Source organism: Triticum urartu, chromosome 5, assembly GCF_003073215.2.
Source record: "Triticum urartu cultivar G1812 chromosome 5, Tu2.1, whole genome shotgun sequence".
In the NCBI taxonomy this organism is placed as follows: Eukaryota; Viridiplantae; Streptophyta; class Magnoliopsida; order Poales; family Poaceae; genus Triticum; species Triticum urartu.
Window position 1 is genome coordinate 131143785 of NC_053026.1, and position 71629 is coordinate 131215413.

General features: G+C 46.3%; 4 protein-coding genes and 1 non-coding gene across 5 annotated transcripts; 1 reads left to right on the forward strand and 4 right to left on the reverse strand.

Annotated features, from left to right (window-relative positions):
• Window positions 1-3658: 3658 nt before the first annotated feature.
• Window positions 3659-3729, reverse strand: TRNAG-CCC. The gene has a single exon. It is a non-coding gene; the product is annotated as a tRNA-Gly (tRNA).
• A 1457-nt stretch (window positions 3730-5186) lies between these two features.
• On the reverse strand, window positions 5187-6516 carry LOC125508184 (riboflavin synthase). The gene has a single exon (XM_048672790.1). It carries the CDS (start codon window positions 6361-6363, stop codon window positions 5485-5487), a length of 879 nt encoding a protein of 292 aa, XP_048528747.1. The 5' UTR covers window positions 6364-6516; the 3' UTR covers window positions 5187-5484.
• Window positions 6517-8020: 1504 nt separating this feature from the next.
• Window positions 8021-15859, forward strand: LOC125508186 (tryptophan--tRNA ligase, cytoplasmic). Its single transcript, XM_048672792.1, has 11 exons — window positions 8021-8407; window positions 8502-8621; window positions 9115-9300; window positions 9576-9627; window positions 9737-9889; window positions 10207-10299; window positions 13999-14079; window positions 14667-14738; window positions 15096-15164; window positions 15250-15360; window positions 15520-15859. Exons 1-11 carry the CDS (start codon window positions 8190-8192, stop codon window positions 15568-15570), a joined length of 1206 nt encoding a protein of 401 aa, XP_048528749.1. The 5' UTR covers window positions 8021-8189; the 3' UTR covers window positions 15571-15859.
• A 1850-nt stretch (window positions 15860-17709) lies between these two features.
• On the reverse strand, window positions 17710-22348 carry LOC125508185 (acyl-CoA-binding domain-containing protein 6-like). The gene is made up of 15 exons (XM_048672791.1): window positions 22046-22348; window positions 21691-21870; window positions 21511-21588; window positions 21195-21296; window positions 21020-21086; window positions 20875-20936; window positions 20614-20753; window positions 20204-20330; window positions 20019-20133; window positions 19757-19845; window positions 19158-19241; window positions 18937-19083; window positions 18713-18868; window positions 18212-18271; window positions 17710-18068 (listed from the first exon to the last, which is right to left on the reverse strand). Exons 1-15 carry the CDS (start codon window positions 22049-22051, stop codon window positions 17898-17900), a joined length of 1584 nt encoding a protein of 527 aa, XP_048528748.1. The 5' UTR covers window positions 22052-22348; the 3' UTR covers window positions 17710-17897.
• A 793-nt stretch (window positions 22349-23141) lies between these two features.
• Window positions 23142-27516, reverse strand: LOC125508187 (WAS/WASL-interacting protein family member 3). The gene is made up of 3 exons (XM_048672793.1): window positions 27255-27516; window positions 23831-23958; window positions 23142-23650 (listed from the first exon to the last, which is right to left on the reverse strand). The coding sequence occupies exons 1-3, from the start codon at window positions 27415-27417 to the stop codon at window positions 23363-23365; spliced, it is 579 nt and encodes a 192-aa protein (XP_048528750.1). The 5' UTR covers window positions 27418-27516; the 3' UTR covers window positions 23142-23362.
• Window positions 27517-71629: the final 44113 nt, after the last annotated feature.

The window sequence follows — 71629 nt, forward strand, 5'->3', positions numbered from 1 at the left end:
GTGGTGTCAAATGCATAGACGTTCTGTTGTCTTTTCAGTTTTGTCATGTCGGTCTTTGTGACTTATACTTTAATCTTTATAACATAAATGAGATACATATTACCATGAAAAAAACATTCAGGCTCATGTCCACATTGCTTCAGCTTCTTGCTCTAGATAGGAAATCTGTCAAAAATCAAAGGTCAACTGGTCGTTGCCATGGATTTGCACTTACAACAAACAGCCTGCCGTCGCTCGCCTTAAGGACGCAGACCCAGCAAAAGGCAAATCTCCCATTGATTCATAGTCGAATGACGCGTATGGAACATGGACCATGACAAATTCATATACAGGAGTGTGATGCGTATGGAAACACATATCTTGACGAATTCATATACATAGAGTTTATCGATACGTCGGCTTTAGACGACGAATATGTTGAAATGACAATGCTAATAAGCATCCAGGAAGAATTGGAGAAGCAAGAGGAGCATGTATCGAACTTTAAGGTTTCGATAAAAAGAGCAGGAGAGTTGTTCACCTGGATAGAATCGCTAGCGTGAAGCTTCTCTATGCTGACTACTTCAAACCAAATCCAACATCATATAAAGAATTTTTCGGACGTCCCTTCGGGATGAGCAGAGTTTTTTTTCTTGCGCGTAGTGAATTTTGTGGAGGACGCTGATGACTACTTCAAACTAAGGATGCATTATTGCGGGAAACTCTCTGCATGCTTGATTATGGTAGACCACATGCTTGAACACGATGGTGCAATTTGCACGCATCACGATGAAGATGATTCAATTTTCCAATGTGAAAAAAATAAATGTTTGGACCATGTTTTTTTTGTACGAATGATTTTTATCGTGAGCTATTGATTGCATTGTTTGTGATGACCATGACAAATTCATATACAGGAGTGTGATGCGTATGGAAACACATATCTTGACGAATTCATATACATAGAGTTTATCGATACGTCGGCTTTAGACGACGAATATGTTGAAATGACAATGATGATGAGCATCCAGGAAGAATTGGAGAAGCAAGAGGAGCATGTATCAAACTTTAAGGTTTCGATAAAAAGGGCAGGAGAGTTGTTCACCTGGATAGAATCGCTAGCGTGAAGCTTCTCTATGCTGACTACTTCAAACCAAATCCAACATCATATAAAGAATTTTTCGGACGTCCCTTCGGGATGAGCAGAGTTTTTTTTCTTGCGCGTAGTGAATTTTGTGGAGGACGCTGATGACTACTTCAAACTAAGGATGCATTATTGCGGGAAACTCTCTGCATGCTTGATTATGGTAGACCACATGCTTGAACACGATGGTGCAATTTGCACGCATCACGATGAAGATGATTCAATTTTCCAATGTGAAAAAAATAAATGTTTGGACCATGTTTTTTTTGTACGAATGATTTTTATCGTGAGCTATTGATTGCATTGTTTGTGATGACCATGACAAATTCATATACAGGAGTGTGATGCGTATGGAAACACATATCTTGACGAATTCATATACATAGAGTTTATCGATACGTCGGCTTCAGACGACGAATATGTTGAAATGACAATGATGATGAGCATCCAGGAAGAATTGGAGAAGCAAGAGGAGCATGTATCGAACTTTAAGGTTTCGATAAAAAGGGCAGGAGAGTTGTTCACCTGGATAGAATCGCTAGCGTGAAGCTTCTCTATGCTGACTACTTCAAACCGAATCCAACATCATATAAAGAATTTTTCGGACGTCCCTTCGGGATGAGCAGAGTTTTTTTTCTTGCGCGTAGTGAATTTTGTGGAGGACGCTGATGACTACTTCAAACTGAGGATGCATTGTTGCGGGAAACTCTCTGCATGCTTGATTATGGTAGACCACATGCTTGAACACGATGGTGCAATTTGCACGCATCACGATGAAGATGATTCAATTTTCCAATGTGAAAAAAATAAATGTTTGGACCATGTTTTTTTTTGTACGAATGATTTTTATCATGAGCTATTGATTGCATTGTTTGTGATGACCATGACAAATTCATATACAGGAGTGTGATGCGTATGGAAACACATATCTTGACGAATTCATATACATAGAGTTTATCGATACGTCGGCTTTAGACGACGAATATGTTGAAATGACAATGATGATGAGCATCCAGGAAGAATTGGAGAAGCAAGAGGAGCATGTATCAAACTTTAAGGTTTCGATAAAAAGGGCAGGAGAGTTGTTCACCTGGATAGAATCGCTAGCGTGAAGCTTCTCTATGCTGACTACTTCAAACCAAATCCAACATCATATAAAGAATTTTTCGGACGTCCCTTCGGGATGAGCAGAGTTTTTTTTCTTGCGCGTAGTGAATTTTGTGGAGGACGCTGATGACTACTTCAAACTAAGGATGCATTATTGCGGGAAACTCTCTGCATGCTTGATTATGGTAGACCACATGCTTGAACACGATGGTGCAATTTGCACGCATCACGATGAAGATGATTCAATTTTCCAATGTGAAAAAAATAAATGTTTGGACCATGTTTTTTTTGTACGAATGATTTTTATCGTGAGCTATTGATTGTTTGTTTGTGATGATCAATTATGCATGTGTGTGTTTGAACTTGAGGTTTTAAAATTACGAGTTGTGGTTGGAAATGAGAACATTTGGGAGTTGGACCGGTGTTGTTCGCGTCCAGACATGTCCGTGGACCTGATTTCGCGGAGCAGATGCTCTTGCGACCTATACAAGCGCGCACAAAATCATGGCTCAAGTAAAGATGTACGACAGCCACCATTTATCTAGCACATGAACACAGTTACACAGGACACGGACATACAGTGTAGGAATATATGAAGATGGAGGAGGACAGGGAAAACATACCGGCGAGAGGATTTGCTTACCGGCTGCTTCGTGGTCGCCGAACCCGCGTCTTCCTAGATGAAAACGAACGATATCTCTCTCTCTAAAAAAAAGATGAAAACGAACGATATCTCTGTACGGTTTAGGAAATTGAGAAGTGAGCACTGGAACAGCCATGGATGGGGATGGAGAGTGAGATTAGGCTTCTCGTAAAAAAAGAAAAATAAAACTGTACCGGATGAATTCGGCTGAATATATGAAGATGGAGGAGGACAGGGAAAACATACCGGCGAGAGGATTTGCTTACCGGCTGCTTCGTGGTCGCCGAACCCGCGTCTTCCTAGATGAAAACGAACGATATCTCTCTCTCTAAAAAAAAGATGAAAACGAACGATATCTCTGTACGGTTTAGGAAATTGAGAAGTGAGCACTGGAACAGCCATGGATGGGGATGGAGAGTGAGATTAGGCTTCTCGTAAAAAAAGAAAAATAAAACTGTACCGGATGAATTCGGCTGAATATATGAAGATGGAGGAGGACAGGGAAAACATACCGGCGAGAGGATTTGCTTACCGGCTGCTTCGTGGTCGCCGAACCCGCGTCTTCCTAGATGAAAACGAACCCGCGTCTTCCTAGATGAAAACGAACGATATCTCTCTCTCTAAAAAAAAGATGAAAACGAACGATATCTCTGTACGGTTTAGGAAATTGAGAAGTGAGCACTGGAACAACCATGGATGGGGATGGAGAGTGAGATTAGGCTTCTCGTAAAAAAAGAAAAATAAAACTGTACCGGATGAATTCAGCTGGAAAGCACAAGGATAATTGCGCATCCAGGGAATCGAACCCTGGTCAGTACCGTGGGAGGGTACTATGATACCACTACACCAGATGCGCTTTGTTGGTTAGAGAACTTGTTTGCCTCTCTTGTACATGAACTGTATCACTACAAGGAAACGAAATGCACCGACGCTAGGAATTCATATTTTGTCCGAGCAAGAGAGGAAAATGTACATGCCAAAGTGCTTACCAATGTACCAGTCCAGGCACACATCATCATCATCAGGGAAACCCCTTTTGAGTCCCAAGCATGCTTAGCACCCGTCCAGCAGAAAAATCTGGAGCAAGACCCTCATGAACAAGCAAATAAACAAGCCATACAAGCACTGCACAGGGTTCTTCAGCTGTTTAGGTTCCTCAACGGCCTGCGTTGAATCAGGGGCACCGTTGTCGCTGCTCAAATGCCATCTCAATGTTATTACAAAAGAAGATGTATATGGTATAAATCTCCGTTGGCACAATTCTAGGGAAGTCCCTTTTTATCTCTCTTCTAAACCCAGTCGGCACCGGGGTCATACAGTCCCCCGCCTTGGGTTCCTCCCTGCACAACACAAGCAATTCAATGATTCGGTCAAATCGGAAAAAGCGAGAGCGAAGATACAGCAATGCACCATTTTGCTCTTACAGAAAGTCAGGGAGATTGTGCTGCTTTACTTGAAGTTGTTGTCATTCTACAAAACACAGAGAGATGTTGCTCCTACACATGATTTTTGCATTGCTTCTCATGACTTGCGCATTATGAGTAGCCAATACACGTGGATACTCGACATATACTAACTACACTTTAGCATTGCGCGTGTCCACATTTTGTCAGCTAATAGCACTAGTTTTCCTCAAGTGATGGTCATGGAGGAAGGAGAAACCAACATAGTTTCCTCGGGCGATGATGTACTTAATAGTCATAGTATAACTAATCACAATTCCTAAATTACCAAGTGGCATCTGAAATAACCTTACAATATTACCTTCTAGGACCAAACACACACATTCAAGGAAATTGCTAATGTTTCTTCTGGTTCACCACACACACGAAAGCCAAAGGTCAGAGTTACTGAATTAAATTCAGTAGTTCCATTCATCCCCTACTAGTAAGTGCCCCCGTTTCCATGTAAAAGGTTAGTGAGGCAACTTAATCCAAACATCCCATATATCCATTCTAAAACTTCAGAGAATAAGAAGTGTTATTGAATTACCAACATTTCATGTTAAGTATACAAAGACCAACACCACAGATGTAAGCCAACACCACAATCCAGTTCAGTATTTGCATTACAAAAGATAAACTTTAAGCCATCTAGAAATAATACACTAGTCTATATTGATAGTTATTTTGTGAATAATTTTTAATTATCATCTGGCAGAACAAATTCATGTGATAAATTACACAAAGGTAGAATGCAGTCTTCTTAGGCAACACACATCTTCATCACAAATTCAATATAGCAAGTTAGCAACCGAGAGTGCATGCCATATTAATCAGGTACCAGAAATGTAGGTCAGGCAATGATCAAATATAAACTCAAACGAGCACTAGTATTCATTTTTGTCCCAGAAATGCTGGACTCATGGGATGAACAACTAAACAAATCTTGTTCATTTGCTTGGGGTTACACAGATCATGCACACCGGAAAAAAGCATCTCCATGCGGAAACGCTACAACTTTTACATGGAAACAGGCAGTGGCATGAACTATATAACCCCCCTAGTACGAAAAAAGCTTCACTCATTAGTGCAAAAAATGCACCATTATTGATAGACAAGAATACACTGCACTAATACTGATACTAGTTCATCAGTCCAACAGGCGCAGCTCAAGAATTTGCTTTCGATGTTGCCTCCAATCTCCCGGCAAGTAGCTTCACTACATACTTCCCCAGTATGTCAGCCTCAAGGTTCACCTTATCCCCAACCTTCTTCCTGGGCAGCACAACATTGTCCTGCGTGTAGCGCACAAGCATGAAGTCGAACCACCCCTCCTCCTCGTTCACATTGACGACGGTGAGGCTGGTCCCGTCCACGGCGACGAACCCCTTGGGCACGAGCAAGCTGAGGATCTCTGGCGGTGCGCGCACGGTGACCCAGATAGAATCGCCCTCGGGCCGGAACGCGGCGATCTCGCCGGTGCCGTCGACGTGGCCCTGGACGAAGTGCCCGCCCATGCGAGACGCCGGCGTGAGCGCGCGCTCGAGGTTGACGTCGTCGCCCGCGACGCGCTCGCCGAGTGACGTGCACCGGAGGGTCTCCGGCGCGACGCCGAAGGTGAGCGTGGAGGCAGCGGTGTCGATGGCCGCCACGGTGAGGCACGTCCCGTCGACGGCGATGCTGTCGCCTAGCTGCGTCCCGGCGAGGAGGTTCTTGGTCTCGACCTCGAGGTCGACACCGGGAGCGTCTCCCCCGCTCCCACCCCCGCCCCCAGTAGGCGTGGGCGGCGGGCCGATGCGGCGCACGCGGCCGACCTCCTCGACGATCCCGGTGAAGAGATAGCGGACGGGGATGTGGGAGGCCGAGGAGGAGGAGATGCTCTTGGGGACGGGGGAGAGCGAGAAGCGCAGGGGCTGGGCGCGGAGCGGCGTGGAGGAGGCCATCCGGGAGGCGAAGGGGAGCAGCGGGGACGAAGCGGGCAGGAGGCCCCTGCGGAGGATGTGCGGGTGGCAACGGACGGCCGCGGCGGCGGTGGGCAGCGGCGCCATGGCCAGATCCTTGTCGCCTGGATTGGGGAAGATTTAGGATGGGGTTAGTTCTCGCGACGCGTCAGCCGTGAGCGAGCCAAACTACACGATGATACGTAGGGTAGGCGTATTCCGTGGCATACGTGAACGACGCAAGTTTGCGGAAGGAATGGCCGTCTCGTTTCTGCACGGGTCGGGTTATATAATGCCAGGCCGGGAGAGGTCTTAAAAAAAAAACTTGAACTAATACAGCCCGTCGAAATTCAACCTCGACCTCCAAATCTGTGAAATTGATACCATGTGTGGGAGTACTTACTAATCCCGGTCAATCCTGACCCTCTGTCTATGAATTTATGTTTGATGTATCGAGAGAAGGATGATCCATCCTGGAATCCGGGATAAATCTCTACTCCCACCGATTGCATGGTCCCACATGTCATATTTATCTTCCTTCTTCTGTATCCTCCATCTCTCTGTGTAGCTTGCTTCTCACTTCTTTAATTCTTGGGGCACCATGGCGGTGAGCACGCCACCTGCGTCGGCGTCGGGAACGCCCGCCCGCCATGCTCACGGCTCCAACTCGTCACTCATGATGCTCTCCAGTCGCCCACTGCCCTCCTCCCGTGCCCCTCATCGTCGACGCTGCCGGCCATTAACGGCTGCAGCTGGCTCTGCAGCTTGCTGTTCGCAGCCATGTGTGTGTGTGGTCTCCTCCTGCACGCATCTTTTTTCTGTGGCCGAGGATGTAGATGCAAATAGGAGCTCGATTTGCTCAGCACTGTCCTGTGTGTGGGTTCTATAAAGCTATCACGGCGGCCGGCAAAAAAATAGGAATTGAGTTGTGGTTGCTAAATGTTTGTTCTGCTCCATGTGCACTCACGCGTCCGGGATGTCTTGGTCCCTGCTGATGTGCGCACCCAAAATCATTGTCACCATGGCAGGAACTAGAGTCTGATGGAGAGTAGCAACATACCGACACCTCCGGGTTCTGCTATCCAATGCTTATTAGGATGGTACTAGTACATCCTTTTGTGACTTCTTGCACCATTCACCATAAAAAGATAGTGAGTTGAGCTTGACGAGAAGTGGTTCGAGTTGCATCGCTTGCCTCGGGAGTCGACGTCATCACCGTCACACACCTCTGTCGACATTATCGTCCAAGACAGAGCCATGCACACGATCTCCAGCCGACCCCACCGGTCGTTGCCACCGAGGTCCGAGCTGCTAGATCTTTGCTCACAGAAGGGAAGGAATGGTCCCGCTGCCTTGCTCAGGGAGCAACCTCACTGTCGACCCTTCTACGGACTCTCCGCTACCACGCGCCCAAATAAGGAAAGCGCACGCACAGAGGACTAGGATGAAGATGAAAATGACATGTGGGGCAGAGATTGTCAGTGAGAGTAGATTGTGATCCCGGACGGGATGGATCATTTCCCTGTGCGCCAAACAGTTGTAGGGTTGAGATTGATCGGGATTAACAAGGATAGAGTATACACTTCAAGGATTTAAAAGTGAAGGTTCGTTTCCGACAAACTCTACAACCTCGAGATTTAAAATTTACTTCCTCATGCAAATAACCCAACATCCAAACCCGCATATTGATACTAGCACGCCGCTGACGGCTGGGTCCAGCACGAGCTGAACCCGAGGGCCCACGTACCGATTCGCTCGCGCGTCATCTCTCCTCGCCGCGACTCGTCCAAACCCATTGTCGATTCCCCTCAACCCTAGCCGCCAGCGGCGGCCAGATTTTGCTAGTAACAAGTGCTTATTAGCTTCACCTCCCCCTCCAGCTGCCGCCGCCTGCCATCTCCGGCGACGAGCAGGGCGGAGAAGGAGAACTAGCCATGGCCTCGGTGGCGCCGGAGGTTGAGAAGAAGGAGGAGGAGGAGCAGGTGGTGAACCCGTGGGAGGTGTCGGCGGGGAAGGGCGGCATCGACTACGACAAGCTGGTCGACCAGTTCGGCTGCCAGCGCCTGGACGCCCCGCTCATCGACCGCATCGCGCGACTCACCGGCCGCCCCCCGCACCGCTTCCTCCGCCGCGGCCTCTTCTTCGCCCACCGGTGCTGTAAAAGATAGCCCTAGCTTTTGCCTTCCCAGGCGGCGGCGGAGGTGGAATTGCTGACTCAATCTCGGAACCTTTTTGTGGGCGTGCAGGGATTTGAACGAGATACTGGACATCTACGAGAAGGGGGACAAGTTCTACCTCTACACGGGGAGAGGGCCCTCCTCAGAGGCGTTGCATCTCGGACACCTCGTCCCCTTCATGTTCACCAAGTAAGAAGACTTTGTTGATTCACTGATCACTGTGTTGTTTATCTGGGCAATGCTGCTGCGGTGGAAGCAGCAGGGGAGTAGCGTGCATTCTTGGCTAGAACGAACAGTCCATTGTGCCTCCATTGGTTTGAGAACATGCAGGATTTGTTCTCGATTAGTTACCAGTTTAGTAGACTAGTGAAATTGATATCTTTTCAGTTTGTAGTAGTTTATGTGGTGAATCATGTACCAACAGTGGACTTGCAGAAAGCCTTTAGTTGAACACTACCCTTGAAACTCGGGAGTTAAACATCAGCAATTAGCATGTTTAACGCTAAGTATTTACCTCCTATCCTTCACAAAAACTCTAGCACATAAATATGCTACATTTCATAGTCTTATTTATGCTCTATACTCTACAGGTATTATTTGATAAATCTTGCGTTATCATCTCAGTTCTGATTGTGTAAGTAACCATTGGCAATGCTCATTGACCATAAGAATCTTTCTTCAGATATTTGCAGGATGCTTTCAAGGTTCCTCTGGTGATACAGCTAACTGATGATGAGAAGTTCCTGTGGAAAAATTTGACGGTAGAGGAAAGTAAAAGGCTTGCGCGTGAAAATGCAAAAGACATTATAGCATGCGGATTTGATGTTGAAAGGACTTTTATATTCTCTGATTTTAATTTTGTTGGCGGGTAAGATTAATATCTTAAATTCTAGCCTTGATTGATCTTTTACCTTATGACCTCGTAAATCCTACTCCCTCCGTTCCTAAATATGTCTTTTTAGAGATTTCAAATGGACTACCACATACGGATGTATATAGACATATTTTAGAGTGTAGATTCACTCATTTTGCTCCGTATGTAGTCACTTGTTGAAATCTCTAGAAAGACATATTTAGGAACGGAGGGAGTAGATTAGTTTCTATATAAACAATAGTAAAGTAATCCTCTTCTCTTTCTTGCAGTGCCTTTTACGAAAACATGGTTAAAGTGGCCAGATGTGTGACATATAATAAAGTGAGAGCTGTTCCATTGATTACACTATTTGTCTATTTGGCATGAGAGAGCTCAGTAGTTTCTGTTCAAGCATTAACGTTGGCTAATATAGTCCGCTCTTGAATGACAGGTTGTCGGAATATTTGGATTCACTCCAGAGGATCACATTGGAAAGATTAGCTTTCCTCCTGTGCAAGCAGTTCCATCATTCCCTTCTTCATTTCCCAAACACTTTTCTGGCAATGACCAACTACGGTGCCTGATACCTTGCGCAATAGACCAGGTAAAAACATATTTTTGGTACAATTGTCCTGTAAACATAATTTGTTACATAATATCTACTTCCTGGCATAACTAGAAATTATCATATATCTCCTAGTAACTAATTTTAGAAGTAACATTCTGCAAGTTTTCGTGCTTTCCAGAATATAACTAATAGTATCCTTCCATTGTGTGCATACTATAGATATGCTTATCCATATGTGAATTTTTAAGAGACCATCTCTGAGTAATTTCGTTAAAAATATGAACTGTTGGTAGATGTTCATGGTTTGTTTCATATCTTCAGTTCCTCATTCAATTCATTTTTCATTCTTCTAGGATCCTTATTTCAGGATGACCCGTGATGTTGCTCCAAGAATTGGTTACCAGAAGCCAGCACTGATTGAGTCAAGATTTTTCCCTGCCCTTCAGGTAAATGTGTTTTCTGAGGAACAATGGTTTAAAGCTTTATGCTTCACTGCATAGAAGTTCAACATGGCACAAAAAATAAGTACATATATGGACAAGGTAGACCTGATGCCCAGGACGCTTATTATCTAAAATCAGTCATTTAATGCCCGACAATTAGGATTTACAGTGAAATGGTTGCTTACATGGTTACATATGAAATATTTCAATTATTGGTAATAATAGCATAATTTTTTGTGGAAAGCTTGTTCCTACAACAACAACAAAGCCTTTAGTCCCAAACAAGTTGGGGTAGGCTAGAGGTGAAACCCATAAGATCTCGCAACCAACTCATGGCTCTGGCACATGGATAGCAAGCTTCCATGCACCCCTGTCCATAGCTAGCTCTTTGGTGATACTCCAATCCTTCAGGTCTCTCTTAACGGACTCCTCCCATGTCAAATTCGGTCTACCCCGCCCCCTCTTGACATTCTCCGCACGCTTTAGCCGTCCGCTATGCACTGGAGCTTCTAGAGGCCCGCGCTGAATATGCCCAAATCATCTCAGACGATGTTGGACAAGCTTCTCCTCAATTGGTGCTACCCCAACTCTATCTCGTATATCATCATTCCGGACTCGATCCTTCCTCCTGTGGCCACACATCCATCTCAACATACGCATCTCCGCCACACCTAACTGTTGAACATGTCGCCTTTTAGTCAGCCAACACTCCGCGCCATACAACATTGCGGGTCGAACCGCCGTCCTGTAGAACTTGCCTTTTAGCTTTTGTGGCACTCTCTTGTCACAGAGAATGCCAGAAGCTTGGCGCCACTTCATCCATCCGGCTTTGATTCGATGGTTCACATCTTCATCAATACCCCCATCCTCCTGCAACATTGACCCCAAATACCGAAAGGTGTCCTTCCGAGGTACCACCTGGCCATCAAGGCTAACCTCCTCCTCCTCACACCTAGTAGTACTGAAACCGCACATCATGTACTCGGTTTTAGTTCTACTAAGCCTAAACCCTTTCGATTCCAAGGTTTGTCTCCATAACTCTAACTTCCTATTTACCCCCGTCCGACTATCGTCAACTAGCACCACATCATCCGCAAAGAGCATACACCATGGGATATCTCCTTGTATATCCCTTGTGACCTCATCCATCACCAATGCAGAAAGATAAGGGCTCAAAGCTAACCCCTGATGCAGTCCTATCTTAATTGGGAAGTCATCGGGTGTCGACATCACTTGTTCGAACACTTGTCACAACATTATCGTACATGTCCTTGATGAGGGTAATGTACTTTGCTGGGACTTTGTGTTTCTCCAAGGCCCACCACATGACATTCCGCGGTATCTTATCATAGGCCTTCTCCAAGTCAATGAACACCATATGCAAGTCCTTCTTTTGCTCCCTATATCTCTCCATAAGTTGTCGTACCAAGAAAATGGCTTCCATGGTCGACCTCCCAGGCATGAAACCAAACTGATTTTTGGTCACGCTTGTCATTCTTCTTAAGCGGTGCTCAATGACTCTCACCCATAGCTTCATTGTATGGCTCATCAGCTTAATTCCACGGTAATTAGTACAACTCTGAACATCCCCCTTGTTCTTGAAGATTGGTACTAATATACTCCGTCTCCATTCTTCTGGCATCTTGTTTGCCTGAAAAATGAGGTTGAAAAGCTTGGTTAGCCATACTATCGCTATGTCCCCGAGACCTTTCCACACCTCAATGGGGATACAATCAGGGCCCATCGCCTTGCCTCCTTTCATCCTTTTTAAAGCCTCCTTCACCTCAGACTCCTGGATTCGCCGCAAAAAACGCATGCTGGTCTCATCAAAGGAGTCTCCCAGTTCAATGGTAGAACTCTCATTCTCCCCATTGAACAGCTTGTCGAAGTACTTCCGCCATCTATGCTTAATCTCCTCGTCCTTCACCAAGAGTTGGCTTGCTCCGTCCTTGATGCATTTGACTTGGCCAATATCCCTTGTCTTCCTCTCTCGGATCTTGGCCATCTTATAGATGTCCCTTTCACCTTCCTCCGTGCCTAACCGTTGGTAGAGGTCCTCATATGCCCGACCCCTTGCTTCACCAACAACTCGCTTTGCGGCCTTCTTCGCCATCTTGTACTTCTCTATGTTGTCTGCACTCCTATCCAGGTATAGGCGTCTGAAGCAATCTTTCTTCTCTTTAATCGCCTTCTGGACATCATTATTCCACCACCAGGTATCCTTATCTTCGCTTCTCCTTCCCCTGGACACTCCAAACTCCTCCGAGGCCACCTTACGAATGCAAGTCGCCATCTTCATCCACACATTGTCCGCATCCCCTCCTTCCTCCCAAGGGCCCTCCTTAATGACCCTCTCCTTGAACACCTGAGCTACCTCCCCCTTGAGCTTCCACCACTTCGTTCTAGCGACTTTGGCACGCTTATCCCGCTGGACACGAATCCGAAAGCGGAAGTCAGCAACCACCAGCTTATGCTGGGGTACAACACTCTCTCCAGGTATCACCTTACAGTCTAGGCACGCACGCCTATCTTCTCTTCTCGAGAGGATGAAATCAATCTGGCTAGAGTGTTGGCCACTACTAAAAGTCACCAGATGTGATTCTCTCTTTCTAAAGAGGGTGTTAGCTACAATCATGTTGTAGGCTAGAGCAAAGCTTAAGACATCTTCTCCTTCTTGATTCCTGATGCCATAGCCAAAGCCCCCATGCGCCCCTTCAAAACCCGTGTTAGATGCACCCACATGGCTATTGAGGTCTCCTCCTATGAAGAGCTTCTCACCAATCGGTACACTCCTAACCATGTCTTCCAAGCCTTCCCAGAACTCCCTCTTGGTGTTCTCATTGTGGCCTACTTGCGGGGCATACGCGCTGATAACATTGAGAACCAAGTCCTCAACTGCCAGCTTGACCAGGATAATCCGGTCCCCACGTCTCTTGACGTCTACCACTCCATACTTGAGGCTCTTGTTGATCAAGATGCCTACGCCATTTCTGTTCGCAGCCGTCCCCGTGTACCACAGCTTGAAGCCGGTATCCTCCACCTCCTTCGCCTTCTGTCCTCTCCATTTGGTTTCTTGGCCGCAAAGGATATCAACACCTCTCCTCACCGCTGCATCAACTAGCTCCCGAAGCTTCCCTGTCAGAGACCCTACGTTCCAGCTACCTAAGCGAATCCTCCTAGGCTCGGCTAGCTTCCTTACCCTTCGCACTCGTCGAGTCAAATGCGAAGACCCTTGCTCATTTTCCACTACATCCGGGCGCCGATGTAGCGCACCACTAAGGATGCGACGACCTGTTCCTCGCTCACTTGCCACCGTATCCGGATCAAGACACGGCGCGCCACTTGGGGGGTGACGGCCCGCAAGTAGGATGTGGAAAGCTTGTTCCTAAGTACCATAATTTGTAGAATTACGAGTGTGCCATATTTAGGTTTGCGTTAATGAGTGCAAACATAAGAAGAATTTTTTTTTGTCTAGTGAAGTCACAATACCAGTCTGATTATGAGAAACACAGTTCCAGTTTGACTGCTTCCAGTCAATTCTTGAACTTGCTATTTCTCCATCTAGCTGTTTTGAACTTAACAAGACTATAACTTCGTTTATGGAGCCCGTGTGCCATTTGTTTTACATTTATTTGCTACATCCTGTTATGGATGGCACTAACTTTAATATCATTGCTTTGGGGCTACTTATATATCTTACAGGGGGAGAACACGAAAATGTCAGCTAGTGATCCAAATTCTGCTATATATGTGACCGATAGTACTAAAGATATAAAGACAAAGGTATGTACTCAACATTGTTTCTTGTCTCAGAAAAACTATTTCCAAACAGTTACATGTTTTCAGCTGATCCTTGTTTGTGTGAGAGCATCTACAACCATGATGCACAACTCTGGCTCCTCAAACGTCCGCGAACATGCCCGGGCATGTCCGCTTTTAGTCCCTATTTGTTCATGCACACAACCATGCCCCTCATTTTCCCCCTATATGTCCGGTCACATGCATATGATTGGTGGAGAGGAAGAGAGAGAAAAGAAAGAAAGAATAAAGAAAGAGAAAAGGTGGTCCGTGGTGGCGAAATCTTACATGGCGCCCTGCCGAGACATGCCCAGACATCCCCATATATGGCTTGGATATGGGGATTTGTGCCCGAGCATATGAGGACAAAGTGGGCGGTCCGGCTGGGTGGCTTTTTTTCCTTCTCTCTCCTGTCCGGGGAGTGACCAGGCTGTCCGCCAGGACGCTTGGGGAGGATATGAGTGGTCCGTTTGTAGATGCTCTGAAGTGGTTGCTAGATTGAGCTGAGCACGGAATTTGTAGCCTGTAGGTCTTTGTTTTGTACTTCTATTTACTTCCCCATCATTTTCCAGGTGAATAAATATGCATTCTCAGGTGGCCAGGACTCTGTAGAACTTCATAGAAAACTTGGAGCTAACCTTGAGGTACACCCTTTTCCTGTTGTTTTGAGACATACTAACAATAAATTGACACAGGTAAGCAAGCTTTTTTGGCGGCTTGATTCCATGTCCTATGCATCATTCTATCATGCATTTTTTTACTTAGAAGGCAAAACTTAAATTAGAATAAGTAATAATTTCAGTATATCAAGTAAAATTACCAGTTTCATAAAATATGAAGTTAGCAACATGCCCTTTGTTTGTAGTTTCGTCATTTATTGAAGCTGACAACATTGTATTTCATTGTAAATTGTGGAGCATTGCATCCTGCAATATTTCTCTAATGTGATGTGCTCCTTGCACAAGACAAAAGCAATTGGTAATTTTAATTGTTGTATTCAGGTTGATGTCTCAATTAAGTACCTGAACTTCTTCCTTGAAGACGATGATGAGCTCGAGCGCATAAAGAAGGTAATATTGCAAGATATTAGAACTACACTTTATAGCTACTTAGTTTCCAATTGGGCCGTGCTAATGTTGTGGAACTCAATATCAGGCGTACAAGGAAGGAAGGATGCTGACGGGTGAAGTGAAGCAGCTTCTGGTTACGGTTCTTTCTGAGATGGTTGAAAGGCACAAAAGAGCTAGAGCTCGAGTTACCGAGGAGGTATGCAATATCATATGTTATCACATTCATTTGGTCTTGTACATAACAGGAGGCGCGTAGCTGCACTGTGCAAACATTGATAAAAAAAATGCAAACACTGATAAAAAATAGATTCACACATATGTCTTCTGCCAATTTAACGATGTCCTGTTTACACAGATGGTCGACGCCTTCATGGCTGTGAGGCCTCTTCCCAACATGTTTGGCTGAGCATTGGGTGGGAAGTTCATACCCTTTCTGTGTGGATTTTATTGAATTCCAGGAGCAACATATGAAGTTTCAGGATTTAGTTGTAACTATTAATATCAACCTGGCCGCTCAATCCTGTATGGCAGCCACTGATTTTGCAAAATCAGCATGTGATATGTTTGTTTTCAAGCTTGCTCGATCACTGCAAAGATTTCTATTTATTGGAATTAGGGAACATACACGTGTTTTTTTTGAAACCGAGGCAAAAGATTTGCCTTGTATATTAATTAAGAGGGGAGAGAGTACAACACATGGCAGTTACAACTTTGCTTGTCAGATTGGGACATACAACGTAAAAAGACTACTCTCGCGGCATGATGTCGTTCAGCTGTCTTGCTCCGGCGGTGACCCAAGTCTTGGCCTTGTCTTTGATGAGTTTGAGAATGTAGAACGGCGGTGTGGACTTCTTTCTGAAAACCCGGCCGTTCCAAATAGTCCAAGTGACAAGCATAGTGAGCGTGGCCCTGGCCTTATGATGAAAGAGATGTCAATGTTCATCGACCAACTTTTCACGGTGTGTTCAGATGACAACCGGTCCATTTCCAGTTCTCCCAACCCAAGCCATTCCTTAATCATCCTCCATCTGAGCAGGGTAAAGCGGCATTTGTAAAAAAAAGTGAGGCGCCGTCTCGTTGGCCCGCCCTCCCGCAGAGGGTGCAAAGTCTACAATTTTCCCATCTCGTTGGCCCTTCTGCAGATGGTGCAAAGTCCACAATTTTCCCATCCTTGTTTCTGAAGCCTATCTGATGTCCAATGCTTTCCACCAAGAGCTAGCCACGAGAAGAATTTAACCTTCGGAGAAGCCCAAACTTTCCAAACCACACGGTTCATGGAGGTTAATGTCGATCCCAAGAATTGCGCCCTATATGCCGAAGCCGCCGAGAATTTGCCGCTAGGATGGAATTTCCAAGTTATGTCATCCTCTACCTCCTCAGAGACAGGTTCAGGAGACAGATCAGCTCCCTCCCGAGACGCAACAGACCAACATGGCGTGCCACTTGCCTCCTCGTCTCCTGGTGCCTCTGTAAAGAGCGCAACGCACGAGTCTTCGAAGGGAAAGCCTGTGATGTGAACCAACTGGTTAACAAGATATCTGACGAGGCAAGGTGTTGGCTGTTCGCTGGACTGACGCCGATGAGCAAATTTTTCGAGCCGCCATGAATTACCTCACTAGCCGGCTGTAACTAGACATGGTGGCCGGCGCCATGCACTGGCAGTACGTGTGAACTAGGAGTAGAGCTTACGTCTGTAACCATTTGTATGGGTTTTCAACCTCTTTCTTCATCAATGAGAATCAGCATCTACCTGTTTTCCGTCAAAAAAAAAAGAAGCTGGACATGTTCAAGGTGAATCCAAAGGTCGATGAACTGGACAATGTGGTCTACCGACAGAATGGTAGTCGAATTAAGCTTGTGGACCCACGAGTTTTCCCTCATAGCCTCCCGGACGGTCCAGTTCTTACGCTTGGAGGCAGCAAAAATAAGGGAGGCAATCTCCTTCGGTACTTTTCTGGCTGAAACACAGCCTCCTCAAATGATCATAGCACTGTCTCTACAAGCTTCCTTCTGTATTATGGTTATGTCAGTACTACCAAAATACGAATTTGAAAAATCTGCAGGGCAATACCCTAAGTTACCAATATTTTTTTTGTGATGCCATGTTCAAACACAATCAGAACAACGCTGGGAGGGAAATATAACTCAGAAAAAATATACTCGACAGAATGTAATACTTTCAAATATCTGAAGTTTGATCTTTGCTGGATTGTGATTTGCTATCATTCTTTTCCTTTGCAAAAAGAATTCGAAGCTTTTTTCACACAAGCCTCAGTACAGGATTATAACCAAAAAATATACTCCCTCTAAAGAAATATGAGAGCATTTAGATCACTAACTTTAGTGATGTAAATGCTCTTATATTTCTTTACGGAGGGAGTATATCAGAAACGACCAAAAATGAAAGAACATGACCCTATAGAAGAATACCTGCTTCAGCAGGGTAATACCCTAAGTTACCAATATGCTTTTGTGATGCCATGTTCAAACACAAACAAATAACGCTGGGAAATATAACTCAAGAAAAAATATACTCCACAGAATGTAACACTTTCAAGTTTCTGAGGTTCTTGGCATTTGATCTTCGTAAGAAAATATACTTTCAGTCTTTTCCTTTACAAAATGATTTTCAAGCTTTTCATATAAGCCTCAGTACTGGATTAACCGAAAAATATATATGATCAGAAACCGACCAAAAATGGAAGAATGCGACCCTAGAGAAGAGTCCCTGCTTCAGCGCTCGTCATCTCCATACCACCTCCGGAAGCCCACGCTGCCGGGCCTCTTGTTGCTGCCTGAACCTGATTTGTCAGACCCGCCACCCCTTTCACTCCGAAGCAATTCGAACTCCTTTTCAAGGGTTTCCATCTTCTGCAGCCGTTGTTGAATCTCTGAAACTTCATCCTGCCAATTCGGCAAAGGGAAAACTTCATATCATCATCACTCCTATCCCAAGAATGTGAAGGAGTTCTCTATTTTCGTATTCGACAAACTCATCAAAACCTAGAGCATGGTTTCTGACCCTTTCCCGAAGAACCTTTACGTACCTCGAGTTTGGAAGCCCTCGCTGCTTCGTCGGAGAGTTGATCGCGGACTGACTGGAGTTCCTGCACAGCAGACAGCACATAAAACTTGATCACATTGAGCTTAGGGAAAGTTTCTTCTTGAAAAGTAAGAGAGCATAGTCCTAACACACAAACCGACGCTATTTCATTTCCACCTTGGTATACTTCTCTCTCTGTGTGTAAATGTTTTTCACTGTAAGGTTCTGTTTGATAAACTGAGGCTTCACCTTTGAGACTCCAATTCAAGCATAAACATATGAAAAATAATGCTACTATGCTGACAACCTATAATTCCTGAGATACAGTGATTTGAGTTTGATTTTCTGAAGCTCGGGGCCTTAGATATTTGAATAGAAATCATAAAAAAGAACTGACTAATTCTATATGGAGATTATATTACAGATAACTTCAGCACACAAGTAGTAGTGCCCTAGGAAAAATTATGGAATTTCCTGAAACAATTACGTGAGTGCTATAGCTTACCTTAGTAAGCTCCGCATTTTTGTTCTCTACATCAGCTAGTTCCTTCTTCAGGTGGAAGCTCTGCAGCTTTTCCTGTTCAAGTTTTTCTTCTACCTGGCTCTTCTCATGCTTTACTGCTTGCACCAAGGTTTTGCTGATATCTACTCCCTTGTTATTCTGAAAATGACAGAGAGAAAAAGCGTTAACCATGGTTTCAACAAGCAGCCACAAGCTTAAGATATTACCTTGTCATCTCGAAGTTCTTCAATTTCGAATATTGGTCCCCTGCTAGAATTTACTTCTGCAGATAATGGGGTCATGCCATTTGTCTCGACTTCATCTATTCGTGAAGACGACACACTTGGTCTGAGACTTGTCTTCAGAGCATAAACCTAAATACAAAGAATGCTCATCTAAATATAAAGATATAGATAAGAAAAATTAAACTGATGACAGAGGAACATGCCTCGTTGCTGTAACGTCCACTGTATCCTCCAAATGACAACAGAAAGTCTTCTCCATTAATTGTGTGAAGTACTAAACTCGATCCCTGTGGTGAAGGAGATTACGGAGATCAGTGACAGCTTGGGTGCATAACACCATAGAATCACAATTAACTAATATTATAAATACAGTTAGCAGTACGACCATGTTAACTTCACTATTACGCATGGATTATGAGTACAAGGACTAGTCAAGACTAGTCTATGAGTCTCAACTTCAGGGCCGACTAGACTTCAGTGTCAATTAGTCTATGAATCACAACTTCAGTGTCGACTCGTGTCGATTATTCACGCTTAGTCTATGAGTCTCAACCTCGGAACGACTCATCGACTCGTAAACCTTGCTATTACGAGTTCCTTAAAGGCTTAGACTCATATAACATTATTTTCATGAATCTAGTTGGAATATTCAATTTGAACTTCTTGAACCAAAAGACCCTTTCTCCATTTATCCAAACTGTTCAGAGAGTTTCCAAGTAACTATGCGGAACATATACGATGTTATGCAAAATAAAAGTTCACATTGCTTTACAAATTGAAAGTAAGAATAAAAATGGCTAACCTCACTTGTAGGGGGAGTACGGCCTTCAAAATTAGTAACAACCGACCATACCAAAGTAGACATGTTAAGCACAAGCGTTTCTGGAACACCTGCAGTGCATTAGGCACATGTGAGTGATAACAGTTTTGTGAGCTGCTTTTAGAAATGGAACAAAGTGGAATAACCGATTATAGATGGAAGGGAGCTACATTCATTAGGTTACCAAATAGCGGAAACGAACGGACGCAGTAATGTAAAAAAAATCATAATATTTCAACCTTACCTTTCTTACTATTACCACCACCAGTGATAACCCAGTTATCCCCAACCGTTACGCCTGCATGCCCTGCTCTTGGTTCTGGAATTATACCGTGCTGCTTTGGTCTTGACCATTCCATCTGCAATTAACGGTAGGTGACTGGTTTGGAATTGCAAATGTACAATACCAGCACTAGACAGAAGTCTCACTGTTTGCATGTCAAGGAGATATAGATCACTGAAACATGTAGAATGAGATCCCCCACCAAATATCAAGAGATACCGGTCTGCATAGCATGCAGCAGCATGCTCTGACCTTGGAGAAGGAGGAGTGCCTCTGTAACAAAACAATTGCTAGATATCAATCTTGCACCTAAAAGCAGAGCCGGTTAATGCGTTTACTGCAAGTTTTATTTCATGTTCTAAATAAAGTATAATAATTGCCAACTACAAGTGACACGTGCTATAGCATTTTCACATAACTTTGAATTTTATTTCTCCACACACACATATATATATGTAAGAATACCCATCTAAGAACTTTTTAACTTCATTTGTGCAATTTTAACAAATCCGCTCCATTTTGTTTACATCGATCAAACCAAATCCACAGAACTTACGTGCTCTCAAATTCATCCCAAGTCATGGTTTCGAGATCAAGAACGTGCAGGTCGTTCAGAAGAGACCTCCCACCACCTTCACCTCCAAACACAACTAAAGTGTCCCCAACACGAGTCACTGATTGACCACCACGTGAGCTCTAAACAAAAAGGAAAAGTACCATAAGATACATATTGACCAAAAAGAAGCAGCCTTCAGGGAAAAGGGGTGGAAACTTGCGACCCAATTGAACAGCATAAATACAGATTAAATATACATACCGGCGACTTCCCATAAGTACGCAAAATTGACCAAGTGCTGGTTTGCGGATCAAACTCCTTTACTGGTACAACATTGAGTAAAAAATATTAAGTTCTGGCATGACAAGATAAGAAGAGAGAAAAATGAGCGATGTATTAGGCTAACCACTGAGACTCTCTGTATGTTCCCTGGTGTGTCCTGCAACTGACAGAATCTTGTTTCCGGATGGAATCTACAGGGATTAGAAGACAGACGCAATCTGATAAAGTTATAATTACAACCATTGGAAAGTATACCAGTTTCACATCACTGATAACTACAAAGAGTACTTGATGATTACCAGTGAATGACCAGCACATGGAGCAACTAAAACTGGTTCAGCCGATTCTGATTGAATTTTAGCTTCTAGCTTTGACCATGACAAACTTTTGAAATCCAGAACCTTCGAGCAAAGAAGGATTCCATTGTTAAGTTGTGTGCCATCTTCTCAAAATATAGGAACAGGGGGTAACCCCCAAGGCAAGTAATTAAGGAAATCTAGGGCTCAACTAAAGGAGTAACAATTCCTCCCTAGAAATTCAATGACAAAAAATACAGGTAACATAGCTGAAGGCACAAGCAGCCCCTTCCACTGAGAATCATAATGACTAGTGTACCTGAATGTCACCAAGGTAACGGCCATTGTGGTTTCCACCAAAGACATACATCTTTTCCTGAACTACGGCAGCTCCATGCTGCAGAAGGTAATTGGAGCCAGTATGTCAGAGCCATCAAGTGAAAACAGCCCAGCACAAGATCATAAGGTATATAAAAGTTACATAAATAAAAATAAAGACCTTGTATCGAGGTTTGGGACGCTGTCCTGGGACTGAGAGAGGCGTCCACTGATCGTAAGCGGCCACAGAGCAGAGGCCTTCCATGGTGACCTCCTTGTCCTGAACATCAACCATCTTCTCGTTCTCTGCCACGACTACTTTAGGCTCTTCAGGTTTGAAATGCAGTGGTTCTTGTATGCTCTGACAAGACGAGAAGGAAAAACATGGTTGATACATTACAAATCAGTCATGATCAATTCAAGAAGATTAGCACAAGCGCTCACTAAGTGGCATCACTAAGCAGGAGAGAGACGCCACGCAGCCGAGCGAAGCCACAGCCATTCACTGAGCCCATGTACTAGTGCGAGCAACTCACCGGCATCCCTGGCAGCAGGTGCTCGAAGTCGAAGGTCCCGTGGATCCCCCGGTCGCGTCCTCCCAAGCCTCGGGATCTGGAGGAGGCGGGGAGGGCCGCGGCCCGTGGAGGCTTCTAGAAGGTTCGAGATCTGGACTACACTCTAACTTCGGCAGAAGCTTCTAGAAGCCTCGAGATCTGGCGGGGGGAGAGGGGAAGAGGACCGCTGGCCGCTGCTTTCACCCTCCGGCGACCCGCGCAATGGGAGATGACGAGGGAGAGCGGCGTGCCTCGTGATCCGTGCAGATGAATCAAAGATCGGGGCCGTAGGGACCGTTTGATTGCGACGGAAGCTTCCTCCACATCTGGTGGGTCACTTCAAATGCGTGCAGTGCAGCTCAGAATTTCCTGCCAACAATATTCGTTTTCTTCTTAGGCCCCTCCCAATGCTCCATCTTGTACAGGTGTTAAGATTGCCAACTAAGCAAAAAATATGATGTGGCATGGTAGTTAGGAAGAGAGAGTAGTACTTTCTCCGTTTTTATTTAGTTCGCATATTAGCTTTGGTCAAAGTCAAACTTTACAAACTTTGACCAAGTTTATATACAAAAATATTAAGATATACAATAACAAATCAACAACATTAGATTTATTATTAAATGTACTTTCACATCGTATAGATTTATTATGATAAATGTCTATATTGTTTTTTATAAACCTGGTCAAACTTTACGAAGTTTGACTTCAATCAACTCTAATATGCAGAGTCAATAAAAACGGAGGGAGTATGGTGACCCCAGGAAGAAACGAGTACCTAGATGAAAACACAATTCTGAGTCTACAATAAATTAAATGCATGAAGCTTAGCACCCAAAAGCTTAACACCTTTGCATTGTAGGCATTTAATATGCTTAGCACCTTATCTAAGCACCTTTGCATTGGGGGAGGTCTGATATCTCTTTCTAGAAACAACTTTGTAAACTGAAAAACAAATATATTTCTAACTACAATCTCTGTGCATGATTTATTTTTACATGTAGGACCCATCGATTTGCCACGTCACAACTGACCCAAAATGGCATATGCGTTTTGAAAATGCGACAAAACACGAAAAATGTAAAAATAAAAAACGCTCATTTTTATTTAGGCAACACGGCAATGTACGGTTTCCAGTTTCCATCACCATCTCAGGCTTTCAGCTCAGCAGCAGCAGCAGCAACAACAAGAAGAAAGAAAAGAAACCTACGCAAACACTATGAAGAAACTTGTCTGTCCAGTTGTCCTCTAAGCAACTCATTTCGGGAGCATGAACAATCTCCACCATGTTGACAGATCCGCTCAAAGGTCCCGCCGTTCGTCTTTCTTTTCGGTGCCTTCATCCTGCGGCAACGAGACAAACTGCACGATTCCATGGACCACAGAGGCTTCGACTCTGAACCTCGAAGCGATCTGGTCCACACTCATCGGGCCGCGGTGGCTACTGGACTTTCCTTGGTACAGCTGGATGATCTCCTGGATGTGCCCGACGTTCAGGGTTCCTGGAGGTAGCTGCCTGCTCTGCCCGGGTTCGGGTTCAGATGTTCTCACCTTAGGAAGCGGCCTGTTGTATCGCTCTACCACGGAAGCCTGCAAGCACAAGCCTCTGATTAGATCACTTCTCCCGAAAAACTAAGGAAAGTTCAGACTCAATAGAATGGTTGTTTAAGCTCAGCTCTTTATAGGTTTATGCAGTGCAATGCAATGAAATCATCAAGGGGACTATGGTATTTTAGCCCAGGGAGAACAATGTAACATCACATGACTCACTTCACCCATTTCTGGCTTTCCTCCAGGCTTAGTAGTGATTCTCCCAACCATGTGCTTAAGCATGTCATCATAACTTGGATCACGTTCTACAAGTACACCGTGGGCATCTTTTGTTGGTGGTGTAACAGCTGCAGTGCATTTTCAATAGATAAATAAATCATACACTGATAAATGAAACATTGACAACAGCAATTTGAAACCTATTGCAAGGTCACAGTGCTTTGGTAAATGCCAATAAAGCTTGCACTGAGACTATGTCAAAATCAAGATGGTGATGTAGCCCATAAGCTTATTTAGAAAGAAACAAAACTATGGTTCCATTGGACCTAAGAAAAGAAGACGCAACTTTTCATAAGGGGCATCAGTTCTTTGCCAGCTATTATCATGCAGAGTAAAGAAGAGGTATAACAGCACATCAAACTTTACATGTTCCATCAGTTTTCACGGCCAAGAAAATTATGATTGAATGAAGCCTACTACAATAGCCAAATCAGCTCAAATACTGAGTTATTATTCTGAACTCCCTGGTGCTCCATAATCCAAATCAACTCAAATATTAAGGAGTTATTACTCTATTCTTGGCTCCCATTGAAATCATTACCCCACTACAAAGAAACGTGTCACATTTACAAGTCATGTCACCCTTATAGTTAGAATTTTTATATATGATGAAATTTTCAGCCTACCAAATAAAATAATTAATTGTAGAAAGGTTTTACGCATTTGTGTGTTCCTAGTCGAATCTAGGTAGTAAAGAAACATTCAGGCGCCATCTCCCGAGAGTTAGACATCCACAACTAGACCCCTCACCCCCCCCCCCCCCCCCCCCCCAAATACGCCCGGACGACCCGGTCACGAAATTGGCACCCAACCAGAACCCCTATACCCAGCCCAAACGTCCGGCCCCCCCCCCCCAAACCCAGCCCATATTTGGAGAGGATATGGGGAGGCCCGGACACGGCTGCCACGTCAGACTGACTGGTGGGACCCACACGGAAACCCATCAGTCCGCCAGGAGGTCACCGGTCCGCATTCATCTCACCGCTCTGGCGCACCACCCGAGGGGCCAAATCCGGCTATTTAAGCCGGGCGGCGAGGCTCAACCCTAGCCATCCCCATTTCCTCTCTCTCCATCCAGTCCGTGCCGCTACCGCGATCCCACCTCCCTCTCCCTCTCCGCTCCGACCTCACCGTCTGCCGGCCACCATGGTCCAATGCAAGCTGACCTACTACAAAATGTTGACCCCGGAGCGTTGAGCGGAGACCCAGGTGGAGATGCGCATCGTCTAGACACGTCAGAGAAGGCCAGATTCGGCATGGAGGGCACACAAGCGCAACTCGAGTTCGCCCAAGCGGAGGAGGTGGCAGAGCAGCGGCCATCCTCAGAGTCCATCCAGTCCGAGCTGGAGGTGGCGGCCAACCGCCGCTTCATTCAGGCGGCCGGCGTGAAGCATGAGGAGCTCTTCGCGGATGAGGACGACGAAGAGGAGGCACCGGAGTTTCTTCACGTCGCCAATGACCACAAGGCCAGCGGCTCCGACAAGGAGGTCATCGACATATCTGATGACGAGTAGCTAGTTTGTAGCTTGTTTTTATGTACGTAGATCAAATGGATGTTGCATGGAGGTTGTATAGAAATGAGGATTTGGAAATGAGGAGTGTGGTTGCAATGAGTGAGCAATGAGGTGTGACCGGGCACTGTTTGCGAACATGTCCGGACGCGTCCGTGCACGTTTAGGGGCTCACTTTTGTTAGTTCCAGTTGTAGATGCTCTGAGTTCTTCACAGTTAAATCCATCAAATGCAACAGCTTACCAAATTCTATGGTCAATAATGTCATGGACTCCCACCTAGGGTACAGGTCTTCCTCTGGTTGCTTTCTCACAATAAACTCATGACTAAAGATAATTTAGCTAAAAGAGGCATTGAGAAACGCCCTGATTGTGTCTACTGTACAGACAATGAAACCATTGACCACCTTTTCTTTGGATGTGTAGTAGCCAAACAAATTTGGCGACAGGTCTCAGAAGTGTTCTCCATTGAGCTGGGTTCAGATCATCTTTCTATTGCCAGGTTTTGGCCTGCCAATAAGAAACACACAGTGTTAAACTCAATATGTGCATGCATTCTTTGGACTTTGTGGAAGAATAGAAATGCTCATGTTTTTAACAATGCTGTGTGGATTGATTTGAAACAGATTTGGAGGAAAGTGCTGGGAACAATGAGGAGGTGGGCGATCTTGCTCAAGGAGGAGGTGATCCCGCTGTGGGAGAAGATAACACGCCAGATTTCCTTGATTTTGGAAACCCCATTCCAAATCATGGTGGTGTGACTTCGCTGGGGATGATCTCTACAGGAGAGGTCGATCAAGCCCTCCTCTCCAAGCTGAACCTGGATGACTACGTCGCGCCTGGTGAACCACACCCCTTCACTTCGCCTCCGAGGAGCCCTTCTGGTGGTGTCAAACACTGCCTGCTCAGCCCAATCACTCCTCTGGACCTGCTGGGATCGCCGATCCAGCCATGGAAGAAACTCAGAGGCGCGGTGGAGAAGCTGGGGGGCAGCAAGACAGTTGAAGGCCAAGATGATGGAATGATGATCTGCGAGATCGAAGCTTAGTCTAGTAGCGCTGTTACAGTGGTGGAATGTAGCCATACACTCCCCTCCTGTAATAATCCTTTTGCTGTTGTCTTAGACTTTTTTCTTTGTAATTTGGCCTCTGGGCATACTGTAACTTGAACATCTGCACTTTTGACGCTTTTCCTGGTTTCATTTATAAAATGGGACCGGGGGGTTCCCACCCCCTTTCATCTAAAAATAATGTCATGAACAAACTGTGGTAACAATTTTGGATAGACTGTTCATGCATTGCTGCACTCGGGCGGAAATAATAACTTGCTGGCAACTGTGCTATTCAGTGTCAGAAAACACCCCACACAAAGTTAACGGACATTCCTAGTTTTCTTACATAGTGTGATCATGCCGATAAATTCTGAAACTATACGAATTGACTGACTTAACCCAGTATATAACCCATGCTAAATTGGTCATGGTTGGTTTCAGTTCGTCAAATCCAAAGGGATCACAAACCTGATTTGCAGAAATCCACATTTCACACTTGATTAGATGAAACAGTGCCCACTACCTACTTAAGCATGTCGCATTTCAATTCAACAGTCTGCACATGATCTTTGTGAGCAGGATGCCCAAAAGAGCACCAAGGATCATGAACTAGCCCAATATGACCAGAAAATCGGAGCATTTGTGCCAGGTCAAGAACCTAAGGATATCCAGGCATCGTTTACCAGGAACAAAGCTACACGGCAGCGATAGTTGTGGTGGCATCAAGAACCAACAGCTAGGTCAAATGGCACAGCACGCGAATGCTAAGCGAGATCCAAGAAAGAAAGCAGGAGCCGCCGTACCATCCTGTGACACGTCGAGCAGGTCCTGGGGAGGACTTCCGCCGCCGCCGGCAGCGGCCGCCGGTGCGGCCCGTGGTGGAGGCGGGGGAGGGTGAGCGGGCGGGGGCCTCGCCGGGGGCGGAGGCCTCAGGCGCCCCGAGGCGCGGCGCAGGGCCTGGCCCATGTGTCGGCGCCGGCGAGAGGGAGCGGTGGCTCCGCGGGGTGGCCACGCGTGACGAGCTTCGTCGGCTGTTTTCCTTTCGAGGCGTGGAGGCTTTTCAGCCCATATACGGTTAGCGGGCTTTTACACTGCGAGCGACAGTGAGTGCAAAATGCTTGGGATGTGTTATGTGTAACAATTGATTGAAACTTGTGTTTATTGATAGTGGGCAAAGCCCTTATTATACAAAATTTGAAACGCCTCTGCTGATGACTTTTTTTTTGCGGGGAATGAGCTTTATTAAGTAAAAGCATTCGTTGGACAGTCAGCCAGGAGACTGCTGACAAGGAAGCTAGGGGTGGAGTCCAGCCAGTTTTCAGTCACATTAAACGTACATGCACGCCTAGCACACAGATGCACGGGCCGTTAGCGGCTCTTATTACATGAAAAATATGAAAGGACAAAAAGCTAGCAGAGAGCTTTCTAATTTCTGAGATGATTAGAGAGGTTAACTCCCTCAAAACAGTCGGATTCCAGCTGCACGTGCGTGTAGCCCCGAAGCTTGCGAAGCTGACGCCCTCACGCAAGGAGAGCACTTCAGCAATGAAAGGATCCGTGACCCCCAGATGGTCGCGCCCCTGGTGCTCCTCTTCGGTCGGCGTTACTTCCCACTCCATCATGGTGGGCACAGAGCCATAGCCTGGAGGGGCAAAGAGCTCATCGTCTTTGTTAGCGGGCGTCGGTGTTGGGAGGCCCGGGTAGGCGATTGGCTCGTCAATGACCTCCGGTTCCATTGGTGGAGTGGCTGGGGGTGTAGGGCATGACCTGTACCCATGCACGAGGTAGAATTCACGAGCAGAGCAAGGTATGTATTCGTGCACCTGACATAAGGCCACGCCTGCGTCCATGTCGTTGTTGAAGAAGATCCCCGACAGTGGTGGGACCAGAGCGGCGTCGAAGTCATTGTCCTCGCCCAGGAATGGTGCTACTGGGCCGACAAGGGGCGAGTCCATCGGCAGAGCGACGAAGGCCGGCATCGGAGGTGCCTGGCATGGTGAATGGCCGCATGTAGTTTGCTTTGTCCTTCCTGATCTACCACGACAGGGCCAGGGTGATCCTAACTAAGGATGATAATGAGTCGGGTTTGGATCAGGTTGAACAATATTAAATCTATATCCTTATCATGAAGACAGTCTTTGCCCACCTATGAAAAAATCCATGGGTGAAAATTGTATCCATGTCCAAACCAGATGGATATCCGTAACCACTGGGTATCCATTGGGTACTCTAAAAACATATAAATAAGACATAAGGCAATGTTAACATAAGATCTTCCATTCTTTACCCCGTGGCAAGCTAAGCTTCACTTATTGTAAACATCAATTTATGGTAAATCAACGTCCACTAACAACCTAATATCATTTAATATTTTTCTAAAAAGATGAGAATGACGAGTCATTTAACAAAGAGATAAAAATAAGGGAAGGAGCGCTAGAGTGTGTTAGTGGGCACTGAATGTCAACTAATAAAAGTTTAGTGGGGATTGTGCAATTTCTTTTGCATGTTTTACATAACAAAGTGTAAAATTGTAGTGGGACATGTGACTATGGGGTAGGGATAACAGATTTCCCCTCATTAATGCATACTATGAGTCAGGTTTGGGTATATCCATGGGTATAAGATTATATCCATGCCCTATCCACACTACTGGAATCGGGAAATTTTCCATTAGCCAGTTCTTTGTCGTCTGCTAGCTGACGGTAAAGAAGGTCTTTGTCGTCTGCTTGCAAAAAATGGACGACAAAGAACTGGCTGATAGCAAAGAACTGGCTTGCCATCAGCCTTTTGTTTGCCACCTGCGACAAAGAATCTTTGCCGTCCGCTAGTAGACGACAAAGAGATGGGTGGGGTCCATTTTAGGTCAGCGCTGTAATGACCCACCCCACCTCTTTGTCGTCTGCCAGCGGACGACAAAGAGCCACGAGAAATCGGGTTGGGTTTGGGCATCGCCCATGGGCACGAAAGCATATACAAACCCTATCCATTCGGGTCAGATATCCATCGGTATCTATATCATCCATGGGTAAAATTGCCATCCTTAATCCTAATGACCACGGTGACTACGACGGCTGTTGTGGGCCCCAACGACGATGAACTCCAACATTGTGGCATCTGGCAGATTAACGGATTTCCCGTCCGATGAAGCGAACAAGAGCAGAGGCGATTTTATGCAGGTTCATCCCTGCCATCTCACCTTCTCGTTCATCTCGGTGCTCTGTTGGTAGAACAAGTGCCGATAACTTGTAACAATTGATTAAAACTTGTGTTTATTGATTATGGGCAAAGCCCCTTTCATACAAGAATCTGGGATGCCTCTATAGAGGCGCCTGTTTACAAGAGATGGCATTTCTAATGCGAGAAGCGTCCGTGCGGACGGGCACGTCCGCTTGGCACTTTGGACACTAATTACACATGCCTCATCTTAGCGATGTTTGCTAATGACGGTCTTCGGTAGGGATGCCTGTTCATTTCGTAACAGGATGTATCCCATGAACCTTATTATTATGCTAAAAAAATAAACATGATTATTGATCTATAAAGAGAACTATGTTTAGACTAAAAAGGCAAAATGCTTGGGATTTTCGTTGTCAACCGCCATTTTGGGGCAAATGCAATGAATTTTGACAGCGTTTAATACTTGTGAAAATAAAATTTGACGGTGTTTCTACCCTGTGAGACCCACAAGGCCACCTCAAGAATTTCACCAGGAAGGTGCAAAATCAATTCGATGTCAAGATCAAGCAGATTCGAAACCATAGTGGAAGTTCAAGTACTCAACATCAAAGATTTCCTTGACAAAGAAAGAGTGGTTCTCGAAAACTTACAGAACAAACCAAAATAGTGTAGTGGAAAGAAAAAGCATAAATTTGGTCGAGACATCAAGAGTAATGCTTGACGAGGACAATACTCCATGACATATAGCGTCGAAGCGGTAAACATACTATAAGAAAAACACATGTTGTTGAGTGTGGACATAATCATTATTTTGACCATTTGACAGAAGTTTAGCATGATTTGATACATGTTTGCAAGTTTTTCAAATCTGGCCCTTTTGCTACTGCCGTACGTGCCGACAGTAGAATATATGGGCTACCGCCATGGCCAACAACGGTAAACTTCTGGTCAATGCTGGCTGTCAAAGATGATGTGGCAAGTGTCTACCGCCACATGCTTTGGTGGTAACACCTCTGGGCTGAATTCAAAACTATAAATTTTATGCCTTGCCTTATAGTAATAGTGAAGTTTTCTAGCCAGTGCCTAGTGAATTCAAAACTACCAATCAGGTTTTCATGCCAACCGATGCACATGTATTTAGGTAAGTATTTGTATGTATCGACCACCACATCTCTACCATGAAAACCTGATTGGTAGGTGATGTTCCTATAACACTTGGAACCATCTGTTTCGCGTACGTGCATTTAGTATTGAAGGTAGAGCTACACCTAGGCTTCTTCTTTTTTGTGGGAGAAATACTTGTATTACTCAATCACAATGTCTTTACAATCATTATGGACTATCTCCAAAACATCATCAGGACCGGACCCTAGCCAAGTCATAATCCACCCTTCTACCACTGGCAGAAAAAGGGTCAAATGTTCAGCTCATTAGTGTCGGTTTGAATTTGAGCCGGCACTAATGTGTCCATTAGTGCCGGTTCCAACGGCTAGCCGGGCCGTTCTCATTAGTACCGATTCTTACCGAACTTTTAGCATCGGTTCGTGCCACGAACTGATACTAATGAGAGTGGTGGCAGGATATTGCCAGTATGGGGCCCCACCAGCACCTTTAGTACCGGTTCGTGCCACGAACCGGTACTAAAGGTCGCCCTATATAAACCCTTCGTCCACCCGAGCTCGCTTCTTCCCCCTTTACCCTCTCCTCTGTTCTTCCCTTCCTCTCGAGCTCATCACAAATTTTGCCCAAATTTTGTCAAGATTTGAAGGTCCCCCATCCATTCAAATGATCATAAAAGGTTAGCAACTTTGTCCTTTCATCTCTCATTGCTAGATTAGCTCTTGCAATGGTTTATATAATGATTAATTTGTGGGTTTTAGTAATTTGGGAGGAATTATATGTGATAGTATTTGATTTATATGCAATTTGAGGTCAAAATAACACTTAGTTTGCATATGTAGGTGTGGTTTACTTAGTGCCTTCTAAATCTCCGTCGTAACCACCGTCGATCGCCCGCACCGTCCCGTCGCCGGCACCACCTTGTGGTGAGCTTCTTGTTCATGAATTTTTATATAAAAAATTGATGTTTGTGTGATTTGGATATATAGTTACTCGTATAATTATCTTACCCGTACGTTGTTTGTTATACATAGTGCCATGGTTTTGATATCCGTCCCCGTCGGCCCTCGTCCTTGTTATGATTCGGATGTGGTATATTCTCTTTTAAAACTATTTGTTGCATTTCGTGTTTATGAAAAATTGTGCCCATCAAGTTGACATAGATATTTTTATGTAGGAGGTATGTGAACCGGAAATTCCAACCGACCCTATTGTCGATAGGTTAAATTTAGTTGAAAGATAAAATGAATATTTAAAAGAAAAATTAAAAAGAATTGAGGGGGAGAAGATGGACTTGGAGTTGCATGTTGCCGATATCGTCGATGATCACAAGATCAAGATGGAGAAAATGCGCTTGAAGATTAGAAAGATTAGAAAATATGCCATTCATAGTGAGGCTTGGTATCATTATGTTGTTGGATCAATTGTTACCTTAGTTGCGATCTTGATCGCATTTGTTGTTGCATTTAAATGCTTTAGCTAGAAAGTTATTTGTTTGTTGCATTTAAGTGTTGTATGAACTTTATGTATGAACTTGTATTAATTTGGTCTTTTCGGTGTTGTGTAATGAAGATGAGCCGACAATGGATGTACGATGACCGATGCTCTCCCGATTTCATTAATGGCGTGCAAACTTTTCTGCTTACGGCTAAGGCAAACAAGCGGGCGGATGGTTTTATGCCTTGTCCATGTGCTGGCTGTAAGAATGATCACAATTACTCTAAGTCAAGAACCATTCACGTCCACCTGTTTGAGTCCCGTTGCATGCCCCACTATAATGTTTGGACCAAGCACGGAGAAAGAGGGGTTATGATGGAAGACAATGAAGAAGAAGAGGACGACGATAGCTATCCTGGCCATGGGTTCCCTGATACGATGATACAACAATGGGGGAAGAAGCTGAGCCGACAATGTGGGAAGAAGCTGAAGAAGAGGCATCAGATGAGCCCACTGATGATCTAGGTCGGGCCATTGCCGATGCAAAGAGAAACTGCGCAAGTGATTTGGAGAAGAAGAAGTTGCATAGCATGTTAGAGGATCACAAGAAATTGTTGTACCCGAATTGCGAAGCTGACAAGAAAAAGTTGGGCACCACATTGGAATTGCTGCAATGGAAGGCAAAGAATGGTGTATCTGACAAGGGATTTGGAAAGTTGTTGGTAATGATAAAGAATATGCTTCCAAAGGACAACGAATTGTCCGAGAGTACGTACGAAGCAAAGAAGGCTGTCTGCCCTCTAGGGTTAGAGGTGCAGAAGTGATACGTCTCCAACGTATCTATAATTTTTGATTGTTCCATGCTATTATATTATCTGTTTTGGATGTTAATGGGATTTATTTTACACTTTTATATTATTTTTGGGACTAACCTATTAACCCAAGGCGTAGTGCAAATTGCTTTTTTTTGCCCATTTCAGTGTTTCGCAGAAAAGAAATATCAAACGGAGTCCAAATGGAATGAAACCTTCGGGAGCGTGATTTTTGGAACAAACGTGATCCAGAGGACTTGGAGTGGACATCAAGAAACGGACGAGGAGTCCATGAGGCAGGGGGCGCACCTACCCCCCTAGGCACGCCCTCCCCCCTTGTGGCTCAACCGACCTACTTCTTCTTCCTATATATGTTCACATACCCCGAAAACATCCAGGAGCACCACGAAACCCTATTTCCACCGCTGCAACCTTCTGTACCCAAGATATCCCATCTTGGGGCCTTTTTCGGAGCTCCGCCGGAGGGGGCATTGATCATGGAGGGCCTCTACATCAATTCCATGGCCCCTCCGATGATGTGTGAGTAGTTTACTTCAGACCTTCGGGTCCATAGCTAGTAGCTAGATGGCTTCTTCTCTCTCTTTGGATCTCAATATAAAGTTCTCCTCGACCTTCTTGGAGATCTATTTGATGTAACTCTTTTTGCGGTGTGTTTGTCGAGATCCGATGAATTGCGGGTTTATGATCAAGTCTATCTATGAACAATATTTGATTCTTCTCTGAAATCTTTTATGCATGATTGGTTATCTTTGCAAGTCTCTTCGAATTATCAGTTTGGTTTGGCCTACTAGATTGATCTTTCTTGCAATGGGATAAGTGCTTAGCTTTGGGTTCAATTTTGCGGTGCTCGATCCCAGTGACAGAAAGGGAAACGACGCATATTGTATTGTTGCCATCGAGGATAAAAAGATGGGGTTTATATCATATTGCTTGAGTTTATCCCTCTACATCATATCATCTTACCTAAGGCGTTACTGTAACGCCCGGATAATTAAGCTACAGTAACTCTCTACTAATGATGCCAAGTCACCACGATTACTGTTGCTAATCTTGCTTTAGTTCGAAACCGATTCAAATTCGAATTCAAAATGAAGCAAACAATAAAATTTTTCATATAATAAAACTAAAATGTTCGGAGGGAACCAAATATTGCATAGGTGATTTTGGTGGAGAAACCACACTTCTATAAAAGTGTAAAATACTCTAAAATATTTTAAACAGTAGCAAAAACAATTTGTTGAATGCCTTTTACAATAAATAAAATATTAAACTATTTTATTTAGTTGCCCAAACCTATGTGACATTAGCCTATTTATTAACACTAAAGTAGGGACTACTTTTATAGTTTATAAAACTAAAATAAAAGAGGAACTAAAATTAAAACAGAAAATAAAGAAAAAGGAAAAGACCAAAAATTAAAATTAAAACTAACAAAAAAAGTGAAAAGGAACCCCCCCGGCCAACTGACCCAACAGGCCGACCCATCTCCCTTCCTTCTTATCCCCCCGGTCCACCATTGAACCCTAGCACACCCAGATCCTCTTCTCTTGTAAGTTTCTTCCTCCCCGCACAAACCGAACGTTGTCGTCGACGCGCCGCTGCCATCGCCGTGTCCAACGCTGTCCCCACGTCCTCGGAATTTGTCCTGGAGCTCCGTGGAGCTCTACCTCATCGACCCCACGCGCCCATTCGACCGGGGTTGCCCCACATCGACGACATTGACCAGTTACCCCGCCGCGGCCACCAAAGCTTCTTCCCGTCGATCCCCTAGACTCCGGCCTCCTCGTGTCACTTCAAGCACGACAACACCCCGATGTGAGCAACCATGTCGTTTACTCCTTAGCTTGAGCTTGATTTCGAGCTCCGGCGTCGTTTTTAGTTTTTGGTTGCTCCGGCCGCCGTTGTTGTCCGTTGTCGTCCGCCGTCCACTATCGTCCGTGCCCACGCCCCTGGCTCACTTTCTCGCAAGCACATGCCCACGCCACTCCTCTGCCGCGTCGGTCCACTCTCCCGCCCGCCTCTGCTCTTCCCCCTCCTCGTCGCGTCCCGCTTGTCCTCGCTGCTCCCAACGCTTCCTCCGTCTGAAAGATCGTGGATGTCGCCTAGAGGGGGGCGGTGAATAGGCGCTTTAAAATAATTACAGTTTAGGCTTGAACAAATGCGGAATAAACCTAGTGGTTAATTTGCCAAGCACAAAACCTAAAACAACTAGGCTCACCTATGTGCACCAACAGCTTATGCTAAGCAAGATAAACTACCAGGTGATAGCAAGATATATGACAAGAAACAATATGGCTATCACAAAGTAAAGTGCATAAGTAAAGGGCTCGGGTAAGAGATAACCGAGGCACGCGAAGACGACGATGTATCCCGAATTTCACACCCTTGCGGATGCTAATCTCCGTTTGGAGTGGTGTGGAGGCACAATGCTCCCCAAGAAGCCACTAGGGCCACCGTAATCTCCTCACGCCCTCGCACAATGCAAGATGCCGTGATTCCACTAAGGGACCCTTGAGGACGGTCACCGAACCCGCACAAATGGCAACCCTTGGGGCTGTCACCGAACCCGTACACTTTGGCAACCCTTGGGGGCGGTCACCGAAACCCGTCAAATTGCTTGGGGCGATCTCCACAACCTAATTGGAGACCTCGACGCTTGCCCGGAGCTTTACACCACAATGGTTGAGCTCCGAACACCACCAACCGTCTAGGGCGCCAAGGCACCCAAGAGGAACAAGCTCTAGGGTGTCCAAACACCCAAGAGTAATAAGCTTCTCAACTTGTAACGTCCACGTATCACCATGGAGAACTCAAACCGATGCACCAAATGCAATGGCAAGGGCACACGGAGTGCCCAAGTCCTTCTCTCTCAAATCCCACCGAAACAACTAATGCTAGGGAGGAAAATGAGAGGAAGAACAAGAAAGAGAACACAAAGAACTCCAAGATCTAGATTCAAGGGGTTCCCCTCACATAGAGGAGAAAGTGATTGGTGGAAATGTGGATCTAGATCTCCTCTCTCTTTTCCCTCAAAAACTATCAAGAATCCATGGAGGGATTGAGAGTTAGCAAGCTCGAAGAAGGTCAACAATGGGGGAAGAACACGAGCTCTAAGGATAAGGTTGAATGGGGAAGAAGACCCCCTTTTATAGGAGCTCCCGAATCCAACCGTTATGTGCTCAGTCCGCTCATGAGCGGTACTACCGCCCGGGAGGTAGAACACAGAGAGCGGAGCGAAACAGAGTGCGTGGCGGAGCCGTATGAGCGGCACTACCGCTGGAGCCAGCAGTACTACCGTTGGCCGCAGCGGTACTGCCACTTGGGACAGCGGTACTACCGCTTGTGGCGATAAGCGGTACTGCCGCTCCGGCCCAGTGGTACTACCGCTGGGACCACGCACAACGCCTACCATGAGCACAAGGAGAAGGAACAGAGAGGAGGGCCATTGAGCGGCACTACGGGTGGTGGTAGCCGCGGTACTACTGCACATGAGCGGTACTACCGCTCCTACGGCTGCTCCTACTGCCGCTGAACCCGACACGAGAAAACCACGTCTTGAGTCGAGGCGGTACCAGCACGGAACCAGAGCCGTACTACCGCTTATGGCCATGGGCGGTACTACCGCTGTGGGACAGCGGTACTACCGCTTGTGGCGATAAGCGGTACTGCCACTCCGGCCCAGCGGTACTACCGCCGGCGCCAACCTTAAGCCACTTCCACGAAAGCAAGTAAACTCCACGGAAAGCCAGAACTGCCATAACTTCTGCATATGAGCTCCGAATTGAGCAAACTCAAGCTTGTTGTATACAAGACGACGAGTAGCATCAAAACATCGACCCGGAGTTGTACCTTGACCTTATGACAACTAGAACCAGATACTTAATAAAACACACCCTTTCAAGTGCCAGATACAACCCAGTGATCACTCTTTAACAGGGCGACGAGGAGAGGATCGCCGGGTAGGATTATGCTATACGCTGATACTTGGTTAACTTACCTCTACTCTCTTCTACTGCTTCAAGATGGAGGCTGCCAGAAGTGTAGTCTTCGAAAGACTAGCTATCCCCCTCTTATTCTGGCATTCTGTAGTTCAGTCCACATATACTACCCATTTCATTGATACCAATGCATATGTAGTGTAAATCCTTGCTTGCGAGTACTTCGGATGAGTACTCACGGTTGCTTTGCTACTTCTTTTTCCCCTTTCCCGGTTATTGCAATCATATGATGGAGTCCAGGAGCCAGAGGATCCCGAGGATGATTCTACATGGAGTTCGGCTTCGAGGAGTAGTTAGGAGGTCCCAGGCAGGAGGCCTTGCCTTTTCGATCATTGCTACTTTTGTGCTAGCCTTCTTAAGGCAAACTTGTTTAACTTATGTCTGTACTCAGATATTGTTGCTTCCGCTGACTCTTGTGCCTTCGAGCATTTGTATTCGAGCCTTCGAGGCCCCTGGCTTGTAATATAAAGCTTGTATTATTTTATTTTGTGTCCAGAGTTGTGCTGTGATATCTTTCCGTGAGTTCCTGATCTTGGTCGTACACATTTGCGTGCATGATTAGTGTACGACCAAATCGGGGGCGTCACAAGTTGGTATCAGAGCCAACTGCCTGTAGGAATCCCCCTTCCACACTCCTTGGCCGAAGTTGAGTCTAGCCGATGAAAACTGTTTTACTAGCATGGCTGTGCGCCCCACGGGCCCACGTCGCCATTGGGTGGTATTAGGATCTTTTATTTCTCATCTATGCTCTGGGACTCTGATCTCTCTTCTATTCAGGTTAAATGATTTTACTAACTCCGACTCTAGGTTCTCATAATTACTTCCTCCCGGAGAGCCCCTCACTCCAGATGATTGCTTGGTGCACCGAAGGATTCCGAAGATACTCTCCGATGTTATCCCGAGAACTTTTGCTCATTGCATTTGCAATCCCCTTCCACCGTCACCCCTATAGATAACTACATGCACTTGCCATTCTTACACTAGTCCCCAGTTGCTCTTGTTATTACAAGCTACCCCGAAATACTCGTCGTTGTTCCAAGAATCCTTGTGCCTGCTGCCTTGCAGTTCCTTGTCATCTGAATACACCTACAACTTAATCGTCACACATACCGAGGATTTGTTTCTCCCCGGTTGTTAATGTGTTTCACAAAATTCTTCGGAATACTATTCGACCTTTCGAAAATCCTCTACAGCCTATTGCTCTTGGAAATCTTACATACTTGCATTCTGGTTAATTCCATTTGTCTAGCAATATTCATTAAAATCCTTTGTGATTCTCATTCTAAACCTGTTGATTCAATATGTTGCGAATGCTCGCAATCCTCAACCAAATCTTAGAATTCACCCTTCCGGCTTATACATCATTTTAAAACATGAGTTGGATATCGACCAATCAAATTGACGTCGATTGTACCTCTAATGCCTATTCAGCTTATCCATTCTTAATCAGATTGTTGGCTTCTGATCCCTTGATTTGGAAATGATAATCCCTTTACATTTGAGCTTTGAGTTAGTCAGTTGTTTCTATACTCCAATGCCTTTGCATTGTTCCTTCTTCTGATTGTGTGCTGATGCTCACATCAGCTCCGTTGTGGACCGTCAGATCCTTTGTTGAATTATCATCCAACAGTGTCCTTTGTGTACAAAAACCTCAAGAAGTTCTTCCCTGATACATAATGCCATTGGTAAATCCTATTCTCTGATATGGCCAACGATGCTCTGCTTTCGAGCTTGAATTATCTACTTCTGAACCTTGTAGTATATGTTCCTAAGATACTCGATGGGTTGAACCAATGCCTTGCCTAATCTGTGCAAACCCAAAAGATTTCACGGGTCATACTTATCTCGTACTGCACCAGGTAAAACTTTCAACAACTAATGCCATTTTCGAAAAGCGAGAGGTGAATGGAAGGTTATACATTGAAGAAGTGGGAGTCGACCTTGAACTTGTGTTCATGCCCATGGACACGATACCGCTGGGACTACGCACAACGCCTACCACGAGCACAAGGAGAAGGAACAGAGAGGAGGGCCATTGAGCGGCACTAGGGGTGGTGGTAGCCGTGGTACTACTGCACATGAGCGGTACTACCGCTCCTACGACTGCTCCTACTGCCGCTGAACCCGACACAAGAAAACCATGTCTCGAGTCGAGGCGGTACCAGCGCGGAACCAGAGCCGTACTACCGCTTATGGCCATGGGCGGTACTACCGCTGTGGGACAGCGGTACTACCACTTGTGGCGATAAGCGGTACTGCCGCTCTGGCCCAGCGGTACTACCGCTCGCGCCAACCTTAAGCCACTTCCACGAAAGCAAGTAAACTCCACGGAAAGCCAGAACTGCCATAACTTCTGCATATGAGCTCCGAATTGAGCAAACTCAAGCTTGTTGGATACAAGACGAGGAGTAGCATCAAAACATCGACTCGGAGTTGTACCTTGACCTTATGACAACTAGAACCGGATACTTAATAAAACACACCCTTTCAAGTGCCAGATACAACCCGGTGATCGCTCTTTAACAGGGCGACGAGGAGAGGATCGCCGGGTAGGATTATGCTATACGCTGATACTTGGTTAACTTACATCTACTCTCTTCTACTGCTTCAAGATGGAGGCTGCCAGAAGTGTAGTCTTTGAAAGACTAGCTATCCCCCCCTTATTCCGGCATTCTGTAGTTCAGTCCACATATACTACCCATTTCATTGATACCAATGCATATGTAGTGTAGATCCTTGCTTGCGAGTACTTCAGATGAGTACTCACGGTTGCTTTGCTACTTCTTTTTCCCCTTTCCCGGTTATTGCGATCATATGATGGAGTCCAGGAGCCAGAGGATCCCGAGGATGATTCTACATGGAGTTCGGCTTCGAGGAGTAGTTAGGAGGTCCCAGGCAGGAGGCCTTGCCTTTTTGATCATTGCTACTTTTGTGCTAGCCTTCTTAAGGCAAACTTGTTTAACTTATGTCTGTACTCAGATATTGTTGCTTCCGCTGACTCTTGTGACTTCGAGCATTTGTATTCGAGCCTTCGAGGCTCCTGGCTTGTAATATAAAGCTTGCATTATTTTATTTTGTGTCTAGAGTTGTGTTGTGATATCTTCCCGTGAGTTCCTGATCTTGGTCGTACACATTTGCGTGCATGATTAGTGTACGACCAAATCGGGGGCGTCACAAGTTGGTATCAGAGCCGACTGCCTGTAGGAATCCCCCTTCCACACTCCTTGGCCGAAGTTGAGTCTAGCCGATGAAAACTGTTTTACTAGCATGGCTGTGCGCCCCACGGGCCCACGTTGCCATTGGGTGGTATTAGGATCTTTTATTTCTCATCTATGCTCTGGGACTCTGATCTCTCTTCTATTCAGGTTAAATGATTTTACTAACTCCGACTCTAGGTTCTCGTAATTACTTCCTCCCGGAGAGCCCCTCACTCCAGATGATTGCTTGGTGCACCGAAGGATTCCGAAGATACTCTCCGATGTTATCCCGAGAACTTTTGCTCATTGCATTTGCAATCCCCTTCCACCGTCACCCCTATAGATAACTACATGCACTTGCCATTCTTACACTAGTCCCCAGTTGCTCTTGTTATTACAAGATACCCCGAAATACTCGTTGTTGTTCCAAGAATCCTTGTGCGTGCTGCCTTGCAGTTCCTTGTCACCTGAATACACCTACAACTTAATCGTCACACATACCGAGGATTTGTTTCTCCCTGGTTGTTAATGTGTTTCACAAAATTCTTCGGAATACTATTTGACCTTTCGAAAATCCTCTACAGCCTATTACTCTTGGAAATCTTACATACTTGCATTCTGGTTAATTCCATTTGTCTAGCAATATTCATTAAAATCCTTTGTGATTCTCATTCTAAACCTATTGATTCAATATGTTGCGAATGCTCGCAATCCTCAACCAGATCTTAGAATTCATCCTTCCGGCTTATACATCATTTTAAAACATGAGTTGGATATCTACCAATCAAATTGATGTCGATTGTACCTCTAATGCCTATTCAGCTTATCCATTCTTAATCAGATTGTTGGCTTCTGATCCCTTGATTTGGAAATGATAACCCCTTTACATTTGAGCTTTGAGTTAGTCAGTTGTTTCTATACTCCAATGCCTTTGCATTGTTCCTTCTTCTGATTGTGTGCCGATGCTCACATCAGCTCCGTTGTGGACCGTCAGATCCTTTGTTGAATTATCATCCAACAGTGTCCTTTGTATACAAAAACCTCAAGAAGTTCTTCCCTGATACATAATGCCATTGGTAAATCATATTCTCTGATATGGCCAACGATGCTCTGCTTTCGAGCTTGAATTATCTACTTCTGAACCTTGTAGTATATGTTCCTAAGATACCCGATGGGTTGAACCAATGCCTTGCCTAATCTGTGCAAACCCGAAAGATTTCACGGGTCATACTTCTCTCGTACTGCACCAGGTAAAACTTTCAACAACTAATGCCATTTTCGAAAAGCGAGAGGTGAATGGAAGGTTATACATTGAAGAAGTGGGAGTCGACCTTGAACTTGTGTTCATGCCCATGGACACGATGTAGATCCTATCATGGAAGCTTCTTGTAATAATAACTCTTTCCTTGATATAATATCATCTGGTGTCTGTGAATTGATCCTTTGTAATCGTGGTTTCGACCATATTGTCTTTCTTTGATCCCATTTCTCGTACGAGTAAAATACTTGGCTTCTCAGATCAGTACGCCTGCCCAACCTCTAGTTTGATCTACCTTCGAGTATTACCCCTGGTATCTCAAGGATTTCACCCCATTGCACTACATGTTATGAATTTCTAATGAAGTAGTAGCTTTCCCCATAATAGTCCCTCCACGGGTTCTGGGTTGTCGTCAACCGAGAAAATGGATTAGTGAATCGAATCAACACTGTGATTCAATACTCCTAGCACTTTGTTGTTGAGACGTTTAATACTCCATCACGTCACTCCTAGCCTGATCGACTATATCATTATCGTGCTAAATTATAAATGTGCTACCTGGTCCTTCTTCCCGGAGCACAATTTTCGGCAATGAGCTAAGCTTACGTCGACTTTTCCTCAACATATCATTTCTTCTTGAACAGCAAGCTTGATTTTGATTTTGTGTCGTACCAATGGTTCCAATAACCTTTCGCTTCATCATTCCTTTGACTTGATGTCATCGCCGATCGATTACATCTTCCTGAAATATCTCGACAATTGTGTCGTGATCATCATCAACATTCTGAAATCTTCCAGGATATCAATCGAATTCGTGATGAGGAATACCATCCTTGCCCTCGATGAATTGTGTTATCATCGGCCACTTTATTGCCATCCCTCCAACATAAACTTGATCGTGTTTTGTGTTATACCTTGAGTTCTTTGCTATCCAGCATTTGTTCTTCTTTACCTTGGAATATTACCACCTTTTATGTCAAGAATGTCGTGGGAATTTCACCACCTCTTGAGAGTTCTTGATACAAGTGATACATCCCTCCATCTACATTCATCTCTTGGTCCCCGTGTTGTTTCCAACCGGAATATCGACGATTGAACTGTGATGTGTAAAATTCAAAATTACTAGCAACCTTATTGCTTGTAAGATAATGAATGATAGTTTCATTCTTGGTGTGTTGGTTATTGAATCACCATTCTAAACATTGATCATGCTACCTAAGCCCATATTTCGGGTGCACCTTTCAATCAATGATTAACTGTGTATGTTTTCCTCGAGCATACCTCTTTATATCATTTGATCTGACAAATGTTATCTCCTTGTTCGAATACTGGTGGGAATCCATCTTTTGGAAATCTCGATTCATTATCGCTGAGTTCATCAGCCACCTCCTTACTTGGAACTTGCTTCCATAGTTCATTTCCCGAGAATCTTACAATTGTCATCTCGTCAATTTGTGCTGCACCTTTTCTTCTCAGACATCCTGAGTCTGAGGTATCCTGACACCAATCAGATCTGAATCTCGGTCAGATATGATGGTTGGGACATATTTGCAAGAGTTATAACATTGGTCCTTATATATCGGTAAGGTGATGTCATGCCTAGCACACCAGGCCGGAGGACCTATTGTTATCAGTTTCCTATTTAGCAAGGTTAACCATTCTTCCATGAGGAAATTGTAAGACTTATTCTATATGTTGTTCCTGATGAATCCTTTGTGTATCCAAGTTCGATCTTTGCTTGAAGACCATGTCAATCCTATCTCGAAGCATGTCTGTGGTACTCCAATTTCAATAAGAACATTTGAACCACAATGCTAAACTTTTCTTTATCAATTATCCAAACACCGTTGTATGGGTAATGTCATGAAAATTATCTCTCCTTTCCTAAAGGGTTTTCTAAGTTATATCCTGTCATGGATATCATGCTCTGCTTGTCCTTGGGAAGGATATATCCCTGAAATATGTGTGTATACACATTTTCCTTTCCATTGTTCTGTTTAAACCTGATAATCACTTTTCCTTTCCATTGGTTTGTTTAAACCTTATTGAGATCTATATTATTTAAGAAATAATATTTTCCTGCTTATGTAAACACCTCGTTGTACCACTCTGTCAGTAAGACCCTGTTTCTTTTGTTGATGACATTCCGGTAACCACCGATGGATGAGAACTTTGCCTATTGGTCTGCCTCGTTCAACGAGCAGGAAAATGGTTCTCTTCGTCCCTCGCCCTTCGTACCAATGGTTGTTGCTGACATAATCGATAGTCTATCCTCTGACATGCCTTGCTTACATGATCATGCAATACATCATCCCCCTTCCCACTTTTAACCCACATGGTGGGCCCATAACCCACAGTTCCACAGGATCAAAACCTGACTCTCTTGTACACCCTGATGTCAAAGTTATTCCTCGCGCTGACTTCTTATGTAATTCACGGGCCACCTACCAAGTGATCTATTCTGGTATCAGACGCAATACTTATTCTCGTTGCTCTAGACCCCTTTCACACTTTGTTTCAGGCATCGAACGATTGCCTACCCGCTCGAAACTTCTCATGCTACCTACTTACTTTTCTCTCGATATTGTCTTAAGTTTCCATTCGAGAGTTACTTTCTACCACATTCCCTGAGTTATAAACCAAGATAGCCACCTTGTAGAGTTCCATTCTCCCGGAATGCTCCCCCTTTATTCTTTCGCAATTACGATGGAGTTTCCGAAGAAAGGATGATGACTTCATCATAATGGCCTGAAACAGAGGAATGAAGACATCAACATGGTGGATCGACCTCATTGAGAAGAGCAACCAAGACCAAGAACACTCGCTAGAATTTCGTAACCAATTCTTGCCCCTTTACTTCACCTCTGTAATCTCAGGACGAGATTTCTTGTAGTGGACGAGAATTGTGACGCCCGGATAATTAAGCTACAGTAACTCTCTACTAATGATGCCAAGTCACCACGATTACTGTTGCTAATCTCGCGTTAGTTCGAAACCAATTCAAATTTGAATTCAAAATCAAGCAAACAATAAAAGTTTTCAAATAATAAAACTAAAATGTTCAGAGGGAACTAAATATTGCATAGGTGATTTTGGTGGAGAAACCACACTTCTATAAAAGCGTAAAATACTCTAAAATGTTTTAAACAGTAGCAAAAACAATTTATTGAATGCCTTTTACAATAAATAAAATATTAAACTATTTTATTTAGTTGCCCAAACCTATGTGGCATTCGCCTACTTATTAACACTAAAGTAGGGACTACTTTTATAGTTTATAAAACTAAAATAAAAGAGGAACTAAAATTAAAACAGAAAATAAAGAAAAAGGAAAACACCAAAAACAAAAAACAAACTAACAAAAAAAGTGAAAAGGAACCCCCCCTGGGCCAACCGACCCAACAGGCCGGCCCATCTCCCTTCCTTCTTATCCCCCCGGCCCACCACTGAACCCTAGCACACCCAGATCCCCTTCTCCCGTAAGTTTCTTCCTCCCCGCACAAATCGAACTTTGTCGTCGACGCGCCGCTGCCATCACCGTGTCGAACGGTCGTCCCCGCGTCCTCGGAACGTGTCCTGGAGCTCCGTGGAGCTCTACCTCATCGACCCCGCGCGCCCGTTCGACCGGGGTTGCCCCACATCGACGGCATCGACCAGTTTCCCCGTCGCGGCCACCAAAGCTTCTTCCCGTTGATCCCCTCGACTCCGGCCTCCTCGTGTCACTTCGAGCATGGAAACACCCCGATGTGAGCAACCATGTCGTTTACCCCTTAGCTTGAGCTTGATTTTGAGCTCCGGCGTCGTTTTTAGCTTTTGGTTGCTCCGGCCGCCATTGTTGTCCGTTGTCGTCCGCCGTCCACTGTCGTCCGCGCCCACGCCCTGACTCCCTTGCTCGCAAGCACATGCCCACGCCGCTCCTCTGCCGCGTCGGACCACTCTCCCGCCCGCCTCTGCTCTTCCCCCTCCCCGCTTGTCCTCGCTGCTCCCAGCGCTTCCTCCGTCCCCTACTGCTACTGTTGCCGCTACGCCCTACTGCAGCTGCGCCCCGTGCTGCTCGCCGCTCGCTGTTGCCGATCGACCCGCACCGGTCGCAGCCCGTGCGTGCGCCCATGCCCGACGGCGATGCTCTACCTGTTGCTGCGCCCACCCTTGCCTCACGTCGTCGCCTCTCCCCCCTATGCCTCGTCCGCCGTGCCACCCGGTGACCACGCCGACGCGCGCGCACACCCCTGCTCCCCTGGCCCCTACTGTCCGTGCTTGCTCCGGCCAGCCGTCGAGCCTGCCTCGCTGTCGGTGTCAAAACCGGCGGATCTCGGGTAGGGGGTCCCGAACTATGTGTCTAGGCGGATGGTAACAGGAGACAAGGGACACAATGTTTTACCTAGGTTCGGGCCCTCTTGATGGAGGTAAAACCCTACGTCCTGCTCGATTAATATTGATGATATGGGTAGTACAAGAGTAGATCTACCATGTGATCAAGGAGGCTAAACCCTAGAAGCTAGCCTATGGTATGATTGTTGTATGATGAAGTTGTCCTACGGACTAAAACCCTCCGATTTATATAGACACCGGAGAGGGTTAGGGTTACACAAAGTCGGTTACAATGGTAGGAGATCTTGAATATCCGCATCGCCAAGCTTGCCTTCCACGCCAAGGAAAGTCCCATCCGGACACGGGACGAAGTCTTCAATCTTGTATCTTCATAGTCCCGGAGTCCGGCTGAAGGTATAGTCCGGCTACCCGAACACCCCCTAATCCAGGACTCCCTCAGTAGCCCCCGACCAGGCTTCCATGACAACGAGTCCGGCGCGCAGATTGTCTTCGACATTACAAGGCGGGTTCTTCTCAAAATTCTGTGTACCTGCTGAATAATGTCCGATTTCGTAATGTAGCGCACCTTGGCTTCCACGCCCAATAATGGCCGTCTTCCACGTATCAAACGAATGCGAAAAGTCAGGGTATTTTTACATTCACACCCCTAGCTGCATAAACGAGCCGCCTATTTAATGGGATGGGGACTTAGATCCAAACCACACCTTCTCCTCTCCGCGAGTAATCATCAGAGCGCCTCCAGCAAAGGTCCATTCCAACATGGCCAGCCGTCACAGCTCCTCCTCTCGCCCTTCCAGTCCTAAACCTGGAGACTGGGAGAGGTGCTCCATCCCGCCAGCGAGCTAGTGTCACTTCAGGCCAAGGGATTTCTCCCTCAGGCCTATATGGTCCCAATCCGAGCCGGACTCGCCACCTATAATGGCGGAGAGCAAGCGGAGAGCACCCCCAATCCCTCCAAAGGAGAGCGGGCGTGCCTCGTTGTAACACCCTCGATGCGGCTATATCTCCCACGTGTCGAGGCACGACTTAGAGGCATAACCGCATTGAAAGCAATGTCGCAAGTAAGGTAATCTTCACAACATCCCATGTAATATAAATAATAAAGGGGAGATACATAGTTGGCTTACACTCGCCACGTCAATCAAGTACATAAATAACATTGCAACATTCAAACACTCATGGATCGACTACGGCGCCAAAATAAAAGATAACCCAACATGCGACACAGTCTCGATCACCCCGACTGGGCACCACTACTGATCATCACGAAAAGAAACATTGTATCGTTGAGAGTCCTCGTCGAACTCCCACTTGAGCTCGAGCACGCCATCTGGAGCGAAATCATCAGGCCCTGGATCTGGTGTAATAGTAATTTGTGAGCCACAGGGACTCAGCAATCTCGCACCCTCGCGATCAAGACTATTTAAGCTTATAGGTAAGGCAAGGTAAATATATGTGGAGCTGCAGCAAGCCGCTAACATATCTGGTGGCTAACCTGTTCGCAAAAGAGAGCGAGAAGAGAAGGCAAGGCGCGAGCGCATAACTAAAGAGGGCAATCCTGCGGCAAGCATTACTCCAACACTGTGTCCACTTCCCGGACTCCGCCGAGAAGAGGCCATCACGGTAACTCACATAGTTGATTCATTTTAATTAAGTTAAGGTTTAAGTTATCTACAACCAGACATTAACAAATTCCCATCTGCCCATAATCGCGGGCACGGCTTTCGAAAGTTCAATCGCTGCAGGGGGTCCCAACTTAGCCCATGACAAGCTCTCACGGTCAACGAAGGAATAGACCTTCTCCCGAGACGTTCCGATCAGACTCGGTATCCCGGTTCTACAAGACACTTCGACAAGTTAAAACCAATCCAGCAACACCGCCCGAATGTGCCGACAAATCCCGATAGGAGCTGCACATATCTCGTTCTCAGGGCACAATCGGATAAGCAATCCATACAACTAAAACCAGCCCTCGAGTTTCCTCGAGGTGGTGCTGCAAGGGGCTCTAGGTTGGACCAACACTGAGAGGAGCACTGGCCCGGGGGGGTTTAAAATAAGATGACCCTCGGGCTCCGGAAACCCAAGGGAAAAAGAGGCTAGGTGGCAAATGGTAAAACCAAGGTTGGGCATTGCTGGAAAAGCTTTAATCAAGGCGAACTATCAAGGGGTTCCCATTATAACCCAACCGCGTAAGGAACGCAAAATCCGGGAACATAATACCGATATGACGGAAACTAGGGCGACAAGAGTGGAACAAAACACTAGGCGAGAGGCCGAGCCTTCCACCCTTTACCAAGTATATAGATGCATTAAGATAACATGGCAATATAATGATATCCCAACAATTAAATAAGGTTCCAACAAGGAACGGCCTCCAATCTTCACCTGCAACTAGCAACACTATAAGAGGGGCTGAGCAAAGCGGTAACATAGCCAATCAACGGTTTGCTAGGACATGGTGGGTTAGAGGTTCGACATGGCAATTTGGGAGACTTGAAAGCAAGTGGTAGGCATCGTAGCATGGCATAGCAAAAGAGCGAGCATCTAGCAAAGCAAAGATAGTAGTGATTTCAAGGGTATGATCATCTTGCCTGCACAGTTGTCAGAGTTGACTGGATCCTCGAAAGCAAACTCAACGGGCTCCTCGTTAGCGAACTCGTCTCCCGGCTCTACCCAAACAAGACAAACAAGCAACAAGGACACAATCAACCACGTGCATAACTCAAGCAACATGATGCAAAGATGGTATGCTATGCGGGATGCGATGCGGGATGCATATGCAAGATTTGACAAGGAATGCACGAACCTGGCCTCAACTTGGAAATCTAAGTGTGACACTGGAAAGATGAGATGAAATCGCTTGAAAATGATATAAATAATGCTGGAATCGGAGTTACGGTTTGGAAATGACAAGCAATTCAAAAATGACACCGTTCTGCGATTTACAGCAAGTAGTCAACTAAATGCCACGAGATGAACATGCTACAGCACCCAAACATGGCATCAAAATACATGGCAGGGACACATTCATGATTTGTAACAAAAGTCTAGCATTGAGCTTCGGCCAATTCATCCATTAACAGGTTCAAACAAGCATGGCAAAAATGCATTTGGTAAACAGATTTCAGACTTAGTGAAATTAACACTTGTCTGGAATTTCAGATCAGATAGCACTCTTCGGAGCACCAAAACTATATGCTACAGGACCTGAACATGACAAAGTAAAGCATGGCATGGAGCTACTCAAAGAGCTTAACAAAAGTCCCTTAGTGACCTTGAGCCAAAAGGGATCAGAAAATACATTTGCAAGCATGTGAACATGGCAAAAACATAATCAGTTCTCAGACTTAGTGAAAACTGGAGCATGCTGAAAATAGATATCAAGTAGGCATGTTTACGAGCTCGATGCACTCACTATAGAGCATGTCATGATAATCCAAGCATACACCCATCAAGAATACAAAAAATACAAGCTAGACATGGCAAGAACAATAACATGGCATGCACGGATCAACTACAACATCATCAGCAAAATCACTAACTAGTAGACAATCTGCCCAGATTCACAAAGTAGCAAAAGTAGAGCTCGATTGACTCAAGATAGAGTGCTCCATAATTGCAAACAAAGACATGGATGGATAGAGCACTACAAGTTTAACAAAACATCCTTACTGATCATCCTCAAAAGAGGCACGGATCACTAGGGAACAACATGAACATATGGCATCATGAGATAAACAGACCAAGGACTTAGTGGAAATGCTAAGTCCCTGAAATCAGCACTAACAAGTGCACCACTTTGCAAGCTTGTGCTAGTCACCACACACATCACAAAAATACATGGGTTGCACCTCTGGAAAGATGGCAAATCCCTTAACAAAACATATGTAGAGATCATGGGCATATCATGCACACAATAATCATGGCAAAAATGACAAATATCTAAATGGAGTAGCAGATCTGACAATTATCTCAAGTGGCACTCTTCTAACAGCATTTCGGGCATCAAGATGAACTGAAATGAAAATGATGCAGTGGAATGAAATGATGTACTCTTTGAGACGAACATTTTGATATGCTATATGCCCAAAACAGAGCTACGGATGCAAAGTTACGATGCAATGAACATAGCAAGAATATTAGGGTTTCGGGGCAAAAGTCAACCCGAGATCCAGATCTGGATCTGGGGGTACTGTAGCAGCGCGGTTCCCGAGGATCGCCGGGGAGGTCGGCGCCGGAGTTGAAGTCGGGGCGGCCGGAGTGAGGGGGTTCGGCGCCGGAGCGGGGAGGAGCTCTCTGGCTCGCCGGAGTGGGGGAGGAGCTCGCCGACGCTGGCCACGGCGATGGGGAACGGACTTGGCGGCGTCGGGGCGGCGAGGTCCGGCGAGGGCGCTTGCGCCGGAGGTCGCCGACGATGGAGTACGCGGCGGCCGGAGCGGGGCGGCTCGGGCGCGCTCGGCCGCGCGGGAGGAAGACGAAGGCGGGCGGCGGCGCGGGTGACTGGGCCGCGGGGGCCCCGAGCGGGCCGGACGGGCCTCGGGCGGCGGCGGCGATGTGGGGCTCGCTCGGGCCACGTGGCAGCGGCTGGTTGGTAGGCGGCGGCGGGCGGACGCGTCCGGCTCCATCCGGACGTGTCCGGCGGCGACGGAGGAGATATTTTTTAGGGTTTCGAGGAGGGGATCCGAGATTTGGAAAGGGGGAGGTATATATAGGCATAGAGGGAGCTAGGAGAGTCCAAATGAGGTGCGGTTTTCGGCCACGCGATCGTGATTGAACGCTCTAGATGATGGGAGAGGTTTTGGTAGGTTTTGGTCCAACTTGGAGGGGTGTTGGACTGCAACACACATGAGGCCTTTTCGGTCCCTCGGTTAACCGTTGGAGTATCAAACGAAGTCCAAATGGTACGAAACTTGATAGGCGATCTACCGATAGTAAACCAAGGCCGCTTGGCAAGTCTCGGTCCAATCCGGAAATGTTTAATCCCCACACACGAAAGAAAGGTAGAATTGACCACCGGAGGAGAACGAAGCGCCGGAATGCAAAACGGACAACGGGGAAAATACTCGAATGCAAGAGATGAACATGTATGCAAATGCAATGCACATGATGACATGATATGAGATGCATGACAATGACAACAACACGAAGACAAAAACCAGAACCCGAGTAAATAAAATAACTTAATGCCGGAAACGGCAAGAGTTGGAATACATATTGGGTAAATCATATGCGGGGTGTTACAACACTCCACCACTACGAAAGGATCTCGTCCCGAGACCTAGGACTGAAAGAACGCCGGGTACTCAGAACGGAGGTGATCCTCGTGTTCCCAGGTAGCTTCACGGTCGGAATGGTGTGACCACTTGACTTTGAGGAATTTGATCGACTTGTTGCGAGTCTTGCGTTCAGTCTCTTCAAGAATAGCCACTGGGTGCTCACGATAAGAGATCTTCTTGGAGCTCAATGTCCTCGAAGTTGACGGTGCGGTCAGGAGTCTTGAAGCACTTTCGAAGCTGAGAGACATGGAACACATCATGAACATTTGCAAAGCTTGAAGGAAGCTCGAGTTGATAGGCGAGGTCGCCTCTCTTGCTGACAATCTTGAAAGGTCCCACGTATCTAGGGGCAAGCTTCCCTTTGATACCGAAGCGACGAGTACCTTTCATAGGGGAGACGCGGAGGTAAACATGATTGATGGTGTCCTAGACTAGGGGGTACTCACCACGTCATCTCCCGATCTATTAGATTGGGCCGAGGACCCCCATGGCCATATACTCATGGGCCAGTTCGGACAGCTGCCGCATACAAGGAATATTCCACAAGACTTGGCGATCAAGACAAGGACTCCTCCCCACCGGCGTATTCGGCTAGGACTCTTGTTATCCTAGGCCTCTGGTGCATTATATAAACTGAGGCCAGGCTAGTCGATAGATCATATACAAACAATCATACCATAGGCTAGCTTCTAGGGTTTAGCCTCCTTGATCTCGTGGTAGATCTACTCTTGTACTACCCATATCATCAATATTAATCAAGCAGGACGTAGGGTTTTACCTCCATCAAGAGGGCCCGAACCTGGATAAAACATCGTGTTCCTTGCCTCCTGTTACCATCAGCCTTAGACGCACAGTTCGAGACCCCCTACCCGAGATCTGCCGGTTTTGACACCGACAATGATCTCCGATCTCGAAAGCCAAATCACGGTGCTTACTATCATAGTAGCTCTTCTGGCGCGATTGGGCTGCTTTGAGGTTATCGCGAATGACTTTGCACATTTCCTCTGCCTCTGTGATTAAGTCATTTCCCAAAAGCTGACGCTCGCCGGTTTCAGACCAGTTGAGAGGGGTACGGCACTTCCTGCCATATAAAATTTCAAATGGGGCCTTGCCTGAACTTGCTTGAAAACTGTTGTTGTAGGAGAATTCAGCATAAGGAAGGCAATCCTCCCACTTCATGCCGAAGGAGATCACACAAGCCCTGAGCATATCTTCAAGAATCTGATTGACACGCTCGACTTGACCGCTAGTTTGAGGGTGGAAAGCTGTGCTGAAGCGGATGTTGGTGCCCATGGCCTTCTGAAAATAATCCCAAAACTTTGAGGTAAAGATACTGCCACGGTCTGAAGATATCACTCGAGGAATACCGTGCAGAGAGACAATCCGAGAGGTATAGAGTTCCGCCAATTGAGCTGCCGTGATAGACTCTTTGATAGGCAGAAAGTGAGCCACTTTAGTGAGTTTGTCGATGACAACGAATATAGCATCATTGCCACGTTTGGACTTTGGAAACCCAGTCACGAAATCCATCTCAATGTGGTCAAACTTCCATTCTGGAATGGCAAGAGGTTGGAGGAGACTAGCTGGCCTTTGGTGTTCTGCCTTCACTCTTCTGCAGACATCACATTCATTCACGAACTGAGCAATCTCGCGCTTCATTCGAGTCCACCAATAAGCCTGCTTGAGGTCCTGATACATCTTCATGCTCCCAGGGTGGATGGAGAGGAGAGAATTGTGAGCCTCGTTCATGATCACTTTACGAAGGTCACCTTTGGGCACGACAATACGATCCTCGAAGAAAAGAGTATCCTTGTCATCAAGGCGGTAGCACTTGTACTTGGGTTGACACTTGGCAATCCCAATCTTCACCTTCTTCACCATAGCATCAAGAAGCTGGGCTTGGCGAATCTGGTCTTCCAAGGTAGGAGAGACTTGAAGGTTGGCGAGGAAACCTTGAGGAACAACTTGCAGATTAAGTTTGCGGAAAGCTTCACAAAGCTCGGGTTGATAAGGCTTGAGAATCAGACTGTTGCAATAAGCCTTTCTGCTCAATGCGTCAGCAATCACATTGGCCTTGCCTGGAGTATACTCGATACTCGGATTATACTCTTGAATCATTTCGACCCATCGAGTCTGCCTGAGGTTGAGATTAGGCTGAGTGAAGATGTACTTGAGACTCTTGTGATCAGTGAAAATGTCCACTTTTCTTCCCAATAAGAGATGTCTCCAAGTCAAAAGAGCATGCACAACTGCCGCCAACTCGAGGTCATGAGTGGGGTAGTTCTTTTCATTAGGCTTCAACTGGCGAGAGGTATAAGCAACAACTTTCTTCTCTTGCATCAAAACTGCACCAAGACCTTGGAGAGAGGCATCACAAAAGACCTCGTACGGTTTGGATTCATCAGGCGGAGTCAGAACTGGAGCAGTGATCAATTTCTCTTTCAAAGTGTTGAAAGCAATGTCACACTCCGGAGACCAAACGTACCTGACATGCTTCTGGAGAAGATTTGAGAGAGGCTTCGCGATCTTAGAAAAATTCTCCATGAACCTTCTACAATAGCTTGCTAGGCCGAGGAAGCTATGGAGTTGCTTCACGTTCTGAGGAGGTTCCCAATTCACAATTGCAGACACCTTCTCAGGATTCACCGCAATGCCCTTGGCAGAGATGATATGACCAAGATAAAGAACCTCATCGAGCCAAAATTCGCACTTGGAGAACTTGGCGTAGAACTGATGTTCCCTGAGCTTATCGAGTACCAAACGCAAGTGCTTGGCATGATCTTCCTTGTTCTTCGAGAAAACCAGAATATCATCGAGATAGACCAAAACAAAGTCATTGGTGTAGGCGTTGAAGATGAAGTTCATCATGCGAGAGAAAGTCGGAGGAGCGTTGACGAGACCAAAAGACATGACAGTGTATTCATATGACCCAAAGCTTGTCCTGAAAGCAGTCTTGGGAATATCTTGTTCACGGATTCGAATCTGATGATAACCCATACGGAGATCAAGCTTGGAGAATACTTGGGCACCCTTGAGTTGTTCGAACAAATTATTGATGTTGGGAAGTGGATACTTGTTCTTGATAGTCTTCTTGTTCAATGGACGGTAATCAACACAAAGTCGGTCCGTTCCATCTTTCTTCTTCACAAAAAGAACCCCACAACCCCACGGAGAAGAACTAGGCCGGATGAGACCCATTCTCTCTTGAATATCGAGTTGCTTCTTCAGCTCCTTCAACTCTTCAGGTTCGAGCTTGTAAGGGAGTTTGCACACAGGTTCCGTGCCAGGTTCAAGATCGATGACGAATTCAACTGGCCGGTGCGGAGGCATTCCTGGAAGGTCTTCTGGAAAGACGTCTTGATATTCGCAAACGACTGGAATTTGTGAGATGGCATCGAGTTCACCCTTCTCATTGAGGGAAAACAGACGGATGGTATCATCACGAGCGGCAAAGACAATTACATCCTTAGACGAATGAGTCAATTGAATTTGCCTGGCTGCACAATCAAGCTGAGCCTTGTGCTTAGAAAGCCAATCCATTCCGAGAATAAGATCAATATCCGAGTCACCAAGAACATTTGGAGAGGACAAGAACTTATAGTCCCCCAAAGTGATTGTAACATCCAGAACGCATACTCGAGATGTCATATGACGGGCCGGAGAGACAATAGCCAACGGTTTCGACAACACTTGAGTAACAAAATCATGCTTAGATGCAAAAGGTCTCGACATGGAACAATGCGATGCACCAGTGTCAAAAAGAACTCTTGCAGGAATATCGTTAACAGGAAGGTTACCCATGATGACATCTGATGAGTCCTCTGCCTGAGCTGCATTCATCAAATTGACCTTGGCGTTCTTGGGGTTATGCTTTACCACAGCTGTACTTGCCGACCTCACGGGAGGAGGAGGAGGAAGACGCCTCCGATTGAAGCATTTGTTGGCCTAGTGACCCTTCTGTTGGCACTTGTTGCACATGACCTCTGAAAGCGGACGGTGGTACGGAGCACTCGATCTTGGAGCTTGAGACGAAGTCTTGTTCTGAAAGCCAGGGTTGGGTGGGTGGGAAGATCCACTGCCACCTTTGCTCTTCTGATACGGCTGACGGAACGGAGGAGGAGGAAGCCAATACTTCTGCTGCTTGGCCACTTGAGTAGAGGAAGACGGAGTAGCATCTCGGACTCGCTTCTTGGAAGCATCACACCTCAGTTGAGCAGCCTCTTGCTTCAATGCCATGTTGTAGAACTCATCGTATCTCAAGGGCTCAAAGAGAACAAGAGCTAGCTAGATTTCTTCTCTGAGACCACCCCTGAACTGATATATCATGCTCTTCTCATCAGGTACGTCCTGCTTGGCAAAGCGGGCGAGCTTCTGGAACAACTTGTTGTAGTCATAGACAGACAAAGAGCCTTGCTTCAGGTTGCGGAATTCCTCATGCTTGCTTTCAACCACGCTCTGAGGGATATGGTGAGCTCGGAAATCTTGACGGAATTCCTCCCAGGTAATCACACGTCCACCTCTGGAATCCTTGTACTGCTGGAACCATTCTACAGCTTGGTCTTTGAGTTGGAAGGAAGCGAACTTGACAAAGTCCTCAGGCCTGACGTTACTGCACTCGAAATGCTTACACAGATCCACGAGCCAATCGTCAGCATCAGTTGCCTCAACACAATTGCTGAAAGACTTTGGCCCGTTAGCAAGGAACTGGTTGAGTGTAGCAAAGTGATTCTGATTGTTTCCTTGGTTCCCTTGGTTGCCTTGATTGCGCTCTTGAAGAATTTGCATGATCAACTGCGTGTTTGCATTGGTTGCGGCCATCACAGCTTGCCATGCCTCCGGAGGAGGTGGAGGTGGTGGCGGATCTTGATTCTGATTCTGATTGGTGCTCTTAGCGGGAGCCATCCTGAAGAGGTTGACCACCGTTAGCACATTGACAGATAAAATGAAGCTGAATCCAACGGAATGAAAATTGCAACATAAAGTCTTCACATCCAAACAAAATGAACGAATGCATTCCTCTTGAAATGGTCACATATCCATAAATTGAGAAGCCACTCAGAATTTAGGTAGAGAAATAAATCAACAAGGTATGGATCAAGAACGAATACTCGGTAAGAAATCCCAATCTCAAACCAATTATCCGTGGAAGAAGAACTAGAGCTACTTGAATTCCCACCTATGAAACTCCCGAACCTTTCCGGTTATGCAATCAGGTGTTGGGGATACAGGGGAAGCATAATAGCTCACCCAAATCTAGCAAATCCTACATCCAGCTGTATCCATCCTTCAACACATAACCGAGAAAAACTTCGGAAACCATCTACCTCAACCTTCGAAAAGCATCTGTTATACGAGTTATGGCGATACTCCCGAACTCCCGCCCTAGTACTGGGTGGCGTCGAGGTTATCTCACCAACGAACTACATAAAAGAGATTTTCGATGTCGGCATACTAAACTCAGGTATTCCAGAACTGCAACGATAAAATTATGACGACAACACCTCAGAGCTCAACTCCCCGGGACACTTCCACAAAACCCCTGACAGGAGGCACCAAGACAATGTTCTCGTCATAAAACCATCGGAACGATTCCAAGATACCCGCGTGATCCTAAATTTTTTTTAGTGAAATTTGAGAAGAGAAGAGTCAAAACTCTACGTCAGGATGCCTTACCAGAGCGATGAGGAGACTGGGGAGTAAAAAGAATTCCTAAACTCTCCGATATATAATTCCTAAATGACTCAAAACATTTTTCTAGACACAACTCGGCCGCTAAAAACGATCAAGCAATGGGGCTCCTAAGGTCGGGATGGCTCTGATTACCAACTTGTAACGCCCTCGATGCGGCTATATCTCCCACGTGTCGAGGCACGACTTAGAGGCATAACCGCATTGAAAGCAATGTCGCAAGTAAGGTAATCTTCACAACATCCCATGTAATATAAATAATAAAGGGGAGATACATAGTTGGCTTACACTCGCCACGTCAATCAAGTACATAAATAACATTGCAACATTCAAACACTCATGGCCCGACTACGGTGCCAAAATAAAAGATAACCCAACATGCGACACGGTCCCGATCACCCCGACTAGGCACCACTACTGATCATCAGGAAAAGAAACATAGTATTGTTGAGAGTCCTCGTCAAACTCCCACTTGAGCTCGAGCGCGCCATCTGGAGCGAAATCATCAGGCCCTGCATCTGGTGTAATAGTAATCTATGAGCCACAGGGACTCAGCAATCTCGCACCCTCGCGATCAAGACTATTTAAGCTTATAGGTAAGGCAAGGTAAATATATGTGGAGCTGCAGCAAGCGGCTAACATATCTGGTGGCTAACCTGTTCGCAAAAGAGAGCGAGAAGAGAAGGCAAGGCGCGAGCGCATAGCTAAAGAGGGCAATCCTGCGGCAAGCATTACTCCAATACTGTGTCCACTTCCCGGACTCCGCCGAGAAGAGGCCATCACGGTAACTCACACAGTTGATTCATTTTAATTAAGTTAAGGTTTAAGTTATCTACAACCGGACATTAACAAATTCCCATCTGCCCATAACCGCGGGCACGGCTTTCGAAAGTTCAATCCCTGCAGGGGGTCCCAACTTCGCCCATGACAAGCTCTCACGGTCAACGAAGGAATAGACCTTCTCCCGAGACGTTCCGATCAGACTCGGTATCCCGGTTCTACAAGACACTTCGACAAGTTAAAACCAATCCAGCAACACCGCCCGAATGTGTCGACAAATCCCGATAGGAGCTGCACATATCTCGTTCTCAGGGCACAATCGGATAAGCAATCCGTACAACTAAAACCAGCCCTCGAGTTTCCCCGAGGTGGCGCTGCAAGGGGCTCTAGGTTGGACCAACACTCAGAGGAGCACTGGCCCGGGGGGGTTTAAAATAAGATGACCCTCGGGCTCCGGAAACCCAAGGGAAAAAGAGGCTAGGTGGCAAATGGTAAAACCAAGGTTGGGCATTGCTGGAAAAGCTTTAATCAAGGCGAACTATCAAGGGGTTCCCATTATAACCCAACCGCGTAAGGAACGCAAAATCCGGGAACATAACACCGATATGACGGAAACTAGGGCGGCAAGAGTGGAACAAAACACTAGGCGAGAGGCCGAGCCTTCCACCCTTTACCAAGTATATAGATGCATTAACATAACATGGCAATATAATGATATCCCAAAAATTAAATAAGGTTCCAACAAGGAACGGCCTCCAATCTTCACCTGCAACTAGCAACACTATAAGAGGGGCTGAGCAAAGCGGTAACATAGCCAATCAACGGTTTGCTAGGACATGGTGGGTTAGAGGTTTGACATGGAAATTTGGGAGACTTGAAAGCAAGTGGTAGGCATCGTAGCATGGCATAGCAAAAGAGCGAGCATCTAGCAAAGCAAAGATAGTAGTGATTTCAAGGGTATGATCATCTTGCCTGCACAGTTGTCAGAGTTGACTGGATCCTCGAAAGCAAACTCAACGGGCTCCTCGTTAGCGAAATCATCTCCTGGATCTACCCAAACAAGACAAACAAGCAACAAGGACACAATCAACCACGTGCACAACTCAAACAACATGATGCAAAGATGGTATGCTATGCGGGATGCGATGCGGGATGCATATGCAAGATTTGACAAGGAATGCATGAACCTGGCCTCAACATGGAAATCCAAGTGTGCCACTGGAAAGATGAGATGAAATCGCTTGAAAACGATATAAAGAACGCCGGAATCGGAGTTACGGTTTGGAAATGACAAGCAATTCAAAAATGACACCGTTCTGCGATTTACAGCAAGTAGTCAACTAAATGCCACAAGATGAACATGCTACAGCACCCAAACATGGCATCAAAATACATGGCAGGGACACATTCATGATGCTTAACAAAAGTCTAGCACTGAGCTTCGGCCAATTCATCCATTAACAGGTTCAAACAAGCATGGCAAAATTGCATTTGGTAAACAGATTTCAGACTTAGTGAAATTAACACTTGTCTGGAATTTTAGATCAGATAGCACTCTTCGGAGCACCAAAACTATATGCTACAGGAACTGAACATGAAAAAGTAAAGCATGTAATGGAGCTACTCAAAGAGCTTAACAAAAGTCCCTTAGTGACCTTGAGCCAAAAGGGATCAGAAAATACATTTGCAAGCATGTGAACATGGCAAAAACATAATCAGTTCTCAGACTTTGTGAAAACTAGAGCATGCTGAAAACAGATATCAAGTAGGCATGTTTACGAGCTCGATGCACTCACTACAGAGCATGTCATGATAATCCAAGCATACACCCATCAAGAATACAAAAAATACAAGCTAGACATGGCAAGAACAATAACATGGCATGCACGGATCAACTACAACATCATTGGCAAAATCGCTAACTAGTAGACAATCTGCCCAGATTCACAAAGTAGCAAAAGTAGAGCTTGATTGACTCAAGATAGGGTGCTCCATAATTGCAAACAAAGACATGGATGGATAGAGCACTACAAGGTTAACAAAACATCCTTACTGATCATCCTCAAAAGAGGCACGGATCACTAGGGAACAACATGAACATATGGCATCATGAGATAAACAGACCAAGGACTTAGTGGAAATGCTAAGTCCCTGAAATCAGCACTAACAAGTGCACCACTTTGCAAGCTTGTGCTAGTCACCACACACATCACAAAAATACATGGGTTGCACCTCTAGAAAGATGGCAAATCCCTTAACAAAACATATGTAGAGCTCATGGGCATATCATGCACACAATAATCATGGCAAAAATGACAAATATCTAAATGGAGTAGCAGATCTGACAATTATCTCAAGTGGCACTCTTCTAACAGAATTTCGGGAATCAAGATGAACTCAAATGAAAATGATGCAATGGAATGAAATGATGTACTCTCTGAGGCGAACATTTTGATATGCTATATGCCCAAAACAGAGCTACGGATGCAAAGTTACGATGCAATGAACATAGCAAGAATATTAAGGTTTCGGGGCAAAAGTCAACCCGAGATCCAGATTTGGATCTGGGGGTACTGTAGCAGCGCGGTTCCCGAGGATCACCGAGGAGGTCGGCGCCGGAGTTGAAGTCGGGGCGGCCGGAGTGAGGGGTTCGGCGCCGGAGCGGGGAGGAGCTCTCTGGCTCGCCGGAGTGGGGAGGAGCTCGCCTGCGCTGGCCGCGGCGATGGGGAACGGACTTGGCGGCGTCGAGGCGGCGTGGAGGCAAGGTCCAGCGAGGGCGCTTGCGCCGGAGGTCACCGGCGATGGAGTACGCGGCGGCCAGAGCGGGGCGGCTCGGGCGCGCTCGGCCGCGCGGGAGGAAGACGAAGGCGGGCGGCGGCGCGGGTGACTCGGCCGCGGGGGCCCCGAGCGGGCCGGACGGGCCTCGGGCGGCGGCGACGATGTGGGGCTCGCCCGGGCCACATGGCGGCGGCTGGTTGGTTGGCGGCGGCGGGCGGACGCGTCCGGCTCCGTCCGGACGTGTCCGGCGGCGACGGAGGAGATATTTTTTAGGGTTTCGAGGAGGGGATCCGAGATTTGGAAAGGGGGAGGTATATATAGGCATAGAGGGAGCTAGGAGAGTCCAAATGAGGTGCGTTTTTTGGCCACGCGATCGTGATCGAACGCTCTAGATGATGGGAGAGATTTTGGTAGGTTTTGGGCCAACTTGGAGGGGTGTTGGGCTGCAACACACACGAGGCCTTTTCGGTCCCTCGGTTAACCGTTGGAGTATCAAACGAAGTCCAAATGGTACGAAACTTGACAAGCGGTCTACCGGTAGTAAACCAAGGCCGCTTGGCAAGTCTCGGTCCAATCCGGAAATTTTTAATCCCCACACACGAAAGAAAGGTAGAATTGACCACCGGAGGAGAACGAAGCGCCGGAATGCAAAACGGACAACGGGGAAAATACTCGAATGCAAGAGATGAACATGTATGCAAATGCAATGCACATGATGACATGATATGAGATGCATGACAACGACAACAACACGAAGACAAAAACCCGAACCCGAGAAAATAAAATAACTTAACGCCAGAAACGGCAAGAGTTGGAATACATATTGGGTAAATCATATCCGGGGTGTTACACTCGTCCCTTATCTCGTAAGAGGACTTGGATTTCCAATTCATCCATTTCTCCGCGGGCTTCTGGAGTTCTACGGCCTCCAGCTGCACAATCTCACGCCCGGCTCTATATTGCATATCGCGGGCTTCGTCGCCCTTTGCGAGCTATTCCTGGGTGTTGAGGCTCATTTCGCGCTGTGGAAGAGGTTATTCTGCCTGGTGCCCCGCTCTAAGGAGGGGTCAATGTATCAAGTGGGCGGAGCCGAAGTGTGGCGCATCGCCGGGACCGGATATCTATCCGGAACCCCAAAGAAGGCGTCCGAAGACTGGCCTTCGGAATTGTTTTATATAGAGGATGTCCCGCTGCCGGATCCTGTTCGGATCGGCCTCCCTGAGTTCGACAGTGCTCCCTTAAAGAAGCGCCTGAGCTGGCGTCCACGGAGCCCTCAAAGGGAAAGTGACAGGGACATCATTTACCTGATGGGCCAAATAAGATTGTTAGCCCATTCCGGACTGACCATGATAGGGGTTATGGCCGAATGCATAATGCGGGGGGTGCAGCCACTTCAGTATAGAAGCCACCCCATGTGGGACTTCAACGGGGAGGACGACGCCACCCGCTACGGCCGTAAGGGGCCGGATTCGGCTGCCGCCCTACTAAAGATCTTGTCCACTTTGTATAAGGGAGAAGAGGAGGAATTTCTCCGCGTCAACCCACAGGGCGGATTCTCTATGCACAATCCACCAAGCTGGGTAAGCGGCCGCATTTACTTGCCCATCCGTTTTGTATTCTCATTGTTAAATATTTAGTCTAACAACTTCAACGCAGGAACTGCGCCGGGCTGTTAAGGAAATAAACAACCCTCCTCCACAACCCGAGGACCCAGGAAGGTCCCTCGACCTGGCCTCTCAAGAGGATCCGGACATATCTGTGGAGCTGATTGATGGAGTGTTCCATCAATTGAGCAAGGACAACGCCTTGGTGGCCATTACGGCCGATTACCCAGGGCTAATCCCGGCCTCCCAGGTAACTGAGATCGAAGTCCCAGTACCCCGAATAGGTGTCCCCCCTCTCGTGTTTGCAGTTTTCTGATTACAACCGAGCTTTGCAGGGGAGGTTTTTGAGACGGGAGGCCGAACCTGCGGTGGCAAGCCAACGAGGGGCCCCGCAGAAAAGACGTGCGGTCCGGACCGAGGCGTCAGCGCAAAGGTATGGCGCGCCCCCTTATCCCAGGTGTTACACCCGCGAGGCATATTAACACTCGTGCTCTCTTCAGGACAAAGAGACCTCGCCGGACTATACCCGGAGAGGCTGCCAACCGCGCCTCCACCAGCCAGGCTCCAGAGCCTGGTCCGGAGGCAGAGGCGAACACAAGGCGTGCATCGGACGCTCCTCCGATGGAGGATGTGGACAAGTTGTTTGCCACCAACTCTGAGGTGGAGAGTGCCATGAACCACAGGCGTCGCCGGACAATCCTTCGCGACGCTTGTTTCTCCCAAGAGGCATTAGATGCCTTTAATTCGGGAGATGCGTACCTCTGTGCCGCTCAAAATGGTCTAGCCAGAGCAACGGAGCAATATGTAAAAGACATACGGGTAAGAAATTTTTGGTAATTATATATATATACCAGTAGCCCCCGAGACTTGAAATAGTTAGAGTAACTGATTTAAGGATCATTTGTTATGCAGGTTCTTATAGAGAAGAATACCGTACTGTCCCAGGAGCTGGAAGAGTGCAAAGCCCAACTGGAGGCCACACTGGCCGCGGTAGGGGAGCCCAAAGAGACCCCCTTTGGTAAGATACACTTCGAAAGATTAGTATCTTGCGAAGTGCGGCGTGGGTGTAAATCTGACAAATCATATTGCAGATGGCGCCGAACTCGATCCGGAGAGGCAACAACTCTTACGCCGGCTAAAGGCCGGTGAGAGTATGCTGACAAGGGTGAGGCGGGAGAAGAATGATCTTCAGGACGCCAACACCAAGGTGGACGTTGAACTTAAAGATGTTCGTGGCCAGCTGTCGGACTCCACTAAGGAGAATCAATGGCTTCGACGCGGCATATTTAGTAAGTGCTTAAGCGAATCTTTGAAATAAAAGGGTTCGGCGAGGAAGTCGACTAACAGAGTAATGTCTGTAGGTATGCTAACGGGTCGTCCTGCAGAGGAGATGCCCGGTTCTACGGGTGACCTTCTTCCCGAGCTCTCGCAATTGCACGAGCGAGTTCGGCAGGCAATGCGAGGCGTTGCCCAAGCCTTATGGCCTTCCCACTCCATGCCCGAGGGCCTTGGAGAGCTTTCAGAGAAGCTTAAGGGAGCTCGGCAGCGCTTCTGGTTGTGGAAGATATCGGCCTGCCGACAAGGCGCTATGGAGGCCTGGGCCATGGTGAAGACGCGGTACACGAAGTCTGACCCAAACCACATGGCCGAGGTCGGACCTGTGGGGCCTGACGGGAAGGAGATCACTGTAAGCTTAGTGTACGGCCAAGTAGAATTGGCCGCAAAGTATTCCCAGCAGGACTGTAAGTTAGACAGCCTGTTCGATGGTATTGAAGAGGAATACAATCAGTCAGAGTGACTATGTAATTTTTAATTGACATGTGTAATGCCTTCTAGCCTGTAGATCATTTGTCGTTGCCGACCTTTTCGCTTCAACCTCAGGACCTGACGGTCCGGAGTGTGTCCGAATACCCTACCGGTTATGTAAGAACCGGGGTATGCATGGAGACCAGGCGTAGGGGTCATTAGTGCTTTATCAGACAAGTGCCCAACTAGTTATGTTATATTACATGGTTAGTAAGAAACATCTTCCAGAGAGAATAGTTCCGTTAGGGGTTCCTTTCTTTGGGAGGCATGCCCTAAAGTGCATGTCCGGACTGCAAACACAGGAAAATCATCTGGGGGCATATATATAAATAAGTAAAAAAGGTCATCTTTTAGTTCACCGACCGAATATTCCCTTAAGAACGCTAGCTTTCGGCTTCACCTAGTCTGAGGTACACATCCGGCTGATCCGGCAGTAACAATCGCAGAGGTGCTCCCTTTACCACCTAGCCGAACAATCGGGAACGTAGGGGTAAGCACAGGAGCCAGGCAACCCAGCTTGGCCAAAACTTAAGTCATATCGATGCATATAATGGTGAAGAAAAGGTACATGCGGAAGTTTGACACATGTGGTGGGCGTGAAGCCCGAGTAAATAAGCTTCTGTTAAAGAAGCCCCCAGGTTTAATGAGCGCAAGTAGCACGTCACTTGAGGAGCCTTTAAGGGCTATAAAATAAAAGAGGGGAAGGAGAGAAATGTAAGACAGAGAATGTAAAAAATGGACAAAGGAAGGAGACAAACACAGAGTCCAGCGCTAGGAATAGAATCTTCGGAGACGGGCTGCGTTCCATGGGTTCGGCTCGAGTCGGTTATCCGACGCATCTCGCAGGCGGTATGCTCCACCAGTCAGGACTTGGTCGATTATGAAGGGACCTTCCCATTTGGGCTTCATCTTGTCCTTTTTCTTGTCCGGCAGGCGTAGAACTAATTCGCCGATGTTGTAGTTTTTGGCCCGCACTTCTCTGCTTTGATATCTTCGAGCCTGCTGTTGATAGAATGCGGAACGGGCTTGTGCCATGTCGCGCTCCTCCTCTAAGGCGTCCAAACTGTCCTGCCGATCGAGCTCGGCTTCCCTTTCTTCGTACATGCGCACTCGAGGTGAGTCATGAATTATGTCGCAGGGCAAGACTGCCTCTGAGCCGTACACCATAAAAAATGGTGTGTATCCGGTGGTGCGACTCGGTGTGGTCCGCAGCCCCCAGAGTACGGAGTCGAGCTCCTCTACCCAGTGCGTGTTAGATTCCTTGAGGGACCGCACTAATCTGGGTTTGATGCCGCTCATGGTGAGACCATTTGCACGTTCGACCTGACCGTTAGTTTGTGGGTGATAGATGGAAGCGTAATCGAGCTTGATGCCCTTGTTTTTGCACCAGAGTTTTACCTCGTCGTCCGTAAAGTTCATGCCGTTATCGGTGATGATGCTGTGGGGGACGCCATAACGGCGTACGACCCCGGATATAAAGTCCATCATAGGTCCGGATTCGGCCGTCTTAACAGGCTTGGCTTCTATCCATTTGGTGAACTTATCCACCATGACCAGTAAGTATTTTTTCTTGTGGGTTCCGCCTTTAAGGGGTCCCACCATGTCAAGCCCCCAGACCGCGAAAGGCCAAGTGATGGGGATAGTTTGGAGGGTGGTGGTTGGCATATGGCTTTGGTTTGCAAAAAGCTAGCAACCGACGCATTTTTGGACCAAGTCCTGAGCGTCCGCCCGGGCCGTTGGCCAATAAAAGCCTGTACGGAAAGCCTTGCTTAGAAGGGACCGGGCTGTGGCGTGATGGCCACCGAGTCCGGCATGAATTTCAGCGAGCAGGCTCCGCCCTTCCTCTTCGGAGATGCACCTTTGAAGGACTCCGGTAGTGCTTTTCTTATAAAGTTCTCCCTCATGGACTTTATAGGCTTTAGATCGCCGCACTATACAACGTGCCTCATTTTGGTCCTCTGGGAGTTCCTGCCTAGTAAGGTAGGCTAGGAATGGTTCTGTCCACGGGGCGATAACGGCCATTAGTACGTGGGCTGAGGTTGTGATTTCATTGGCAGAGCCTCCGATTATGTCAGATTGTTCGGCATCAGACAGTGCGGTTGGGTCCGGGCTAATATTGCCATGTTCCCCTTCCCATACTACGGATGGCTTGAACAGCCTTTCCAGGAAGATGTTGGGGGGACCGCATCGCGTTTTGCGCCGATGCGTGCCAGGACGTCTGCCGCCTGATTGTTTTCTCGGGCTATATGGTGAAATTCGAGCCCCTCAAACCGAGCTGACATTTTGGGCATTGCGGTAAGCTGCCATTTTTGGATCCTTGGCATCGAAGTCTCCATTTATTTGGGTTATCGTGAGGTTCGAATCCCCGCGCACCTCTAGGCATTGAATGCCCATGGATACTGCCATCCGGAGACCATGTAAAAGGGCCTCATATTCGGCTGCATTGTTGGAGTCCGTGTACATAATCTGGAGTACATATTGAACTGTGTCTCCTATGGGGGACGTCAAAACGACGCCGGCCCCTAGTCCGGCCAACATTTTGGAACCGTCGAAGTGCATGATCCAGTTTGAATATGTGCCGTACTCTTTAGGGAGTTCGGCCTCCATCCATTCTGCGACGAAGTCGGCCAAAACTTGCGACTTGATAGGTCGCCGTGGCCTATAAGTTATGTCAAATGGGAGGAGCTCGATGGCCCATTTTGCAATCCGGCCCATTGCGTCACGGTTGTTTATAATATCATTGAGTGGTACTTCGGATGCTACTGTGATTGAACACTCTTGAAAGTAGTGTCGTAGCTTCCGGGATGCCATGAATACCGCATATGCAATCTTTTGATAATGTGGGTACCGTGATTTGCATGGGGTGAGGACAGTGGACACATAGTAAACCGGCTTTTGAAGGGGGAATTTGTGTCCGTCTGTTTCCCACATCCGCCGATGTTTGATGTTCGTTGCTCGCCCTGACCAGCCCCCTCCGCCTGCGCTCATCGCTGCCGCCCGGTCCGGTCCCCGCCGCCTCCCTGCCTCTTCCACCTTCGCCAACCGCCTCTGCTTCCCCCTGCTCCGCCCGACTACAGCTCGTCGGAGCTCCACGCTGGCGCGCCGGCACCAGCTCCCGCCAACCGCCCCGCAGCGCCCAATCGGTTGCTCCCCCCGCGGGCGAGCGCCCGAGGCCCGATGCCCGCGCCCGTTAAGGCCCTCCAGGCCACTGGCTAACGTCCCCAACACAGAACGTTATTAAAAAAGAATTAATTAAAAATAAGTAAAAAATAATAATTAAAACATTAATTAATTAATTAACTTAATTAATCCTGATTAGATTAGCCTAATTAACTAATTAACATAATTAACCATTGTTAATTAACTATCAGTGAATGACATGCGGGACCCACACATCAGTTTGACTAAGTCAACACCCTGTTGACTACTGATGTCATGCTGACGTCAGCAAACACTATTCTGGATAATGTTGATTTAAAATAATTAAATAAATCCTAAAAATGAATTAAATCTTTTAAAATTAATATGAAATAAACCGTAGCTCGGATGGAAAAACTTTGTACATGAAAGTTTCTTAGAACAACGAGACGAATCCAGATACGCAGCCCGTTCTTCCACCACACATCCCTAGCATAGCAAACACGCAACTTTCCCCCTTCGGTTCGCTTGTCCGAAAATGCGAAACACCAGGAATACTTTCCCGGATGTTTCCCCCTTCGCCGGTATCACCTACTACCGCGTTAGGGCACACCTAGCACCGTTACTTGTCATGTCATGCATCGATATGCATCTGTTTGCCTTATATTCATTGTTTCTTCCCCCTCTTCTCTCCGGTAAACTACGAGACTGATGCCGCTACTGGTGCCCCGATCGACTACATTGTTGACGACCCCTACTTGCCAGAGCAACCAGGCAATCCCCCCTTGATCACCAGATATCGCCTATTCTTCTCTCTACTGCTTGCATTAGAGTAGTGTAGCATGTTACTGCTTTCTGTTTATCCTATCCTGATGCATAGCCTGTCCTTGCTACTACTGTTGTTACCTTTACCTGCAATCCTAAATGCTTAGTATAGGATGCTAGTTTACCATCAGTGGCCTTACACTCTTGTCCGTCTGCCATGCTATACTATTGGGCCGTGATTACTTTGGGAGGTGATCACGGGTACATATACTATATACTTTTACATACTTATGTTACTGTTCGGAGATGCGGGCTGAAGGGGCAGGTGGTTCCGTCCAGGTAGTGATGGGCCTGGGTTCCCGACAGCCCCCTGATGGTTACTTTGTGGTGGAGCGACATGGCAGGTTGAGACCACCTAGGAGAGAGGTGGGCCTGGCCCTGGTCGATGTCCGCGGTTACTTCAAAATAACATGCTTAACGAGATTTTGGTATTTGATCTGAGTCTGGCCACTGGCCTATACGCACTAACCGACTACGCAGGAACAGTTATGTGCACTTGACGTCGTGGTATTAGTCGAAGCCTTCGTGACGTCAGCGACTGAGCGGCGCGCGCCGGGTTGGACCACGTAACGCAAGTTCCTTTGTAATGGAGATTGCTAGGTCTGCTCACCGACCGCGTACGCAACGTGCAGGTGTGCAATGGGCGATGGGCCCAGACCCTTGCGCGCATAGGATTTAGACTGCTAACCTCTCTGTTGTGCCTAGGTGGGGCTGCGACGTGTTGATCTTCCGAGGCCGGGCATGACCCAGGAAAGTGTGTCTGGCCAAAGGGGATCGAGCGTGTTGGGAAATGTGGTGCACCCCTGCAGGGAAGTTTATCTATTCGAATAGCCGTGTCCCTTGGTAAAAGGACGACCCGGAGTTGTACCTTGACCTTATGACAACTAGAACTGGATACTTAATAAAACACACCCTTTCAAGTGCCAGATACAACCTGGTGATCGCTCTTTAACAGGGCGACAAGGAGAGGATCGCCGGGTAGGATTATGCTATACGCTGATACTTGGTTAACTTACCTCTACTCTCTTCTACTGCTTCAAGATGGAGGCTGCCAGAAGTGTAGTCTTCGAAAGGACTAGCTATCCCCCTCTTATTCCAGCATTCTGTAGTTCAGTCCACATATACTACCCATTTCATTGATACCAATGCATATGTAGTGTAGATCCTTGCTTGCGAGTACTTCGGATGCGTACTCACGGTTGCTTTGCTACTTCTTTTTCCCCTTTCCCGGTTATTGCGATCATATGATGGAGTCCAGGAGCTAGAGGATCCCGAGGATGATTCTACATGGAGTTCGGCTTCGAGGAGTAGTTAGGAGGTCCCAGGCAGGAGGCCTTGCCTTTTCGATCATTGCTACTTTTGTGCTAGCCTTCTTAAGGCAAACTTGTTTAACTTATGTTTGTACTCAGATATTGTTGCTTCCACTGACTCTTGTGCATTCGAGCATTTGTATTCGAGCCTTCGAGGCCCCTGGCTTGTAATATAAAGCTTGTATTATTTTATTTTGTGTCTAGAGTTGTGTTGTGATATCTTCCCGTGAGTTCCTGATCTTGGCCGTACACATTTGCGTGCATGATTAGTGTACGGCCAAATTGGGGGCGTCACAGTTACTCTGTTCTTATGAAGTTAATACTCTAGATGCATGCTGGATAGCGGTCGATGTGTGGAGTAATAGTAGTAGATGTAGGGAGGAGTCGGTCTACTTGTCACGAACGTGATGCCTATATACATGATCATGCCTAGATATTCTCGTAATTATTAACTTTTTATCAATTGCTCGACAGTAATTCGTTCACCCACCGTAATACTTATGCTATCTTGAGAGAAGCCACTAGTGAAACCTATGGCCCCTGGGTCTATTCTCCATCATATAAGTTTCCAATCTATTTTATTTTGCAATCTTTACTTTCAATCTATATCATAAAAATACTAAAAGAATTTATCTTATCATTATTATCTCTATCAGATCTCACTCTCGTAAGTGACCGTGAAGGGATTGGCAACCCCTTTATCGCGTTGGTTGCGAGGTTCTTATTTATTTGTGTAGGTACGAGGGACTTGCGTGTGGCCTCCTACTGGATTGATACCTTGGTTCTCAAAAACCGAGGGAAATACTTACGCTACTTTGCTGCATCACCCTTTCTTCTTCAAGGGAAAACCAACACAGTGCTCAAGAGGTAGCAAGAAGGATTTCTGGCACCGTTGCCGGGGAGTCTACGCACAAGTCAAGACATACCAAGTACCAATCACAAACTCTTATCCCTCGCATTACATTATTTGCCATTTGCCTCTCGCTTTCCTCTCCCCCACTTCACCCTTGCCGTTCTATTCGCCCTCTTTTCCGTTCGCCTTCTTCCCGTGTGTATCTTTCTTTGTGTTTCCATGTGCCTTCTATTTGCTTGCATCTTTGCTTGCTAAAAATCTATTGTTATGTATCCACTTAAAGTGTTCTACTTTTATCATCTTCGATCCTTATGCGCTCGTGCTGAAACCCCAACTAGCCTAGTTGATGGGAAATCTTTAGATGAGCATGCTCATTTTGTGCGTCACCGTTTGTCTAAAAAAGGGAGATTCTTATGGGATCAAATAAACAGATTGTTGTGTTATGCTTGGAATCTTTGTGAAATTCATGATTTTACTTGTTGCTCTAAGAACCCTAAAAAACCTCCCCTACCTATGTGAGTTTAATGATAATGAAATATTGTCTTCTTATGCAAAGGGTGTTTATAGTTACTACGATATCGAACAAATTGAAGAATTTGTTGCTTTTAAGGGTGCTTATGAAGTTGCTTCTTTAATTGAAAAGTACGATATTACTCTTTACGAATCTGAAAATTTTGACATACTTAAATATTGCTATGAAAACTATGCTCATAATGTCTATGTCAAAGAATTTATTGAAAGAATGACCGTCGCTTGGGAAGAAAATAATGATATGCATGAATCTATAGATAATTATGATTCCGATGATTTGATTGAAATATCCCTTGATGAACATGATGCTTGCTATTCTTGTGGCCATGATGCAATATTTATGAAGATGAATTTGCTATAGTTCCTTATGTTAAACATGAGATCGTTGCTATTGCACCCATACTTGATAGTTCCTTCGATGAAAAGCATGATTGCAATGATGTTATCATAAACTCTCTTAATGACAATTGTGTTAATGATATGCAAAACCTCAAGCTTGGGGATGCTAGCTTTGCTATGACTACTATTTGCTGCAATGATCATGATTGGGGTGATTCTTCTTATGAACTTGAAAATTTATTTAAGCCCCATGATAAATATGAGATTGATAATAGTGTTGATACGTCTCCAACGTATCTATAATTTTTGATTGTTCCATGCTATTATATTATCAACCTTGGATGTTTTATATGCATTTATATGCTATTTTATATGATTTTTGGGAGTAACCTATTAACCCAAAGCCCAGTGCCAGTTTCTGTTTTCCCTTGTTTCAGTGTTTCGCAGAAAAGGAATATAAAATGGAGTCCAAACGGAATGAAACCTTCGGAAAAGTTATTTTTGGAAAGAAAGCAATACAGGAGACTTGGAGTGCACGTCAGGGGATCAACGAGGAAGCCACGAGGCAGGAGGGCGCGCCCACCCCCCTGGGCGCGCCCTCCACCCTCGTGGGCCCCTCGTGGCTCCCCTGATGTATTTCTTCCACCTATATATACCCATATACCCTAAAACTATCGGGGAGCATAATAGATCGGGAGTTCCGCCGCCAGAAGCCTCCGTAGCCATTGAAAACCAATCTAGACCCGTTCCGGCACCCTGCCGAAGGGGGAAATCCCTCTCCGGTGGCCATCTTCATCATCCCGGTGCTCTCCATGATGAGGAGGGAGTAGTCCACCCTCGGGGCTGAGGGTATGTACTAGTAGCTATGTGTTTGATCTCTCTCTCTCTCTCTCGTGTTC

Coding starts and splice junctions, on each gene's coding strand:
- LOC125508184 (XM_048672790.1), bottom strand. CDS start 6,363: ATGGCGCCGCTGCCCACCGCCGCCGCGGCCGTCCGTTGCCACCCGCAC.
- LOC125508186 (XM_048672792.1), top strand. CDS start 8,190: ATGGCCTCGGTGGCGCCGGAGGTTGAGAAGAAGGAGGAGGAGGAGCAG. Junction 10,300..13,998: donor GATTTTTCCCTGCCCTTCAG/GTAAATGTGTTT, acceptor TATATCTTACAG/GGGGAGAACACGAAAATGTC. Junction 15,361..15,519: donor GAGCTCGAGTTACCGAGGAG/GTATGCAATATC, acceptor CTGTTTACACAG/ATGGTCGACGCCTTCATGGC.
- LOC125508185 (XM_048672791.1), bottom strand. Junction 20,937..21,019: donor ACATACAGAGAGTCTCAGTG/GTTAGCCTAATA, acceptor ATGTTGTACCAG/TAAAGGAGTTTGATCCGCAA. Junction 18,869..18,936: donor AAGAACTTCGAGATGACAAG/GTAATATCTTAA, acceptor TGTCATTTTCAG/AATAACAAGGGAGTAGATAT.
- LOC125508187 (XM_048672793.1), bottom strand. CDS start 27,417: ATGGGCCAGGCCCTGCGCCGCGCCTCGGGGCGCCTGAGGCCTCCGCCC. Junction 23,959..27,254: donor GCTCGACGTGTCACAGGATG/GTACGGCGGCTC, acceptor AATGCACTGCAG/CTGTTACACCACCAACAAAA. Junction 23,651..23,830: donor GAAAGCCAGAAATGGGTGAA/GTGAGTCATGTG, acceptor TTGTGCTTGCAG/GCTTCCGTGGTAGAGCGATA.